This window comes from Myotis yumanensis, unplaced genomic scaffold (genome assembly GCF_028538775.1).
Source record: "Myotis yumanensis isolate MYYU_CA2020_CCGP unplaced genomic scaffold, mMyoYum1.0.hap1 SCAF_24, whole genome shotgun sequence".
Classification (NCBI taxonomy): domain Eukaryota; kingdom Metazoa; phylum Chordata; class Mammalia; order Chiroptera; family Vespertilionidae; genus Myotis; species Myotis yumanensis.
The window spans coordinates 3437812-3509900 of record NW_027223775.1 but is presented as its reverse complement, the minus strand read 5'-3'; the positions used below and the strand labels follow the sequence as shown (position 1 = coordinate 3509900).

General features: G+C 40.1%; 1 protein-coding gene and 1 pseudogene across 3 annotated transcripts; one reads left to right on the top strand and one right to left on the bottom strand.

The window, feature by feature from the left end:
- Positions 1 to 13971: 13971 nt before the first annotated feature.
- Positions 13972 to 14352, bottom strand: LOC139000642 (adenosine 5'-monophosphoramidase HINT1 pseudogene; annotated as a pseudogene).
- A 24545-nt stretch (positions 14353 to 38897) lies between these two features.
- Positions 38898 to 66666, top strand: LOC139000637 (zinc finger X-chromosomal protein). 3 transcript variants are annotated; one of them, XM_070402778.1, is made up of 7 exons: positions 38898 to 38958; positions 43821 to 44390; positions 61362 to 61511; positions 61961 to 62101; positions 63119 to 63265; positions 64528 to 64668; positions 65466 to 66666. In XM_070402778.1, the coding sequence occupies exons 1-7, from the start codon at positions 38898 to 38900 to the stop codon at positions 66647 to 66649; spliced, it is 2394 nt and encodes a 797-aa protein (XP_070258879.1). In that variant the 3' UTR covers positions 66650 to 66666. The 3 variants fall into 3 exon arrangements, with proteins under 3 accessions (XP_070258879.1, XP_070258881.1, XP_070258880.1); XM_070402780.1 differs by lacking the exon at positions 43821 to 44390; XM_070402779.1 differs by lacking the exon at positions 63119 to 63265.
- Positions 66667 to 72089: the final 5423 nt, after the last annotated feature.

The window sequence follows — 72089 nt, the reverse complement described above, 5'->3', positions numbered from 1 at the left end:
CAAGGATCGCCCACGCTCCCATTCACCTCTCCCGGGTCTTCGGCACCAAAATGAAAGATCAGACGAAGGCCTAAAAGCAGGACTACAGGCTTTATTAGAGGAGAAGCACCTGCCGGGCTGTCTCGCAAGGGGAGAACAGCAGCAGGTGCAGGGGTGGGCACGCCTTTTGAGGGGCAGAATGGGAAGGGGTAGGGGACTTAGTGTACTGGGCGCACACTGATTGGTGGCTTACTCTATTGTCCATATAGGACAAAGACTTAAGGTATTTGGCAAGTGTGGATTGGTGGTCCAATGTATAGTCCATATAAGATACCTGGTTAGTCACTCAGGTATTTCTGGGCTGCAGGTTACGTCATATTCCGTCCACCAGTTGGGGAAAGAGAGGATCTATCAGTAACCTGATGGAGACACTGTGTTATAACATTTAGTATTATTGGGCAAAAGTTAGAACAGCAAGAATTATTACAAATGGTCTGGAGGAAGGAAAAAAATTTCAGTTCTAGTAATTTCCTACCAAAATATAATTTTCCCTCCTAAAATCAGCCTCATTTTTATTAAAGATCCAAATTAAGACCAATTTGTTTACTGTATTAAGTCTAGTTACAATTTGGTCTGATTGCATGAACACAATAAGAATAACTGTTGATCACAGTCTTTTTTTTTTTTTAACAAAAGAAGAAGCTGAGCCACCTAGCTGCCATTAGGGTTGCCTGCAATACCTGTAGACTTGGGTAAATTCCTCAAGTTTTGAGGTCCCCAGTGATGTCTTGAGGTTCTTTTCTTGCCATCTCTCAGGAAAACAACCTTTGTTCCTTACTTGGAAAGACTACCATGAAGCACGTGACCAAGCAAAGTATTAAGCTTTCTCCAAGGTGTTTTTGTTGTTGTTGTTTTTTTTTAGCAGTTGTCTACCTGATTTATTAGCACTGGTCTGATTAAATTAGTGAAAAATATACCTAAAGAAAGCTGACTGAAGCCTCTTACATACAATACAAATGCTTCTCACTACATTCTTTACAGTGGCACAAACCCTTTGAAACTCTTCCTCAGACCTTCCCCCACTTAAGAAAAGTCATAAAAGTACATAAGGCCATAAAAGTATTAGGGAGAAAAATTATTTTTAAAAATCCTCCTGGGATGGGAAAAAGGCTTTCTAAAATATGAAATAAAAATCAATACATTAACTGTACAAATATTTTAAACACCATAAACAAAGTAAAAAATGACAATTGGGAAAAAATTATTTTTAAGACAATAAATGATCAATTTCCCTAATTCCTGCCCCCCAAAATGATTCTAAAATCACAAAATTAAAAATTAAGAAGAGGGCTCACAAGAGGTCCACATAGCGGCACTGAGTCCTCTCTCCCCCCAGGAGAGACATTTTTAAAATGCAGCAAAGTTGAAGATGGTGGCGATATAGGCAGACGTGTCCCATGTCTTGTCCCGGAGCAAATGGAGTAAGCAGCTGAAACTAATAACACCCACCCTGAATTGGCAAAATTACTCAGCTGGTGAGACGGTTTGCTGCTGGGAAGGGCAGAGCTCCCCTGGAAAGGTAAAAAACCAGTGATCTGGGCAGGAAAGTTTGCCAGACCTCTGAGCCCAGAGGGTCAGAGGGAGACCGCATGGCAGAGAGCCGCATCTCTTGGGACAGATGTTATGCCCAGATTTCAGGATCCCCAAGAAACCACATCAGGGAGCCAGCCATGTCCGATGCAAAAGCATGAGTCTTTATTCGAGCTAGTTCGGCTCCCCCACCTTGCCGACACAGCAGCAGGAAGCAGAGAGAGAGATAACTCTGTGTGGAGATGGGTTTTATAGTGGGGGTTGGAGTAAGGGGAGGAGAAAGGACTGTGCTCTGCCGATTGGCCAGGAGCAAGTCGGTGTCTTGTTCCTGGGTGTGGCTAGCAGAGGCTTAGACTTCCGGGAAGAAGCTCCTTGCCAAGCACGTGGCCAAGGTAAGATGGAGCACTTACCCTGGGGCAAGATGGAGGGCGTAGCCCTTACCCTGGGGCAAGGTGGAGGGCGTAGCCCTTACCCTGGGGCAAGGTGGAGGGCCTAGCCCTTACCCTGGGGCAAGGTGGAGGGCCTAGCCCTTACCCTGGGGCAAGGTGGAGGGCCTAGCCCTCGCCCTTTCAACAGACACAGCCCCTGACTGGGGAAAGGAGATCCGAAGGATTGCTGGCACCGGGGGATTTGAGATTTGGGTTCTGTGATTACGGAGGACTGAGCCTAAAGGGGGCAGCCTGAAGAGCTGACCAGACCATACAGTGCCCATAAGAGAGGAACGTACAGAAACTCAGCCTTCCCCGTTTCTGCGGCCGGCCGGCTTTGTTTATTTGTTTTCACTGAGCCCTGCTCATAGGACAGTTTGGATACATACACTCACCTGGGCTGAAGAGAGGGCGAAGGTGCGGACTAGTGGAATCTGGGGAGAGGCTGGGGGCGGGGGGGGGGGGGGGGAGCTGGGAGAGGTGGCAGTGAATTGAGTGCTGAGACACGCCTGGGCCCAGGACTGGGGCAGCCATTCTCTCCAGAGGGTGGAATTTTCGCCCCCAGCCCCCAGGCAAGGAGCACAGCCACACCCAGATTCCACCCTGAACAAGATGAAGGATTAAAATAATCTGATTAGTCCCTGGGAGTTAACAGGGTCTGGCCTATAGAGGGACTTTCAGTCCCAGCAACAACACAGAGCAGGGTAATGATTAAAGAACCAGCTCTGGGCAGTTGCCCTCCCCAAACCAGTTTTAAGTGCAATAGAGAAAATAAACCCTTGCTACTGGATAGAGAAGCCGTATAGCCTTGGAGGCCAATCCAGAAACATTGCCACCCAGAAGCTGAGCCACAAACTGACTCTTAGGTAAACACAAATTAAGACAGTCTGGGACACAAATACGGCCTGCTTTAAAATCAGGACTGTGGTTTACAACACAAAGGAACAGTGTATTGCAGGGAAATTCAACACTCTCCTGAATACCTGGCAGGACTAAGGTGAGCGAGATTGAAGAGTAGAAGAACTGAAGGACCTTCACTACTGCAAATTTTTTTTTCTTTTTTCACCTTTTAACTAAGAAACCAATTTTTTTCTTCTTTTCCCATCACCTGATTTTACCCTTTTAATGCTACATTTTTATTTTTAACCAGTATCATTACTGCAACCATTTTACCATTTTTTAAAGTGCCATTTTATTTTCAATTTATTTTATTTTGGGGGGAGAGATTGAAGATGGCAGCATAGGTAAACACCGGAGATTGCCGCCGTAAACAACCACTGCAAAAATACAACTAAAAGTTGGAACGGACATCAACCAGAACCACAGGAAGGCTGGCTGAGGAGAGACTCTTCAACTAGAAGCAAAAACAACAGCATTCCGACGCTCAGAGGAGGCGTAGTGTGGAAAATTTAAAGGTACGGTGGTGCGGTGGTGAGGTGGTGCGCGCGCAAAGCAGGCTGGCGGCTGAGAGCACGGTTGTCGTTTTCAATCAGGAGTGAGTCTCAGACTCTGGGCTACAGATCCGGGCGAGTCTCTAGGGACCCAGACTCAAACGGGAGAAGCGGGACTGTCTGGCTACGGCCCCTCCGAGGTTTGCAGCGGTTGCTGGGACAGAGAGGCAGAACCCCTGGGGACGGACTGAGAGCGGCCATAGCGGCTCCCTCCCCCCGCCCTGTTGAGCCCGCCCCGCCCAAGCCCTGCGCACAGCCATTTGCCGATCGCCTCAGGCGAAGGCTGGATTAGCGCCTCCCCAGAAGACAGACGTTTTCCGCACAGCTGATTCCTACAGCCAGTCGGCCTGGTGGTCAAATCCCTCTAGTGTTAACTACAACAATTAAGGCTTGGCTAGAACAAGACTGCGCACAGAGACCACAAGGGGGTGCACCAAGAAAGCATAAAAGATGCGGAGACAAAAAAACATGACAGAAATGGAGGATATGGAGCTAAGAATCGCAATTTTGAGGGCTTGCCATAAATTTGTGCAGAGCCTCACGAAAACTAATGAGACCCTCGATGCTACGATAAAGAAATTAGAAAGTAAGCATACACGGACTGAAATAAAGAATATTATACCCAATAGCAGACCAGAGGAGCTCAAGAATCAAACCAAAGATTCGACAAAAAACACCCAATTGGAAAAGCAAAATGAAAAAAGAATCCGAAAGTGTGAAGATAGTGTAAGGAGCCTCTGGGACAGCTTTAAGCGGTCTAATATCAGAATTATTGGAGTGCCAGAAGATGAGAGACAGCAAGATATTGAAAACCTATTTCAAGAAATAATGGCAGAAAACTTCCCCCACCTGGAGAAAGAAATGGACTTACAGGTTCAAGAAGCGCAGAGAACCCCAAACAAAAGGAATCCAAAGAGGACCACACCAAGACACATCATCATTAAAATGCCAAGAGCAAAAGACAAAGAGAAAATCTTAAAAGCAGCAAGAGAAAGAGGCTCAATTACCTACAAGGGAATACCCATACGACTGTCAGCTGATTTCTCAACAGAAACTTTGCAGGCCAGAAGGGAATGGCAAGAAATATTCAAAGTGCTGAATACCAAGAACCTACAACCAAGATTACTTTATCCAGCAAAGCTATCATTCAGAATTGAAGGTCAGATAAAGAGCTTCACAGATAAGGAAAAGCTAAAGGAGTTCACCACCGCCAAACCAGTATTATATGAAATGCTGAAAGGTATCCTTTAAGAAGAGGAAGAAGAAGAAAAAGGTAAAGATACAAATTATGAACAACAAATATGCATCTATCAACAAATGAATCTAAGAATCAAGTGAATAAATAACCTGATGTACAGAATGAACTGGTGATTATAATAGAATCAGGGACATAGAAAGGGAATGGACTAACTATTCTTGGGGGGAAAAGGGGTGTGGGAGATGCGGGAAGTGACTGGACAAAAATCATGCACCTATGGATGAACACAGTGGGTGGGGAGTGAGGGTGGAGGGTGGGGTGGGAGCTGGAAGGAGGGGAGTTATGGGGGGAAAAAAAAGGAACAAATGTAATAATCTGAACAATAAAGATTTAAAAAAAAATTTATTTTATTTTGGGATTAGTGTTCTCCATTCTATTTTCATCGTTCCTTTAGCATCAATTTTCCCTACCTCAACTTAACCTCTATGCTAAAACCCTCTTCCTCAATTTTCCCCTTTTGTTGTCCTGTTTCTCTTACCCTATTCCTGCTTTAGATTTTCCCTATTCCTTCTTTTTACCCCCTGTCAAAATTTCACCCTACTTATATATCCTATTTTTAATCCACTGCTCTAAATCCTTATACACCTATCTTTTATCTTTCTTCACTATCCAAAAATTTTTTTCTCTTATCTTTCTATTGTTTTGTTGCTGTTTGCTTGATTGTTGAGTATATTTTTGTTTTGTTTTGTTTTGTTTTTGTTTTTGTTTTAGGACTGGTTGTGAGGTTGTTTTGCTTCTTATTTTTATTTTTTTCTGCTGTTTTTTCCCCTCACTTCCCCCCGCCACCCCTGGTTATTTTTGTGCTTCTGTTTTTCCTTGCCTCTCTTGATATTATTGGTTGTTTGTAGTTTGCATTCATCTCCAGGGATCTGTTGCTGGAATTTGTAGGGATTAGTGGTGGTTCTATCGGAGTTTTCTCCTCATATAAATAGTCTCTTCCCCTCTTCTACTTCATTCTTTCTTTTCGTTCTTTTCCCACCCTCCTTTTTCCCAATTTCATTTTGCACTCCTTTATTTCTTATTTTTCTTCTCTTTTCTTTTTTCTCTTTTCTCGTTTTCTCTTCTTTCTTCCTTATCCCCTAATTCTCTTAATTCGGGTGGTCACCGTTATTTGGGGTTATTAATATAGTGAATATATTTGTGTTCATTGCCTGCTACGTTGTGCCTTGTTGTGTTGTATTTTGTGCCTTTAAATCCATGCAGCAGATCCAAGCAACAGCAGCCTCCTGATCACCACACCCTCTGTCTGAGGAAAAGCAGCTGTACGAAAAGCCTCCACCCACCAGCCAGAAGAGCCACCACAGCTGTGAACAGCACCCACCAGAGGAGTTGCTGCCAACTGAGGAGCAGCTACTACCGCAACCACCCGAGGAGCAACCACAGCCCAAGGAGTCACTGCCACCCAGGGAGAAGCCACTGAACAACTCAACATCTAGATATGTCCGTGAGATCAAACATGGGTAGGCAAAAAAAAAAAAAAACCCCAAAGGAAAGAAAAGGAGGACTCACCAGAAAAGCAGCTAAGTGAGACAGAGGCATGCAACATGACAGAAAAAGAATTCAGAATAAGGGTCCTAGAGTGCATAAACCAGATGGAGGAAAAAAATCAATATCTTATGCATGAAGCAAGAATAAACAGATGAAAAAATCAACAACTTATGAAAGAAGCACGAAGAAACACGTGAAAAAATCAATAACTTATGTAAGACCCAAGAAGAAAGGAAGAGCGATATAGCTGCAATAAAAAACACCATTGAAAGCATCAACAGTAGACAAGGAGAATCAGAAGACAGAATTACTGAATTAGAAGACAAGGAAGCAAAGCACACCCAAACTATACTGCAATTGGAGAAAAAAATTAAAAGACAGAGGAGAGCCTAAGGGAGCTTTGGGACAACATGAAACGAAACAACATACGAATAATAGGGGTGCCAGAACAACAGAAAGAGGAACAAGGATTAGAAAACCTATTTGAAGAAATAATATCAGAAAACTTCCCTGAGGTGGGGAAGAAAAAAGTCACACAAGCACAGAGAGGTCCAAACAAGGTGAACCCGAAAAGACCCACACCAAGACACATCATAATTACCATGGCAAATGTTCAGGACAAAGAGAGAATCTTAAAGGCTGCAAGAGAGAGACGGAAAGTTACATACAAGGGATCTCCCATTAGATTATTAAATGATTTCTCAACAGAAACATATCAGGCCAGAAAAAAATGGACAGAAATTTACAAAGTGATGCAAAGAAAGGACTGAATCCAAGAATACTCTATCCAGCAAGGCTACCATTCACAATTGAAGGGGAAATAAGAATCTTCACAGACAAAAAAGGCTAAGGGAGTTTATCAGCACCAAGCCAGCAATGCAAGAAATGCTAAAGGGACTGGTGTAAAAAGAAGAAATAAACAGCTCAGAAAGAAAACAGCCACACAAAAAAAGAAATGGCTACAAACAAGTACCTTTCAATGATAACTTTAAACGTAAACGGACTAAATGCTCCAACCAAAAGACATTGAATGGCTGAATGGATAAAAAAACATGACCCATACATTTGCTGTCTACAAGAGACCCAACTCAGAATAAGGGACACACACAGACTGAAAGTGAAGGGATGGAAAAATATCTTTCAGGCAAATGGAAAGGAAAAGAAAGCTGGGGTAACAATACTTATAACAGACAAAATAGACCTCAAAGTGAAGGCAATAACAAGAGACAAGGAAGGCCACTTCATAATAGTAAAGGGATCAATACAACAAGAAGATATAACCCTGGTAAACATATATGCACCCAATGCAGGGGCACCCAAATACATTTAAAAAAATCCTGGAAGATATTGAAGGAGAGATCGACAACAATACAATCATGGAAGGGGACTTTAATACACCACTGACATCACTGGATAAGTCCTCTAGACTAACTATCAGCAAAGAAACAGCAATCCTAAATGACTCAGTAGATCAGATGGATCTAATTTGCATCTTCAGAACACTTCACCCCAAAGCCACGGAATATACATTCCACTCAAGGGCTCATGGGACATCTTCAAAAATAGACTATATATTGGGTCACAAACAAAGTCTCCCCAAATTCAAGAAGATTAAAATCATACCAAGTATCATCAAAGACCACCATGGCATAATATTAGAAATAAACTACAATAAAAACAACCCAAAATACTCAAACACTTGGAAGCTGAATAGCATGTTATTAAATACTAGAGGCCCGGTGCACAAAAATTTGTGCACTCGGGAGGGGAGGGGGGTCCCCCAGCCCGGCCTGTGCCCTCTCGCAGTCTGGGACCCCTCGGGAGATAAAGACTTGCTGGCTTAGGCCTGATCCCGGGTGGCAGAGGGCAGGCCCAATACCTAGGTGCAGCCCCTGGTGGAACTCAGAGCAGGGCCGATTGGAGAGTTGGGGCGCCGCCCCCTGTCATGCACAGAGCAGGGCGGATTGGGAGTTTGCGATGCCACCCTCAGTCACGCTCAGGGTAGGGCCGATTGGGGGACTGGGGCACCGCCCCCTGTCACACTCAAGGCAGGGCCGATCAGGGGTTTGGGTCGCTGCCCCCTGTTACTCACAGAGCAGGGCCCATCAGGGGGTTGGGGCGCTGCCCCCTGTCACTCACAGAGCAGGGTCTATCAGTGGGTTGCGGAGCTCCCCCCTGTCACGCACAGAGCAGGGCCCATCAGGGGTTTGAGGAGCTCCCCCCTGTCAGTCACAGAGTAGGGCTGATAGGTGAGTTGGGGCACCACCCCCTGTCACACACAGAGCAGGGCGGATCAGGGGGTTGAGGCCCTGCACCCTGTCACACTCAGGGCAGGGCCAATGGGGAGGTTATGGCTCTACCCTGTCACACACAGAGCAAGGCCCGTGGAGGGGGGTTGGGGCGCCAACCTCTATCACCCACAGAGCAGGGCCAATCAGGGGGTTGGGGCGCCGCCACTGTCACACTCAGGGCAGGGCTGATGGAGAGTTTATGGCTCTACCGTGTCACACACAGAGCAGGGCTGATCAGGGGGTTGGGGAGCTCCCCCCTGTCAAACACAGAGCTGCAGGGCGATCAGGGGGTTGGGGAGCTCCCCCCTGTCAAACACAGAGCTGCAGGGCGATCAGGGAATTGGGGAGCTCCCCCCTATCAGGCACAGAGCAGGGCGGATAGGGAGGTTGTGGCCTCGCCCCCTGTCACTCACAGAGCCACAGGGCGATCAGGGGGTTTGGGCACTGCCCCCGGTCATGCTGATCCCGGTACCGGGAGGCATATTACCCTTTTACTATATAGAATAGAGGTCTGGTGCACGGGTGGGGACCAACTTGTTTGACCTGAAGGGTGTCCTGGATCAGAGTGGGGGTCCCCACTGGGGTGCCTGGCCAGTCTGGGAGAGGGGCTGAGGGCCATTTTCAGGCTAGGGGGTCACTAAAGCTCCCAACTGCTCCTTTCTTTCTTTTTTTTTTTTTTTTATTCTGAGCCAGCTTTAGCTCTGAGGTCTTGGCTGCTGAAAGCTTGTTTCTGGCCTTTGTTTTTCCTTCTGTATTTGATACAATGTTGCGGTCCGGCTGGCTGAACCTGGCTGACTGAAAGCTGGTTTCTGGGGTTTTGTTTAGCTTCTTATTTCAAACATAGTTACTTAGAGTTGCAGGTGAGAGGCCGGCAACTCAGGCAGGGAACCGTTAGAGTCAGCCGTCACTGGAGCAAGCAAGCCTCCCTGTTTGCTTCAGTGCATGGCTGCTGGCCGCCATCTTGGCTGAGAGTTAATTTGCAGAAGGATATGCTGATTAGCCAATGAGAAGGGTAGTGGTCGTACGCTAATTACCATGTTTCTCTTTGATTAGTGTAGATTGATTAGGTTACCAATGAGATCAAAGAAGAAATTAAAAGCATCCTGGAAACTAATGACAATGAAAACACAACAATCCAAAACCTATGGGACGCAATGAAAGCAGTCCTGAGAGGGAAGTTTATAGCTCTACAGGCCTATCTCAAAAAACAAGAAAAAATGGTAGTAAATCATCTAACTCTACAATTCAGAGAATTAGAAAGAGAGCAACAAGAAAACCCCAGAGTGAGCAGAAGGAAGGAGATAATTAAGATTAGAGCAGAAATAAATGACATAGAAACCAAAAAAAAAAAAAAAAAATACATAAAATCAATGAAACCAAGAGCTGGTTTTTTGAAAGGATAAAAAAGATTGACAAACCTCTAGCCAGGCTTACCAAGAAGCAAACAGAGAGGTCCCAAATAAACCAAATCAGAAAGGATAGAGGCGAAATAACAACAGACCCCACAGAAATACAAATGATTGTTAAAAAATATTATGAACAACTCTACTCCAACAAACTAGACAACCTGGAGGAAATGGACATACTCCTAGAAAAATACAACATTCCAAAACTCAATCAGGAAGAATCTAAAAATCTCAATAGGCCAATAACTGGAAGAAATTGAAGCAGTCATCAAAAAGCTTCCAGCAAACAAAAGCCCAGCACCAGAGGGCTTCACAGGGGAGTTTTACCAAACATTCAAGGAAGAACTAAAACGTATCCTCCTCAGACTACTACAAAAAATTCAAGAGGAAGGAACACTTCCAAGCTCATTCTATGAAGCCAGCATCACCCTAATACCAAAACCAGGTAAAGACAACACAATGAAAGAGAATTACAGGCCAATATCCCTCATAAACATAGATGCCAAAATCCTCAACAAAATCTTAGCTAAAGATCAGATCCAGCAGTACATCAGAAAGATCATACACCATGACCAAGTAGGATGTATCCCAGGGATGCAAGGATGGTACAATATCCACAAATCAATAAACGTGATACATCACATAAACAAATTGAAAGGAAAAAACCACATGTCATATCAATTGATGCAGAGAAGCATTTGACAAAATCCAACAATCAATTTTGATAAAAACTCTCAGCAAGGTGGGAGTAGAAGGATCATACCTGAACATAATAAAAGCCATATATGACAGGCCCACAGCCAACATCATACTCAATGGACAAAAACTAACACCATTTCCCCTAAGAACAGGAACAAGACAGGGATGCCCACTCTCACCACTCCTGTTCAACATAGTACTGGAAGTATTAGCCATTGCAATGAGACAAGAAGAAGAAATAAAAGGCATCCAAATTGGAAAAGAGGAAGTAAAACTGTCCTTATTTGCAGACGACATGATATTATTCATACAAATCCCTAGAGACTCCATCAAAAAACTACTAGACTTAATACATGAATTTGGCAATGTAGCAGGATACAAAATTAATCCCAACAAACCTGAGGCATTTCTATACACCAATAGTGAACTTTCAGAAAGAGAGATTAGAAAAACAATCCCATTTACAATCGCACCAAAAAAATTAAGCTACCTAGGAATAAACTTAACTAAAGAGGTAAAAGACCTCTACTCAGAAAACTACAGGACGTTGAAAAAAGATATAGGAAGACATAAACAGATGGGAGAACATACTGTGTTCATGCATTGGTAGAATCAACATCATTAAAATGTCCATACTACCCAAAGCAGTCAATAAATTCAACGCACTTCCCATTAAAATACCAACGGCATACTTCACAGATTTAGAATGAACTCTCCAAAAATTCATCTGGAATTCAAAAAGACCCCGAATAACTGCAGCAATCCTGAGAAAGAACAAAGTAGGTGGGATCTCAATACCAGATATCAAGCTGTATTACAAAGCCACTCTTCTCAAAACTGCCTGGTACTGGCACAAGAACAGACATATAGATCAATGGAATAGAATAGAGAGCCCAGAAATAGGCCTGAACCAATATGCTCAGTTAATATTTGACAAAAGTTGCAAAAGCATACAATGGAGTCAAGATAGTCTCTTCAATAAACGGTGTTGGGAAAATTGGATAGATATATGCAAGAAAATGAAACTAGACCACCAAATTACACCATACACAAAAATAAACTCAAAATGGATAAAGGATTCTAATGTACGACAGGAAACCATAAAAATTCTAGAAGAATCCAAAGGCAACAAAATCTCAGACATATGCTGAAGCAATTTCTTCACCGATACACCTCCTAGGGCATTGGAAACTAAAGAGAAAAAAACAAATGGGACTACTTCAAAATAAAAAGCTTCTGCACAGCAAAAGAAACCATCAACAAAACAACAAGAAAACCCCCTGCGTGGGAAAACAGATTTGCCAATGTCACTTTTGATAAGGGCCTAATCTCCAAAATCTATAGGGAACTCATACAACTTAACAAAAGGAAGATAAACAATCTAATAAAAAAATGGGCAAAGGACCTAAATAGACACCTTTCAAAAGAGGATGTTTAGAAAGCCAAGAGACATATGAAAACATGCTCAAAGTCACTAATCATCCGAGAGATGCAAATCAAAATGACAATGAGGTACCATCTCACACCTGTCAGAATGGCTATCATCAACAAATCAACAAACGACATGTGCTCGTGAGGATGTGGAGAAAAAGGAACACTTGTGTACTGCTTGTGGGAATGTAGACTGGTGCAGCCACTATGGAGAACAGTATGGAGTTTCCTCAAAAAACTAAAAATGGAACTCCCATTTGACCCAGTGATCCCACTTCTAGGAATATATCCCAAGTAACCAGAAACACCAATCAGAAAGGATGTATTCATCCCTATGTTCATAGCAGCACAATTCACCATAGCTAAGATCTGGAAACAGCCTAAGTGCCCATCAGTAGATGAATGGATTAGAGAACTGTGGTACATCTACACGATGGAATACTATGCTGCTGTAAAAAAGAAGAAACTCTTACAATTTGCAACGGCATGGATGGAGCTGGAGAGCATTATGCTAAGTGAAATAAGCCAGTCAATGAAGGAAAAACACCACATGATCTCACTCACTCATGGATAATAAAGACCAGTATAAACTTATGAACAATAATAGATACAGAGGCAGAGCTGCCTCAAACAGATTGTCAAACTGCAGCAGGAAGGCTGGGGAGGGTTGCAGGGCAGGAGGGAGATGGGTAAGAGATAATCCCAAGGACTTGTATGCATGCATATAAGCATAACCATTGGACATGAGACTCTGGGGGGTAGGGGAGGCCAGGGGATTGTCAAGGGTGGGGAAAAAAAAAAGGACACATATGTAATACCCTTTGTAATACTTTAAGCAATAAAAAAAATAAAAAATAAAATGCAGCAAAGTTGATACCCAGATGAACAATCAAAAAATAAAAATAAAAAAGAAACATTAAGAAGAAAAACAATTTTCAATTAAATGTGTCAAACCCTACTAAAGTGACCTTCAGAAAGGCTAGGGTACATGGCAAGACTAAAAGCAAAAGTTGGCCCTGGCATTTTGCTCAGTGGTTAGAGAGTTGGCCTATAGACCAAAGGGTTGCAAGTTTGATCCCTAGCCCCACTGGAAGGCAATCAGTCAATGTTTCTTTCTCTCTCTCTCTTCCCCACCCCCTTCTTCCTCCCTTCCAGTCTCTCTTAATTATAAAAAAAAATCAATGGGAAAAATGTCTTCTGATGAGGATTAAAAAAATATTTGTTTTTTTTGTCAGTGTACATAAGGACAACTCAGACTCTGAGATTCCTTCCTTTATTCCACATAGCCAGATTCATGCACGTACATATTCAAAACTATAAAATTTCAATGTGAAGTAATAGGTTTTCAAGTCTTTATAATAAATATTCAGCCAAAATTTAGATAAGGAAATACGAATGTATGGTTTCACAAAGGTCATCAAAATTCTGTGACAAATCTACTTTCATCTTTTCCAAATTATCCCAACAATCCAGGGGAAACATATGGCCTGGTCAAAAAACATTGTTTCTAAACCCAAAACTGTCACTTTCTGGTCAATAATGTCATATATTCCTTTATTCTTAGATTATAAGAGAACTAGATTAGTAAATTTTCTCCTGGATTAAAAGTATATTTCAAAGCTAAAGCTAAATTTATAATTTTTTAATTTGTCTTCAAAGAGCTGTCACACCACTATAACAATGTACATATATGGATCCTCCTTGGGAGAAAAAACAAAAAAACCTACCAAATTATGATCCCTTCATACATCCCAGCATATATATTTTTAAAGTAATAAATCAAAAACAGAATTCAGAACATGCAATGATGTCTTTTATTATGTGTGGGTTTTAGAAATTATTTCCAAAATCACTCCACACACAGGCAAAAATAAAATGTATTGTTTAGCATATTAGAACTTGCAAAACTGATTATTGCCAAGAGCAGGGAAAATTATCCCTAAAACATACTTAACCAGGAAGCCAATTCATCTGCCAACCTCCAAGAACATGCAGATGAACACGATAGACAGACTGTCCCTGATCTGTGCCTTCATTCACTACCATGCGATAACCCTTCTTTAGGCCCAGATCAGCAGCACATTTCTTGCCAACAATCATTAAATGTCCAAGAAGATTTTCATCATCACCTTCTGCTACAGAAATCTGGAATATATGCTTCTTAGGTATCACCAGAAAATGTGTTGGTGCTTGAGGGGAAATGTCATGGAAAGCAAGACACTGGTTGTCCTCAAAAATGATTTTGGCGGGGATTTCCTTGCAAATGATCTTCCCAAAGATCGTGTCACCACCAGGCCGAGCGGCCTGAGCCTTGGTGATCTCATCTGCCATCGTGGCCTTGCTTCCACAAGGCTACTGGGGGCACAGCGTGGGCCCAAGGTGTTCTTAATGGCTTCATTCCTTGAGGCTTTCTAGTGACATCCAAAGTCCAGGCATGTTGGACATGATATTCCAAAGTCCTGGTCAATAAACCACAATTGGAAACTAGTCTTACTGAATTCATGCAAGGAAACATGTTACTATGACTCACTCATTAAGAATTGCCAAATTCTGGAGGGATAAGGTAGGGAGAAAAATATATAATTTACCAAATCGTTTTAAAAATGCCTTCTTATATCTGAAAAACAAAAATTTTAAGACTCAGCAATACTTTTAACAAAAGTCACAAAAACTATATATTTTCAGTTCATTCAGTCCCATAACAAATTTCTTTTTGTTTCTTCTGATTTTTCCTGCCAATAGTTCTTCTATAAATCCAGATAGTCTATAGAGCTCTAATAATTTTTATCCAGTTCAAAGTGGATGATCTGAAAATGTCACAGTCCTTGCCCAGCTGGGTGGCTCAGGGGTTAAGCATTGAACTATGAACCATGAGACTCTGGTTAGATTCCCAGCCAGGTCAAATGCCTGGGTTGCAGGCTTGATCCCCAGTGTGGGGTGTGCAAGAGATAGCCGATCAATGATTCTCTCTCATCATTGCTCTTTCTATCTCTCTCCCTCTCTGAATTCAATAAAAATATATTTTAAAAAAGAAAATGTCAGAGTCCTTTCCATGAATCCCTCAGAAGATGTAATATTTTCCCAAATGCATTATAACAAAACAGTCTCTAAATGATAAGAAATTTTAAATGACACAGTTATGGATTTGACTATAATGGAATCTTGTCTTTTCTGCAAAACATAATATTCCACAATTATTGTAAATACTAGAGGCCTGGTGTACAAAAATGTGTGCACTCCCGGAGCGGGAGGGAGGTCCCCCAGCCCTGCCTATGCCCTCGCGCAGTCTGGGACCCCTTGGGAGATAACGACCTGCTGGCTTAGGCCTGCTCCCGGGTGGCAGAGGGCAGGCCCAATCCCTAGGTGCAGCCCCTGGTCAGGCTCAGAGCAGGGCCGATTGGGGAGTTGGGGCGCCACCCCATCATGCACAGAGCAGGGCGGATCGGGAGGTTGCGATGCCACCCTCAGTCACGCTCAGGGCAGGGTCGATGGGGAGGTTGCGGCGCCACCCCCTGTCACACACAGAGCAGGGCCGATCAGGGAGTTGGGGCGCTGCCCCCTGTCACTCACAGAGCAGGGCCCATTAGGGGGGTTGGGGCTTCGTACCCTGTCACACACAGAGCAGGGTTGATCAGAGGGTTGGGGAGCTCCCCACTATCAGGCACAGAGCAGGGCTGATCAGGGGGTTGGGGTGCCTTCCCCTGTCACAAACAGAGCAGGGTGGATAGAGAGGTTGTGGCCCCACCCCCTGTCACACACAGAGCCACAGGGTGATCAGGGGGTTTGGGCGCTGCCCCCTGTCACGCTGATCCCGGTGCCGGGAGCCTCGCTGCTCTGCTGATCCCGGTGCTGGGAGGCATATTACCCTTTTACTATATAGAATAGAGGCCTGGTGCACGGGTGGGGGCTGGCTGGTTTGCCCTGAAGGGTGTCCTGGATCAGAGTGGGGGTCCCCACTGGGGTGCCTGGCCAGTCTGGGTGAGGGGCTGAGGGCTGTTTTCTGGAAGTGGGTGACTGAAGCTCCCAACCGCTCCTTTTTTTCTTTTTTCTTTTGGGCCAGCTTTAGCTCTGAGGCCTCCCTGCTGAAAACATCAATACAATGTTGTGGTCCAGAAGCCCGGCTGAATAAAAGCCAGTTTCTGGGGTTTGTTTAGCTTCTTCTTATTTGCAACATAGTACATAGTTGCTTAGAGTTGCAGCTGAGAGGCTGGCAAGTGAGGCGGGGTACAGTGGAGTCCTCCTTCACTGGAGCAAGCAAGCCTCATGTTCGCTTCCAGCTGCCTGGCTGCTGGCCACCATCTTGGCTTACAGTTAATTTGCATATACTCACTGATTAGCCAATGGGAAGGGTAGTGGTCGTACAATAATTACCATGTTTCTCTTTTATTAGTGTAGATAGTTACAAATGAAAGCATATCAGAATCTATTTTAATAATGTGCATATATTAATAGAATATAGTTATTATTCCTTTATTTGACAAAGCTTCTCATGTACCTTAAGTATAAAATTTTCTTTCATAAAGAGAGAAAAGAAATCCTTGAGGCATTCCAGGACCTATTGGAATAACCTAAAGCCAATTCTATGTCCAAAAAAGTTTCTTAAAATTCAAACCCTGGGCAGATTGTAAAACTTATCTTACCAAATGATTATATATCATCATTATTATTAAACAACTAGAGGCCCAATGCACGAATTTGTGCATGGGTGGGGTCCAACCAGCCTAGCCCCAATTGGGGCAGATTGGGGCTAGGCTTGTTGGGAGGAGATGACGGGAGTTTCGCTGGCTGGCCTACCTCGATCAGGGCTGGTCAGGGCCTTGCCAGCTGGGGGGAGGGGCCGTGGGTAATTGGTGGTGGGCCCCACCTATGATTGGGATTGGGGGCTGATTAGGGGTGTGGCTGGCCATCGGGATGGGCTGTGGATGGTGGGCTGGCCAGCCCTGCCCCCGAATGAGGTAGGGGTGCCTATAGGGGACCAGTGGCCTGGGGAGGGGCCATGGGTGGTTAGCTGGCTGGCCCTGCCCTGATTGGGGTGGGGAGTTCATCTGGGATGGAGCTTGGTGGGGCTTAGGGGCTACAGGAGGTTGGCTGGCTGGCCTGCCCTGTATTGGGGTGGGGGGAGTGGTGTGATCAGAGATGGGGTGGCTGGGGGAGGGGCTGCAGGAGGTTGGCTGGCCAGCCCCAGCCTCTATTGGGGTGGGGGACGACTAGGGGTGGGGCCGGCTGGGGCAAGGAGTTGTGGGCCTATGTGGTGGGGTGGGCTCATCAGGGGAGGGGCTTGCCAGGTGGAAGGGGGTGGGGCATTTGGCCAGCTGGCCCTGCCCTTAATGGGGTGGGAGAGTCTGGTAGTGGACAGTACTTATTAAAGAATACTTTTGAGAACAGTAAATGGGAAGAATGGGAAAAGAGCAGGTTTGAACAGAGGAATAAGTAAAGCCGCAATGCTGCCCAGGGATCAGCCTCAGCAAACTACATAGAGAACTCTTGGGTCAATGGGGAAAAAGGAGACATATGTACCTGAGAGCCACAGTGGGCGTCATAAGGACTGGTCATTACAGTCATTATGGCATTACAATCCCTGGCTTTTTATATATCTGGAATATTACACTATTTAGTCATTCAAAGTGACAAAAGAGTATTAAACACAAACATATGCTGGCAGAACTTCAATTAAGAGTTCTCTTCTTGCCCTGACCGGTTTGGCTCAGTGGATAGAGCGCCGGCCTGCGGACTCAGGGGTCCCGGGTTCGATTCTGGCCAAGGGCATGTACCTTGGTTGTGGGCACATACCCAGTGGGGAGTGTGCAGGAGGCAGCTGATCGATGTTTCTCTCTCATCGATGTTTCTAACTCTCTATCCCTCTCCCTTCCTCTCTGTGAAAAAATCAATAAAAATATATTTAAAAAAAAAAAGATTTCTCTTCTTGACCCTTCTGTTACTTTCTTATTCATTTAGCTTTAGAACAACTTATTTTAGGACAAATATACTTATTCATTTAGCATTAGAACAATTTACTTTACTTTCCACTTCAAAATGTATCTCCATACCTCATGCCTTTTCTTACTAAAACCATACAATTTCTTTCCAATTAGTTAGAATCTTTAACCCTTAGGACTTTAAATTTTAGGTGACAAGACTTAACATTTCTCAGATTAGCAATTCATTCACATTTTAAGAGATATATTTCAAATAAAATATAAGACATTCATTAACACATTCAAATCTATCCTCTAGATTTTCTGTAATAAGCTCAAAGTAGGCAAACTAACATTAATTAATATGTCAGCATCCTGTTATTTCAAAAATACCTAGATATTTAATAATTTTTATTATTTAACCCAGCAAACTCCAAAGTTTTAAGTTACCAAAGACTTTGGAAAACTATGTTGAGGCATATATAATTATCGCTAAAAAGCTTTATCATAAACCCTTCATTTTAGTTACATTTATTTACTGTGTCTTAACTTAGATTTTAAAGCAAATTATTATTACCTAAGGCATTTTCTTGGCAAACTTTGTAACAAGGATAACTTATCAGGCTCCAGTGGCTTTAGTATGAAAGTACTATTTTATTTTTCTTTACAAAAATGAGAGTGGCCCCACTGCTATTTCTGCAGCCTGCAAATGGCACTTCTGTAGATCTGCTCCTCCTAGAAAAAAGACTTGGGGGGGTTTAGAAGGTTTTAGTTCTCATATTTTTCTTTATGAGTAGATTGTAACAATATGAAATCTTGCATTTAAGAAGAGGTCTTAAAAACAGAAACAAACAAAAACCCTACAGTATATAAATGGGTACTTTTAAAAGGATGGACTAGAACTTTAGCCTTAGAATCTTATCTCACATTAACCCCACATAGCAAATGACCTCTGGTTCTGAGTGGCACAAAGCCGACAAAGCAGAGACAGAGGATTCCTTATGTTCATAAAACAATGAAGAGCAAACTAATTCCGAAAAGATAGAGAACAAGCAAAGAACATCAGTAACCAAAGTTACATTACAGAAAGACAGGAACTCTCACTAGCTAAGAGTTTCTGATGGCTGATGCCTCGAGAGGGAGAGGATGGAGGGTCCCCAAGATTAAGAACTCTCAGCAGTTGCTGGGAAGTTCCTATAATTCTGCTATAGGTTCAGCCTGCCACAAGCAGCTGGGCCCCCCAAAGTGGGACATGCCCCATCTTTAAACAAATTAAATCAAACAACAAAGAGACACAAAACATCAACAGAGACATTTTTATGTGCAATATTTACAGGCCTGCACAACTTACAGACAAGAGCTTCACACCATGCTCCTTGTCTGTCCAGCCACAGAAACCTCAAAATTCCTTGCTGAGTTCTCTCACTGAAGCAGAGCAATGTCTCCCACCCCAGAGTGCATCAGACTGAGGGCTTCGAGACCAGGCAAGGACTGCTGGAGGTCTCAACACCTGGAGCTGATCAGGCTCCCCCAGAAGAGAGGCAGTAAAATAAATGCCTCCCTTGTCATACACAGTATATGCTTCCATACAAATAAGCCCGGACTAGAGGCAGCATATGCTTCTTGTGCCAAACAAACACAATTTCTCCTCCTGTCATACAAAAAACGCTTGATTCAATTGAGGTCTCAAGTGAGAGGATTGGGATTGCTGAGAGGGTGGCTAGGACTCAGAACAGAAAAATTCCTGGCAGCACTGTAAATAAGAACCCAGGCCTCAGCCCCAGGAATTCCTAGTCCAAGGAGCAAGCAGGATTCCTAGTATTCACCTCAGAGGAGTCCCTTGTTTACGTCCCTTCATAGTTGCCATAGTATGTAACCAGACAATCAATGGGTCTGTGTTGCCTGTCACTTTTTGAGACAATTCAGCAGTGACATTGTTGAAACATATATGAGCATTTATTTCAATACTGCTGGCAGCATGGGAGAGCAGCAGGTCAAGCAGAAAAATCAGCTCTGCAGCCCCCTCCCCTTCCCCTATTTCCCCTCTGCCCTTCATAAGCTGGCTGCTTATATTGGGTAGAAGGACCAAGATTACATGGGGAAGTATGCAAAAGCATATGCCAAATGGGTCGTTTACAGGTAATAAAGGGCTGATTTGCCCTTTACAGATTTGCAAAGGCCTATAGGTATGCAAAGGCTGGGGGTGCTGTGTGTGTGTGTGTGTGTGTGTGTGTGTGTGTGTGCGCGCGCGCGCGCGCGCGCACATGCACGTGGGCCTTCAAAGGGCTGACCATATGCAAAGGGCTGGGAGTCTTCAAAGGGCTGGGGCTCTGGTTTCTGCAAGCAAGGTTGTTAATCTTTCCATGATAATAGGCAGCTCCCAAATGGAGAGGACCTGGGAGCCAGGGTAGAATGTGTCTTCTTTAATCAGAACAAAACAATCACTGTTAACAGAGCATGACTATTATTTCTTACAATTATAGCTGGTCCCCAAAATTCTATTTCTCCCCCTATCGAAAGTATAGTTGATTTCCATGTTCAAATCAGTTAGGTCCTCTGTCATTTTACTTTAAAATTGAACGGTTTGGTAGTTGCTGTAGGATCACTCCTCTTGCCTATGTATCCATTTTGACTTAGCAAGTCTATTTTCATATTATTTCAAATAAAAGAAAAAAGGGGATGGTGGAAGTTGCTGATATTCTGTTCTATTTCAGCCACTGGATGAAGGAAGGAAGGAAAAACATTTATTGGGGGTGGGGTGGGAGTGGGTGTGTAGGGGGCTTATAAACAACTCCAATAGGAGCCTCAGTCAGGAATGGCGCCTTTGTTCTCCCGTGAGGGCCCGGGAAGGTGGTGGCCGGGGCCTACTAGGGGGTGACCATGTAGGGACCCACCCAAAAGAGCTTTATGCTATGGCAGTGTGGCTTTAGCGCCAGTACCTCAGCGGGAGGGAGCGCGCAGGAGGAGGAAAGAACGTCTGACAGAGATTCCAGCTCCCAGAAACCCCATCGCAGCGAGGCCACTGGGTTCGGAATCGCGAGACCCTAGAGGCCCCCTAGAACCCGGTGGGCGGAAGGGGCCCATCTCCCCTTCCGCATTTTCCCAGGTCTGTCTCCAGGGCGGTGACGTGACGTGCAGACGGCAGGACTGTGACGGGGAGCTGGAGCATTTTTTTGTCAGCTCTGAACGCGGCACCTCCTTTCTTCCTTCGCCCGCTCCACCAGCCTAAAATCAGCCCAGTGCTCCTGAGCCGCCACTGACGCCTACCATCGGTATCCGGGTTTGGTGAGTTCTGGGCACCGCCGCGACCGCAAGGCCTAGCGCGTGTGCTGCGGCCTGGTCCAGGCCTGGTCGGCGGGCCGCAAGATGCCCATAGGTAATAGGCCGAACAGCGAGGCGCGGGGTACCAAGAGACCCTAGGAGGCCGCGGCTAGGCCCGGGGAGTATTCTGGGTATCCCAAACGATGGCGGAAGTGTGCTCCGTAAATGGGCCGTGGTTGAGGAGGGTGGCTCCGGGACTGTGAGGGGCCTTGGGGCGGCCTAGGCGCGAGGTGAAGGCCGCAGGCCTGCCGAGCGGATATTCACTATGTAAATAGTCGAGGGGGATAGGGGAAGGCGGGGAACAAGATGGTGGCGGCTCTGAGCCTGCTGCGGGGACGATTGAAAGCGTCGGCGGGGCCGCCATCTTGAAGGCGGTGTCGGAAGAGAAAATCGCGCTGCAGGAGGTCGCGAGAGGTCCCAGGAGGTCGCGAGCGGGCGGTGGCGGCAGTTACTGTACTGCAGCGTGCGCGCGGAGGGGGCGTGGCTGGCTCCCCACCGCAGCCATTGCCCTCGCTGCAGCGATCGGCCACTGGCGCTTGGCGGCAGTGCCACCTTCTTGGCCGCGCACTCCCGTGAAGGACTGTTGCTTCTGCATTTTAACTGAGCTGCGGCAACACTACGGACCCTGTGCCTTTCCCTCGTGGAAAGTGGGTCGGATCGCTTGGCAAACCAGAAAACTGGGTTCACTAAAGCAAATGAAACCCTAAGAAATTTCATTTTTACTTAAGGAGAGTGATTCGTGGCTGTTAGGGCGTCCTCCGTGCTGTTGTTTTCCCAACAGTTGCCTCACCATGTATTAAAATAAAAACAATTGAATTTGTTGGAAAAAGTTAACACCCCATTGTTTAATAGGGCATAAAGTTGCAGATTGCAAGCTTGTAATATTTGAAGACTACTTTCTTAATTAGAAAGCGTTATGAAAACCTGTGTTTAACTTAGTGATTTTATAAGAGACATATAAAAGGGATTTTTCTTGGGAAGTGCGACAAAATGCACATTATTTGTCGGTTAGTGAATCTTGGTACTGTTTAGATTTTCTCTTATTTGAAAATGTTAAGGTACAATTCCACTCGAATAGTTGAGATTGCATACTATTCAGCTTTTCTGGTCAACTTAAGAAACCAGAACGGAGGATGTAGTGTGTTAAGAGATTGAAGATTTTTGAAATGTACATTAGGTGGCTGATATTTGGAGCATTAGGAAAGGATTAAAGGATTCCTTCCTGAAGTATGTTGTAATTTGGGAAGTTAACTGAAAAATGATTATGACTTTGTTACACAGAGGTAGGGCACTTAAGCTTCTTCGGAACATAACAAATGTTTACTTTGGCTGGAGTGTAAGTAGGAGAATAGTAGAAATTTGGCTAGAAAAGAAGGATGGTGAAAATAGCAAAGTGATGGAACACCTGAGCTATGTTTCAAATTCATTTAGCAGTTCTAGCTCTAATAGTTGGAAAATTTTCAAAGTTGACAAATAATGACAGTGACTAGTGTGTTCGTTTTATATAACTAGAAATATACCAAGAATGTTGCTGGTTTTTGTCTCCTTTTCAGCTACTCTTTTTTCTGTGCTAAATACAAACAGCAAGTAAACTTGCTCAGAAATATTGTCTCCCCTAGTGAACAAATTTTTATTTACCCTGGTTGAAAATTACAGAGATAATTTAGGACAGTTTGAAAAATAGGTTGCAAAAGTAATTTCTAAAAACACAATGACCTTCATGTTGCCTTATGCAAACCTTCTTTGCCTTTGTGAAAATTTCTTTCACGTGAAAATAATCTTTTTATTTCTCATTACTAAGCCAGGCTTTAAAGGTCATGTTTTGATTAATATGTGAATGTCCTAGATACAGAAGTTCCGGAAAAATGTGCGCTTGTTTCTTAGGATTTTACAATATATAAAACAAGTCTCCTTTTCCTAAAGTGCAACAGATCTAGCAGTGAAGCTCCTTGAGAGATCTCATGTTTATCAGGAAGGGCCACGATTAGAAAAGTTTAAGAAACTAGATTGCAGAAAACAAACTAGAACTTGCTAAAATGCAGTTTATTTGTTGAGGTATAAAGAGTAAATGTAAACTGTAGAAGTAGTTGCTTTATATCTTGACAGCTGGGAAAGACATAGAAGGAGCTCCAAAGAAGATAGAATTGTATGCTGCACAATACAGCAGCAACAGATGTTCCAGTATAGCAACAATGGAGGTTCAAGATTAAGAGTAAATTAGACTCAAGTGTATAATTAAGACAAGTAAGTGTATAATTTAAAGAATTTCCATAGGAAATGGTTAAATATAAAATGTATTTTGCTTAAGGGATATACCTTAATGATCTGAAAACCAATAGGTAGACTATTAGCTAACTATCTTAGATAAATGAGGTGTTCTTAATTCATGTGTAATTTTTATATAGTTGCAACTTTCCTTTTAAAAAATCGTGTTTTTTGTAATGCTTACTCTCTGACCCTATTTACATTTGTATTTTCACTAGTCACAGTAGTCACAACGTATTTGTAATTGTTGCACACTAGCAATTACAAACTTTATTATTATTCTCTTAAACTCAACCCTATTCTTTGAACTTCTTCAACCTCATAGATTGAGACGTATGGTGTGTCTCATAAAAGTGTTTTGTGTTTCAGAAAATCTGTGCCCTGTCTATCAGCTATGGTTCTTTTTATGACCTAAATAGGGGCACTCCTTAGAAGTCATTTTTATGACCTTTTTTCTACAATTTTTTTTTCTCTGGCTTCAATGTCTCCTATTATGCCTATACTTTGTCTTAAGTGTCTTAGCTAGCATTTCCAGTCACCTACTCAATAACCACCCTTCTTGACTCCTCACTCAGTATTGCTGAAATAAATTTATTTGGCACATAGTAGGTGTCTATAATGTTTATTGAAAATCTATTTCTCCATAAAGTCCATAAAACAACTCCTGCTTCTTGATTTTTTTTATTGATTTTTTACAGAGAGGAAAAGAGAGGGATAGAGAATTAGAAACATCAATCAGCTGCTTTCTGCACAACCTCTACTGGGGATGTGCCCGCAACCAAGGCACATGCCCTTGACCTGATTCGAACCTGGGAGCCTTCAGTCCGCAGGCCGACGCTCTATCCACAGCCAAACTGGTTAAGGCTTGATTTCTTTTTGTTCATAACTTTCCCTAGGTGTATTCTTTCTTCTGTTACATAGAAGCAATGTAGACCTATTTTTAGTTTAGCATTAAATCTGTTATAGCCTAACTCTAGGTTTATATTTTGTCTTTTCTAAACTTTGAAGGTTCTAATTATAGAGACAGTTTCTTATTCTGCTTGTCCCCTTAGAAAAATAATCTGGAACATAGTCATTGTTTTATATTGATTGAGTACAGAGATTTATGAAGAATCGAATACCTTTCCAGTTGAAATTAAGTACCTAAACAGATCCTGTTTTTGAGAGAGAATATAAATATTAAAGCACATTACATATGTTAAGAAGGCACCATGTAAAAATGGAAGGTCAGGAATAACTCACTCCCATAACCTGATAATAAATGTGGGCAGCCCATTAGTTTTATCAAATTATTTTTAAATAATTTTATAGTCATTTTATGACTATCTGTCTCATTACTATCCAGCATAACATAAAAAGTTATTATTAGGTTATTAGTAGTAATTACCTGCTTCGTTGACAGAGGAATTTTAATTAAGGAGAAGTACATACTAAATAATTTATGAAATCTTGAAGGCTTTTTAAAAATAGAGTTATGAACATAGTTACTAGTTAACAATATAGTAACACTTAAATTATGAAATGTTTCAAAATTACTGAAAAAGTAAATACCTTCTAGACATGACAAATTATTACAACTTTATTTTAAAGAGATGAAATCTTATAGGTAAAGGGTATTAACTCTAGCCCAGTTCTCTTTTTCCTCCAGAAGTAACAAGTGTCAAGTTTGTGTATCAAAACAGTCTATTTTTGTTTTTTCTTTATAGAAAAGGTATCACATTAAATGTGTCATTTTACATATTTTACACTCAACAATGGGATTTCCCAGGAAGTTCATAATGTTAATTTTCAGAGTCTATGTCATAATTTTAAGATGATGATTATTCCAACTGAATTAGAGGTAGGTTTGAGATAAAGTATTTTCAGGGAATTTTAAACAGATAACAATAGGGCTTGTTCATCGACTCTTCAGGCTTTGTTTCCAGGTTAATTCTGCTTATTTGACTTCATATTGCTGTATGGATATGGACAATTTCAGTTAAATCATCAGACCACATACTTTCACCTTTTTCACAGTTGTGGGGCTTCTTTGGAGTATAGTCAATTTAGGAATATGGTTTTATTCTAATGGTTGGAGGGAATTGTCAGTTCTATCCCAAAAGATTACTAAAGTAAGGGGTAATCTTTGAAGGGCAAAAAAAATTTCTTTTGCCATATTTGATTGTTTAGTGGTGAATAGAGGATAAAATAATTTGTTGAATGCATTACTGAAAACTTGATTGTTTTGGTAAAAATAATATAGGTAGGCATTTCTTCAAGGCAGGACTTTTACCCTTGAAGGTTTTGAATTAGTAGGTGACTACAGAAAAAGTCCTAGAGTGCAACTCAGCAGTAAATGTTAGTTTTTCATTCGAGCTTTTCTTCTATTTCTTGCCAGGATTTAGCTCTCTGTGGCATATTTGGCTAGCTGTATGAACTGGTGGCTCTTATTAAACCAAGGTTCTGATATCACTAGCATCTTCCTGCATATGTAAATATATCTGCAGTTATCTGTATTTATTGACTTCATTTATGACAGATCAATTAGGCATAACTTCATTTTAGAAACCTCACCTTCCAGGAAATTCCAGGATGTGAAATGCCAAAATAGAAGTGTTAAGGAAACACAAAAGGCTTGTTTGATGAATGATATTTTGTCATTTAGGTGGCAAAATTGGATAATTGCAAAGCAAGTATGTTGTGTTAGCTTGCGTTCATATTGTAGAGAGCCCTAAGTGATGAAGTTATCTCAGCAGGTGTGTCATGATCAAAGTAGTATTTCAGGAGATTACAGGAATGCCTTTGTACTTTGGCATCAATCCTTTCTGTATTTTTTGTGTGTCTGTGGGAGAGGGAGAAAGAAGCAAGGCCATTTGAGGGATTATTTTCTTCCCCAGGTATCAGGATGTGAGCCGAGATGTAATAGTGATCATGGGGATAAAAGAAAGGAACTAATAATTATTAAGTTGGTAAAAAGAATGAATAAGATTGACATCTAAACTGACAGGGATAAAGAAAAAGCCATAGTGATTGTTGTCAAGAGAGGCTGGGTTTCATTCAGATGAAAATAATTAGACAGCCTGCTGGTAGTGATAGATTCTATGCTGAATTTGTCAATTTGGGGTATCATCTTTTTGTAAGTGGTATAATCCATGGTACATCTTTTTGTAAGTGGGTTATCATCTTTTTGTAAGTTGAAGCCATGGGAATAAAGAAGAAAAGATAGCTGGATGCACAATTCTGTGCAAGGCTGCAGTAAGGGATATGGGTTGTAGAGTACCCTGCAATGGGTATTTTAATACATTTTTATTGATTTCAGACAGGAAGGGAGGAGAAAGAGATAGAAACATCTATGATGAGAGAGATTCATGGATTGACTGTATCCTGCATTCCCCACACTGGGGATTAAACCTGCAATCCAGGCATGTGCCCTGACCAGGAATCAAACTGTGACCTCCTAGTACCTAGTTCATAGTCAACACTCAGCCACTGAGCCATGCCTGGCTCAGGTTTTATAGGTTTTATATTTAAGTCTTTAATCTATTTCAGGTTTATATTTCTGAATGGTTTTAGATAGGAATCCATTTTCATTCTTTATATGTGATTGTCCATTTTCTCAACACTGTTAAATAGACTTTTTTTCCCTTTGGGTATTCCTTGCTCCCTTATAAAATCTTATTTGCTGATATATGTGTGGTCTTTTTCTGGGATCTTAATTCTTTCGTGATTCCATACAAATTTTAGAATTGTTTTCATTATGGGATTGAAATACCCCTGGAGTTTTAATTGGGATTGCATTCCTACCCATGAACATAGGATATCTTTCCATTTATTTGTGTCATCTTCAATTTCTTTCATCTTGTAGTTTTCAGTGGACCAATTGATCTTTTACTTCCTTGGTTAAATTTATTCGTAAGTATTTTATTGTGTTTGAAACTAATGGGAATAGGATTGTGTTGTTTTTTAAATAGTACCTTGTTAATTATAGAAATCCAGCTGGTTTTGTATGTTAATAGTGTTTCCTGCAACTTTCCTGAATTCATTAATTAGATCTAACAGTTTTTTTGGTGAAGTATTTAGGATTTTAGTATATAAAATTGTGTCACCTGCAAATGCTCACAATTTTCCCTTTTCTTCTATAATTCTGATGTCTTTTATTTTTTCTTGTTGAATTGAACGATCTTTTATTTATAATCCTTTTTTTAAAAAAAATATTTTATTGATTTATTACAGGGAGGAAGGGAGAGAGATAGAGAGCTAGAAACATCGATGAGAGAGAACCATCGATCAGCTGCCTCCTGCACATCTCCCACTGGGGATGTGCCTGCAACCCAGGTACATGCCCTTGACCGGAATCGAACCTGGGACCTTTCAGTCCGCAGGCTGACGCTTTATCCACTGAGCCAAACCGGTTTCGGCTATAATCCTTTTAATATGCTGTTGAATAATGTGCCATTGAATTTACTTTGCTAGAATTTTCTTGAGAAATTTTGCATCTGTATTAGAGGTAAAGGCCTGTAATTTTTCTGTCTTGTGCTTTCCTTATTTAGCTTTAATATTAAAGTAACATTAGCCTTGTAAAATGAGTTTGGGTGTGTTCTCTTTATTTTTGGGAGACTGAAAAGACTTGACATTAATTCTTTTTAAATGTTAGCTATAATTTATCTAACCAAACCATCTGGTCCTGGGCTTTTTTCTGTGTTAGGAGGTTTTATTTACTGAATCATTCTCCTTATTCATTATTGGTCTGTCAAATCTTCTATTTCGTCATGATTTACTTTTGCTAGGCTTTATATTACTAGGGCTACTTATATTCATTAATTTTAGTTTGTCTATTTTGTTGGCATATTATTGTTCATAACAGTTTATTATTTTGTTTTTTTGCAGGATTCAATTTTCATCCATTCAATCTAATGTAATTATTTGAGTCTTTATTTTCTTAGTCTAGCTAAGCGTTTGTCAATTTTGTTTATCTTTTCCGAAAACCAGCTTTTAGTTTTGTTGATCTTTTTTGTTTTCTAGTCTTTATTTTATTTATTTATGCTCTAATCTTTGTTATTGTTAGGTTAGGTGGCTCAGGAGGCGGCGCAAGAAATAGAGTCCAGTGAATCAGAAAAGAAAGGAAAGGAAAGTTTATTCTGCGTCCCCGGGAGACCCACGTACCCCCAAAGACAGGGCACGTGGATTCACGCCAACATGGAGGGGGGCGCTTTTTTTATACTGCGGTTGGGTGAGGGGCGGGGACATGAGCTGAAGTATTCAGTTGAGGAGGCTTCAGCTGCAGGGGGGTATGTGGATTCAGGGAGAAGAAGCAGGTATCTGTGTCTGGCACGTTGACCTGTGAGAAATCCCAGCTCTGTGAGAAATTCCAGAGGAAGTCCATTGTCTCATCACATGTCTGCATGTATCCGATCCTGGGCTCTCTCCGACCTAACATCCCGGCCTTTTGGTGATAAGGGACTGCGACTCTCTGACTGCTTCCAGCTGAACAGGGACGACGAGGGGGGGTGGTGGTTAAAGGCCAGGGTTAGGCAGAGGCAGGTCGGAGGGGAGCCGAGTGTAGGGATGGAGCAGGAGCTGATTCACAGTCACCCGTGACATCTCCGCGATCCGGGAGTGGATGAACTTGAGGAGGCACGGGGCTAGGAGAAAAAAGACACAGATGAGAATCAGGGGCCCTATCATGGGTAAGACCCAGGTAGCTAAAGGGCTTTGGAACCAGCCGGAAGGAGAGTTGTCCTGGAAGTGTCGTGCATGTAGTTCTTCATTCAGCTTAGGGTCTGCAAGTTTTGCTCCACTACTCCGGACTCGATGTCGTTAACAGCATTCTTCCTGAAGGAATATGCAAGTTCCTCCTCTTTCTGCAGTCAGAAGGTCTAAGGCGCGCCGGTTCTGCAGGGCTACTTGGGCTACTGATGTCACTTGCTGCTGTAGGGAGGCTAAAAGAGACAGTAGTAGACTCCAGGGCTAACTGGAGCTTGTCATTAAAGTACTGAGCAGTGACCAAACTGTTCCCGAGGGCCCCCCCGTGAGGCCTACTGAGGCAGTGATACTCACCCCTAACATGACAGGGAGGAAGGCAGCCCGGTGCGTCTGGGGGCGGGATGGAGGGAGCAGCCAGGCGAGCTCCCACTCTCCGTACAAGGTTAGTTGGGGAACTACTGTGACCATGAAGCAAGGCCCGGAGTCAGGGGTTCATGCAGTTGCTTAAGGTGCCGTTGCACCAAGAGAAGGTACCTGGTCTGGCCTTGGTGAGACTGTATGCAGTGTGATTTCAGGTACAGTTCTAAATGACTTGTCCCCCAGTTACCGTATTACTGGTCTGGTAGCATATCCATGGGGGCAGGGTGGGCTCTGGAGTTTCGGGTTCCCAAAGGGGAATCCCAGCCATGGGAGGCTGACATTCACCTTTTCCTTGGGTTCTTGGAGAAGTCATGAGTGGGACGGCAGCCAGCAAAGACCTGTCTGGGTTTCGCAGCCGGGTGACTTGTTTGCCGTTCTGGTAGTGGGTTTCAGGGACCTTGAACCTCCACACAAGAGGATGGGGGTGTGTGTAGGTTGCTCAGAGCCTGGAGGAGAAGGAGGAGGGGAGGGCGGTTAAGGCAGATGTTAGTGGGGCCCAATACATCACATTTATAGAAGTCATGCTGCTCCGGGGTCCTCTTGAGTCTGGAGAGGCGGTGCCAGGACAGGTCGCCAAGCAGCTTGGCCGCGGTGGGGGCTGTGAGGATTACAGCATGAGGTCTCCAAGGCTTGCAATTAGGTTCTTAAGGAGGACTGAATCACCAGGGTGAAGGGCTGGTCCTTGGGAGTCCTGGTCGGTTGGCTCTGGCTTGGGCAGAAACCTGTTCTTGTGTTCTCAGAGCAATTGCCTGATTAAAGACAGATATGGGAGATACGTACCCAGGGGAGGGGGATCAGTAAGGAGACGGTGGTTGAGCAAGAAGGGTCAAAAGGGCTCAGGAAAGTGGGGCTCCTTGGTGTAACCTAGACTTCTGGTCAAGGCCATGGGCAGGAGGTCCGGTCCAGGAGCTGCAAGTTTCTAGAGAGAGTTTAGTTAGACTGTCCAATAGGTTGGAATTGAGTGGCTATGATGAGGGTTCGAGCCAGTGACAGACAAATCCAGCAGGATGTAGAGAAGGGATTGATGTTAGAGAGTAGATGGAAAGTTGTGTTGATGAGTGTGGGCATAGGAGTAGGTCCAGGGTTTGTAAATAGAGAGTGACACTAGAGGATTTCCCATCCCAGACAGTAGAATTGATGACTCCGTCATCATTCCGTATCTGTTTCCCCTGAAAATATGAAAAACCTGAGAAAAATTGGAGGGTTGCTTGCCAGGTAAGAGCCTGTGAGGAATGATGAATCATCTGGTCCTGGATGGTGTCGCCGAATCTTCTTCAGGGATGGTGGGAGGCACTTGGTGAGCCTGAGAGAGGTAGGTATTGCAGTGAAAGTGGGAGGAAATGTTAGAATGCGCTGCTATCCAAGGGAAAATGGAAGGAGCAGTGGAAGCCAGGGACCTGGAGGCTGGAGAAAAGGCGGGGAGGGAGGGAGCTGGTCGCGCAGCCTGTTCTCAGGCCTCTAGCCGCTTGGATTTTAAAACTGCCGCATTTTTCCTTTGGGAAGGGTGGAGGGGGATGGGTCGAGATCAGAGCAGTTTTCAGTTCAAAGGAGGAGACAGTGTTTTTTTCTTGTGCTAAGTTGGGTTTGTTTTTTTTATTTGAGGTCTTTCTTTTTTTTCTTAATAAAAGTATTTATCATTATAAATTTACCTCTTTGAACTGCCTTTTACTGCATCCAATACATTTTGGGTTGTCCTGTTTTCATTTTTTAAAAATTTTTTAAAAATATATTTTATTGATTTTTTTACAGAGAGGAAGAGAGAGGGATAGAGAATTAGAAACATCGATGGGAGAGAAACATCGATCAGCTGCCTCTTGCACACCCCCTACTGGGGACGTGCCCGAAATCAAGGTACATGCCCTTGGCCGGAATCGAACCTGGGACCTTTCAGTCCGCAGGCCGACGCTCTATCCACTGAGCCAAACCGGTTTGGGCCATATTTGTTTCTTTCAAAATAATTTGAATTTCAATTTGATTTCTTTGCCCACTGATTGTTTAGGATCTTGCCACATATATTTAAAATTTTCCACTTCCTTTCTGTTACTGATTTCTTATTTCATACCATGTTGTCAGAGAAGATACAGTTTTGGTATGATTTCATCTTCTTAAATTTGCTGAGACATGTTTTCTGACCTATGAATGTTCTAATTGGGAAACATCTTTAGTCTGTGCTTGATGTTGGATGAAATATTCTATATATTTATCTATTAGGTTCATTTAGTTTAACATAGAGTTCAAGTCCATTATTTCCTTGTACATAATCTGTCTCTGGATGATCTATCTGTTGTTGAAAGTAGGGTATTAAAGCCCTTCACTATTGTGTTGTTATTCTTCTTTCACATTTGTTAGTATTTGCTAAATACATTTAGGTGGTCCACGGTTGAGTATAGGGTTTAATGTTGGGTACATACATATTTATGATTTGTATTTCTTACTGATTGGACCTTTTATCATTATCTTTTTGTTTCTTGACCGCTTTTGGCATACAGATGGTTGTCTGATAAATATAGCTACACCTGCCCTGACCAGTTTGGCTCAGTGGCTAGAGCATCAGCCTGTGGACTGAAGAATCCCGGGTTCCATTCCGGTCAAAGGCATGTACCTTGGTTGCGGGCACATCCCCAGTAGGGGGTGTGCAGGAGGCAGCTGATAAATGTTTCTCTCTCATTGATGTTTCTGACTCTCTATCCCTCTCCCTTCCTCTCTATAAAAAATCAATAAAATATATTTTAAAAAATATATAGCTACACCTGCCCTCCTTTTGGTTTCCAGTTTTAAAAATATATTTTTCTCTTCTTTCTTTTTGAGTCTTATACATGCACCCTTACAGCTGAAGTGAGTCTCCTTAAAATGCATTGCCCTGTCTGGTGTCGGCCCATGTGCTAAAGGGTCACAGGTTCGATTCTGGTCATTGGTAGGAACCTGGGCTGTGGGTTTGCTCCCGGCCCCTTGGTCCTGACATGTTTGGGAGGCAATTAGTCAATGTTTCTCTCTCATTAACATGTCTCTTTCACTCCCTTTTCCCCTTCCCTTCCACTCTCTGAAAAGCAATAGCAAAAATATTCTCTGGTGAGTATTTAAAAAGAAAAGGAAGCATATAATTTGGTGTTTTTTTTAAATCATCCTGCCACTCATGTCTATTAATTAAAAAAATAATTTATCTTTTATAATTCCCTATTTCTCTTTTGTCGCTTTTCTGTGGGAACTAATTATTTTTATTAGTACTGTTACTGTATGCTTTAATTCTCTTTTTTTATAATTACTGTAAGTTTTTGCTTTGTAGTTACCATGAGACTTAACAGAAGTCATCTTATACATATAATAGTATGTATTAAGCTGATAATAATGTGACTTTGCATACACTTCATTTTATGTTTTAGACATAGTTTACCTTTTTTTAAAAAAAAATATTTTATTGATTTTTTACAGAGAGGAAGGGAGAGGGATAGAGAGTTAGAAACATCGATCAGCTGCCTCCTGCATGCCCCCCACTGGGGATGTGCCCGCAACCAATGTACATGCCCTTGACCTGAATCGAGCCTGGGACCCTTCAGATAGCAGGCTGACGCTCTATCCACAGAGCACAGTTTACCTTTTATTTTTTTTAAAATATATTTTATTGATTTTTTACAGAGAGGAAAGGAGAGAGATAGAGAGTTAGAAACATCGATGAGAGAGAAACATCGATCAGCCGCCTCCTGCACATCTCCTACTGGGGATGTGCCTGCAACCCAAGTACATGCTCTTGACCGGAATCGAACCTGGGACCTTTCAGTCCTCAGGCTGACGCTGTATCCACTGAGCCAAACCGGTTTCGGCACAGTTTACCTTTTTTATGTTGTGTACCCACTAGTATTGGATTATTCTGACCTAGACTGTACATTTATTTTTACCAGTGTACTTTGTATTTTTTGTATATTTTCATGTTACTAATTAGCTATTATAAATTTCATCATTCATTGTAAGACAGGTCTATTGGTAGTTAACTCCCTCAGTTTTTATTTGGAAAGTCTTATCTTTTCTTCACTTCTGAAGGACAGATTCACCAACCAGGTATTCGTGATTGGTACTGTTTTTCTTTCAGCATTTTGTGTCTCTTCTACATTGAAGTATTTCTGCTGAGAAATCTGCTTATAGCCTGATGGTTGTTGGTTCCCTTGCATGTGAGAAATGTTTTCTCTCGCTGTTTTTAAAATTCTTTAATTTTGACAGCTTTATTCTAATGTGTCCTGGAAAAGATTGTTTGGGGTTTAAATTTTGTGAAGATTTATGACATAAACTTGTCAGTCCAAATCTTCATAGTTTTGGAAAGTTCTCAGACATTTTGTATTTAAATAAGCTTTCTGCCTCTCTCTATATTCTTTCCTTTTCTTAAAAAAAAAGTACTTGTATTGATTATATTGGTTTCAGAGAGGAAGGGAGAGGGAGAAAGAAATAGAAAGAAACATCAATGATAGAAAATCATTAATTAGCTGCTTCCTGCATGCCTCCCACTGGGAATTGAGCCCACAACCCAGGCATGTGCTCATACTGGAATGGAACTGTGACTTCCTGGTTCATATAGGTTGGGACACAATCACTGAGCCATGCTGGTTGGGCTACATTCTTTCTTTTTGTGACTCCAGTGATGTTAAGATTGTTTCCCCATCTTTTTAACATTTAAAAAAATCCTCACCTGAGGATATATTTTCAATGATCTTTTAGAGAGAAAAGAAGGGAGTAGGAGGGAGGGAGAAGAGATAGAGAGAACCATCAATGTAGGAAAGAAATATTAATTGCCTCCAATACATGTTCCCCGACTGGGGATGGACCTGCACCTAGATATGTGCCCTGACCAGGAATCAAATTCACCACCTTTTGTTGTACCAACTGAGCCACTGGCCAGGGCTAGGCTGTTTCCCTTTAATGATATGGTTCATATAGGCTACCTTTACTTTTTTTCATTTGGTTCATCTCTGACTAAATTACATCAAAAGATGTGTTTCTGCCTCACAGCTGAGTTTGCTTGCTCTGGTTTATTATTGAAACTTTCTTTTGCATTTTAAAAAATTATTTTTTATATTCTTCAGCTCCAGAATTTGCATCTTTTTAATGATCTTTATCTTTCTTTCATCTGTCTATCTTATCTATCTATCTATCTATCCATCTATCTGTCTGTCTGTCTATCTATCTATCTATCTATCTATCTATCTATCTATCATCTATCTATCATCATTTTGTTAATCCTCACTGGGGGATTATTCCATTGATTTTAGAGTGGAATGGAGGGGGAGAGACACATAGAGAGAAATATCAATATGAGAGGAACACAATGATTGGTTGCCTCTCACACATGCCCCAACTTGGGGCGGTGAATTGAGCTGCAACTGAGGTACATGCCGTTGACCGGAATTGAACCCTCGATCCTTCAGTCTGTGGGCCAAAGTTCTGTTGAGCCAAACCAGCTAGGGATATCCTTCTTTTAAACTTTGTTCATTTATTGTTTTCCTGATTTCATAGAATTGTCCTTGTATTGTTGGTTGCTCACTAGCTTCTTGAAACAACTACTTCAAATTCTTTAATGACAAATTACGTAATCTCCATTTCTTTGTGGTCCTTTACTAGGAAATTATATTCTTTTGATGATGTCATTTGGCCTTGAGTTTTCATGTACTTTGAAGTCTTATGTGGTTGTCTTCACATTTGAAAAATCAGTCATCTTCTAGTCTTTACTTTTTGGCTTCTGGAGAGAAATGCTTCCTGTTAGCCCTGAGGCTTTCCTTTTGTATAGATATGCCTGTTCCACACATCTTACTCCCTCTTTGGCGGGGAGGGATTGTATGGTATGCCTTTTTCTTTCTTTTTTTTTTTTTTAAAAAAATATTTTATTGATTTTTTACAGAGAGGAAGGGAGAGGGATAGAGAGTTAGAGACATCGATGAGAGAGAAACATCGATCAGCTGCCTCCTGCACATCTCCCATTGAGGATGTGCCCACAACCAAGGTACATGCCCTTGACCGGAATCGAACCTGGGACCTTTCAGTCAGGCCGACGCTCTATCCACTGAGCCAAACCGGTTTCGGCTGGTATGCCTTTTTCAATCTTGCAAAGCCAGGCTGGGTATTGAGAGCCTTGTGTGCTTTCCCAGGGCAGTGCTGAATGCTCAGTTGTGTAGTTTCACCCAATCTAAGTCAGGCTTGCTGTCAGCATTGCACACAAGGAATCAACTATGCCACAGTTGACGTGTGTGTGTGTGTGTGTGTGTAAGCCACATGGAGCCCTGGGAGTGGCCATTGGCCTTTGGTGTAGGCATCCCCAGCAGCTCATGGGTGGGTTTCTGATTGAGTCATACACCAATTAATAGAATTCCATCCAATTGATGACCTCCAAGAAACCAGGCTTTTCATACTTGTCCACAGTTGGGCCACACATTCAATATTCTGGTTAGGGTGAGGAAGAAGACAGTTTCCTGCACAAATGGGGAAGCTGGGGGCTCACTAACAACCTCTCACTTTCCCCATGGAGGAAATCACGGGCCAAGAATAGCTCTCTTGGCACAGCTGTGCTCTCTTGGGTAGGAGGGATAATGTAAGTAAAGTAAAATTATTCTTCTTTAACTTCTCCAATGTGTCCAATCTCAGTTTTGTTTTGTTTTCTTCTACTTAACAAGTGCTGGAACTTCTGTACTGGACTCTTGAACTTCCACAAACACTGGAATCTGTGGGTGATCGTCTCAATCAGTGTTCTTAGAGGCAAGAATAGAAAACATTCCTCCCTAATTTTTTAATAACTTCTTTAAAAACCTTAATCCTTAAGTAACAAATCACCTTTATTTTATTAATTGGGTTAATTTTATGAGTTTTATTCATTTATGATTACAAGATATTTTTTCAATTATCCTTTCAAAATCATGTTTTAAAGAGTTAAAAGTACAAAGCCAGAGTTTTGTTTTTTTGGGGGGGGGGGAGGGGAGGAGTGAAGTGGTAACAACTTATTTATAGCAAGTACTTTTTCCATTTTCTTGTGGTTGAAAAAAATATTAATCATCATAACAGTGGACATCCAATAAATGCTCTCTATTTGAAGTATTTTGAATAAATGTAAAATATACTGTGTTGTGAAAATGTATTGGATATGTTTCAGGTGACCTGTAGTAAATTCATTTCTTTACAATATAAATTACAATTAAATTTCTTATTTTTGTATTTATATAAGTATTATAAAGTTTACTATTGGAACAGTAGGGCTTTAATAACCATGACTTAAACTAAAAAATACAGCAAGGGGAGAAAGAAATAGTACTATGAAAATTCAGATTGTGTCTACCATTTCATTTTTCTGTGTGCATGGGGGAAGGTGATGTAGGGGATAAATCAGACAGAAAGGATATAGAAGAAACCAATATAGAGTTTTAATCTTATGAAGAGAGACAATGTGTATTTTTGTTTACCGTTAGGGACAGAAACAGAGATTAGCGTGGGGTGGGCGATGAAGAGGAGGGGAAGATGCCCAAAGGGAAATTATGAGAATGATGTAAAAGTAGTTAGGGCCAGATCTTACAGGATTGTAGGCTAAGTGCTTGAATTTTATTTAGCATCAACAGGAGTCACTAAAACATTTTTGAATAGAAGTCTGACATTTAATCATGTTTTAGAAAAGTCACTCATTTTTGCATGTGTTAAAATGTTAACAAGGTTTGTTTTAATTAGGCAAGGTAAAACATTATTACAAAAGTGATTATCAGTGAATGAAGATAAAGGATAAGAGGTGAAAGAGAGAGACAAGCCATTTCCTGAAGGGTCACTTAGGGGAAAGACCAGGGTTTGTAAAAAGGCAAAGGAGGAGAGGGGAGACAGCGTAGTCTAGAGCCCAGAAGGAAAGAATGGGCAAGCTAGGACAGATATACTAAATTTAGAATTGGAATATAGCTATAGCTATAGCTATAGGAAATGTACCTAATTATTTGATACCTTGTGCCTGGGTTATTTTAGGATGGGTGGAGGGAATGTCGGCTTGGTACATAGTTTGTTGGGGGTGGGGACTATGTTCGGTTTGCTTGTTTATTAAAGATGTACTCACAGAAGAAGACATACTATCTATGGAATCTAGATAGCCCCTCTGGGAGGGGCTGTGTTTTCAGGATCAAGGCCCCAAATCAAGAGCGTATATAGTGCAGAAAGTAAGAAAATATGCTCAGTATACTACATACTCAAAAATTGAACAAGAAAAATAAATTTTGAATATTGTCAAAAAAATGATAAGCACTTAAAATGCTGCATCTAACAGCACTGTTGAGGGTGAATTAAAAGTGAGAAAGTGGATATAAAAAAGCCAGTTAAGAAGCTTGTGTGGTACTTATAACATGAATAAATCGTGGGTTCTGTTATCTCCTTTCTGCTGCTCTGTCTACTCACTTGCTTTTTAATCATATACTTCGGTTTTTGTACTCTTCAGATTTTAACTTTTTTTTTTTTTTTTAACTGTTTCAACCTTCAGATGTCATATTTATTATATTTTTATTAACTGGGAGAGAGGGAGAGTGAAACATGCTTATGGTTTCAGATATCTTATTAATGGGACTTTGATTTTGTTGTATTCATAGATGAATTTATTTTTTACCGTTTTATAGCTGGTACCAATTCAGCTGAGGTGTGGAGCATATAAGTATACTTTGAGAATTATATCTACAATTTGAAGGTCAGTTAAGAGAGATAATTGTAAGCTATGCAGAAATCTAAAGAGTTATGAATTTTGAATTTTTAACACTTTGTAATTTATTGGTAGGAAGATTGCAAGATACATTAAATTTAAAAGTGTAATAAAATCTTGCTGAAGATTTCCCCATAATTTACTAAAGATGTTAAAGTTGAACCTGAAAGAGTCATTAAGCTGTTGACGGGAAGGAGGCAAGAGGCAGTGGGAGTTTTTTTGGGTGAAAGAAATGTTCTTTATATTAATCTGAATGATGATAATATAAACTTACATAAAGAAATTAAGCTCAATACTTCAGATTTGTGTACTTTATGTAAGTAATACTGTGACACAGTGATTTAAAATAAACAAAAAATCCTGTTGTCAACCTAGTTGATTTAACTGCCCTGTCTTATAATATCGCTGTCCATATGTTGGTGGAAAGTAGTATGTTCCCTTGGTAGGTTTTGATGAATCAAGAAATTTGAGCATTTCAGAAATATAAATATCACGATGACATTTTTGACGTGTGACATAAAAAAGTTAATGTTTGGTATACTTTATTCTAGTTTAGGAGCTGTGACTAATGAGAATCAAAGACCATGGATGAAGATGAAATTGAATTGCAGCCACAAGAACCAAATTCATTTTTTGATGGAATAGGTATATCTATTTCTTGGATTGTTCTACTTTCCATCTGCCAAATAAGCATTTGCTTGTCAAGTGCATGAATTATGAGATCTTATATTGACTCATACTTAAGTATTTTGTTATCTTGTTTAAAATCTTATAGCCAAAATAATCAGTAACACCATTAACATTAAAATCTTAAATTATCTTTAGTAATTCTCATCTTCTGCAGTTACAGCACTAAGTCCAGAGAATATTGGTAGATACGTTGAAAATGTTTCTTGTTTAAATCTGTTTGTATATGTTTTTCATTGTTACCAAAATACATAGCCGTAGATTTAGTTAGCTATTACAACATAACACCAGTTTGTTACCTTATAGTTTTTGTAGGTCTGAAGTCCAGATATAGTGTAATTCCACTGAATTCTCACAATGTGTACAGTTTTACAAAGGTAGAATCAAGGTGTTGATGGCTGCATTTCTTTCTGGAGCCTCTGAGGGAGATATTCAAACTTTTTTAAGATATTCAAACTTTTGACAGAATTTAGTTCTTTGTGATTTTAAGGTGAAGATTCTTATTTCCTTACTATTACACATCATTTTTTGCTTCTAGAGGCTGCCCTTATTTTCTTTTTTGGTTAGTATGTGGTCCTCTGTGACAAAAGTGAGTTTTGAGTTCCTCTCATCTTTTGAGTTTTTTTGGATATTCTCTTCCACCACATCTCCTTTACTCCAACTAGAAGCCCACCCAAGATAATCTAGCTATCTTACATCCATAACCTTAATTTAATTACATCTGTAGGTTTTCTTTCTTTCTTCCTTTTTTTTTTTCAAAATCCTTATCCAAGGATACCTTTCCATTGATTTTTTACAGAGAGAGAATGGGGGCGCGGGGAAGAGAAACATTGATGTGAGAGAGAAATCTCATTCTGTTGCCTCCCATATGTGCCCTGACTGGGGATTGAACCCACAATCCAGGTATGTGCCCTGACTGGGAATCAAACTTGCTACCTTTTGTTATATGGGATGATGCTCCAAATGAGCACCTGGACAGAATTGTAGGGTTGTTGTTTTGGAGTGTGTGTGTGTGTGTGTTTATGTCAGGTAACATATTTGTAAGGTCTAGGAATTAGGGTTTGGATATCTTTGATGGACAATTCTATCTACCATTATCTGCGCTTGGTGTTTAAGCATTTATGTCTTTCCCTGAGGTTCTCAGATTTAATATCCAGTATTTTTATCTGAAATTAAGCAGCTCAGAAATCCCAAATATATTCTAAATTTTTTGCTCTTAAATCTCTGGTTTCTAGTTTATTAAATACTAGAGGGCCGGTGTATGAAAATTTGTGCACTAGGGAGAGGGGTCCCTCAGCATGGTCTGCCCCCTCTCACAGTTCCGGAACCTTCAGGGGATGTCCCATAGGGAGCGGGCCTAAGCTGCAGTCTGGCCTCCCTCTGCAGGGAAGCAACCAGGCAGATCAGGGGAAGGTGCTGTCCCCATCACCCTACTGCTTCTGCTGCCACTGCTGGTGGCCGTGGCTGAAGCCTGAGCCTGGGTTTAGCAGCTGCAGCACCTCATGGCTGCCTGATCCCACTGTTGCTTGAGCCCTGGGCCTCGTAGCTGCTGGGGCTCATGGCTGCCTGAGTCTAGGGCAGCTGTGGGCAAACTACGGCCCTCTGGCCGGATCCGGCCCTTTTGAAATGAATAAAACTGAAAAAAAAAAAGACCGTACCGTTTTATGTAATGATGTTTACTTTGAATTTATATTAGTTCACACAAACACTCCATCCATGCTTTTGTTCCGGCCCTCCGGTCCAGTTTAAGAACCCATTGTGGCCCTCGAGTCAAAAAGTTTACCCACCCCTGGTATAGATAATTCAGGCACAATTCATCTTCATATGTGGACCTGTTATAAACCTAAAGAAACATCTGCTCCCGACAGAAATGTTAGGGCAGTTTTAAATATTCTGTTTCAAACAGAAAAGAAAAGTTAAATGGAGTTACTAGTTCAAAGAAATTCTGAAAGCCAACCAGGAATATTCCATCATGTTTCAGCCGTGGGAATAATCCTTTATTGGTTCATGGCTCCCCTCTATGAGTCATCCTTGCTTTTTTTCATCTAAGGCAGTGGTTTTCAACCTTCTGGCCCTTTAAATACAGTTCCTCATGTTGTGATCCAACCATAAAATTTTTTTCGTTGCTACTTCATATCTGTAATGTTGCTACTGTTATGAATCATAATGTAAATATCTGATATGCAGGGTGGTCTTAGGTGACCCCTGTGAAAGGGTCGTTCGACCTCCAAAGGGGTTGAGACCCACAGGTTGAGAACTGCTGATCTAAGGGAACAAGTGTTTAAGGCTGTGTAGTTTTTATCAGCCTGCTACCTGCCCCTAGGAGCCAACAGTCTAATTTATATTGTACTCTCTCTCTCGGCCCCTTTCAATCCAAGTTCACATTGTTTTTGAAAGTTAAAATTTTTAGAAAATTTTTTTGCATCTCTTATGTATGACATAGGAATTTATTTAATATATTCAGGCTCATTTACATATCTTTCAGAGATAATATACTGCTCTTTCTGATTTCTACTGAGATGGCTGAGGGACAATGCCTTTAAAGCTCCTTTGAAGCACCCTAAGTTTGATTGAGGCACACCCTTAATGGCTTCAAAGAACTTTATGTTTTGATACTTTAGAAATATAGGAGTTGTGAAATCACATGTTGATTTTTTTCTAGAACATTCTTTTCTGCAACAAATCTTCCTAGTTTTAACTTTTTTTTCTTTTTTCCATGTGTATAGGTGGAGAACTTCCCAGTTGTTAAGTCCTGCTACATTTTTTTAAAGTCAGTTCTTCCTACAATTTAACTTTTTTTTCTTGTATTTTACTTAAGCTGCAAGAAGAAACCAGGCCACATCTTCAGTTCTTTACTAAAATCTCCTAGTTCATTGTTATATTTTATGCCTTACACATAACTGCAGGATACAATTTTACTAAGACATCTGTCACAGCATAACAAGGATATTTTTTCCATTGGTTTCCAATAACATGTTTCTAACTTGCTGTTAAGCCCTGACTAACAGTGTTTTTAAAGACTAGATTGCTACTGACAGTCCGTATATGACAGTTTAGTTATTCTATTAAGTCCACATAGGATTTCTCTACCTTGGTCATTTCTTCTGAGTTCTCACTGAGTTGTTAATGTCATATTTCTGCTAATGTTCTATTTGTGAGATAATTAATAAATTATCAGATCCAAAGCCCTTTCACCTTTTTAGGTGATACGTCCATCAGCACTGAATTCTGTGGTACCAAAATACTGCACCCAAAATGAAACAAACAGCAGTTTAAAACAACAAAACTTATTGTCACTCAGTTTCTGTAGGTCAGACAACTATCAGGGCATAACTGGACTATCTCCTGTGAATTTTATATGGCTGAAATCAAGGTGTCAGCAGGATGTTCCTTTCTGGGACTCTAGGGATTATTCTGATTCCATGCTAATTCAGATAGTTGCTGAAATCACTTCCTATTTGGCCAAGTCCCAGTTTTCTTCTGGTTATTAGTGCAGTTTTGGTCATTGGTCCTTGTAGTTGCTTGTGTTGCTTCTTATGTTTTCCATGAGACCCCTTCCAACAATAGTCAGTCTCTCTCAGACTTAAAATTCTGCTTCAACTCTGATGCTAGATGGGGAAAGTTCTATACTTTAAGGATTCATTTGATCAGGTTAGATCCACCCAAATTATCCTATATAATAAAAGGCTAAGATGCAAATTGTCCCCTCGACTGGGAGTTCGACTAGGGGGTGCAGGGCCGGCCCCCCGCCTACAATCCCTCCCCCTGGCTGGCTTGGCCCTATTGGTCCTGATTGCGGAGGGCCGGCCAGACCCCACTCCCACCTGTGCACAAATTTGTGTACTGGGCCTCTAGTCCAGTATAATAGCCTTATCTTAAGGTTTATAACCTTACTTACACCTGCAAGTGTTCATGGCATAAGCCATAATGTGACATATTTAGAGTCCCAGCGATTAGGACAAGGTTAATTAAAGGTTCAGGCCTTGCTAGGTTTCTCCCTACTGATACCATATGCTATGCAAACAACTGTGTGGTCTTAAAGTCATTTAATCTTACCAGGCTCCTATTGATTTACCTCTTTACCTTCCTTCCTAACTGAAGAGTGGACTAGAATAGGGTTTCTTATATTCTGAGGAACTGCCTGGGAGGATAGGAGGAGATTGGATGGAGGAAGAGTATTTTATCCTGGTGAAGTTAGGGGGTACCCTGCTCCAATTAACTTTATCTTCCATCACTTTTTTAGTAACTGCACTTGTTTTATTTATCCATAGGGCTCATCATTTGCCTTTCCCTTTACTGCTTATATATGGTCTTTTATTTCTTTCAATTTATGTCACAATCCTTTTATGTCCTAAATTCAAAGGGTAATTTCTAAATTTCTCATCATAATATTGTAGTAGAATAGAATGGTAAGATTATAAAGGCTGAAAGAAAAAAGAAGGAAAGAAAATAATTCTAAGTGATGAAAAGAAGAAAACTGATGTGTTGAAAGAGTTGGGATAAAATCTATTTTTTTTTGTTACTTGGTTAATTTATGTTATTATTTCTTAAGATTTTATTCTAGTTGCCTGGGAACTTCGTATGTTGATGTTCTAAATTTTTTTTTCATGAATAATCTTCTGTAACTGTTCCACATTTTTTGTCTTTCTAGTATTTCTTTAATGAATCAAAAATAGATTCTCTTTTTCTTTAATCTATTTCAATATTTGAGAAAACAGGATGTGGGCTATCTTCTGGATGCAAATTAAACATTTACATCATTTTAGATAGTAATGCTTGCCTACCTGAAATTTGTCATTTTAACTTTTGTTTTTTTTAAGGAATTGATGCTACAGACATCGATGATGATCAAATTCTTGTGGAAGTTCAAGAAACTGTTTTTGTTTCAGATGTTGTGGATTCAGATATAACTGTACATAACTTCGTTCCTGATGACCTAGACTCAATTGTAATTCAAGATATTATTGAGGATGTTGTTATTGAGGATGTTCAGTGCTCAGATATCTTAGAAGAAGCAGATATATCTGAAAATATCATCATTCCTGAGCAAGTGCTTTATTCAGATGTAACCGAAGAAATTTCTTTAGCACATTGCACAGTCCCAGATGATGTTTTAGCTTTCGACATTACTTCAGCCTCAATGTCTTTGCCAGAACACTTCTTGGCAAGTGAATCTATACAGATGTCTGACATTGGATATATTGAACACGTTGTTCATGATAGTGTAGTAGAAGCAGAAATCGTGACTGATCTTCTGACAACTGATGTAGTTTCAGAAGAAGTATTGGTAGCAGATTGTGCCTCTGAAGCAGTCATAGATGCCAACGGGATCCCTGTGGACCAGCACCATGGTGATAAAAGCAACTGTGAGGACTTCCTTATGATTTCCTGTAAGTCTTGGGGTACAATAATTGTTTAAGGTCTCTTATCACATCGGGGTGATATTTTCATGACTTATTAAGATAAATTTTGTAAGCTTATGAGCATTACTGTTTTAGTTTGGATCCTGTAAGATGAGCTATAATTAAGACAAAAAGTGAAATGGTACAAAGTAAAGTGTTATTACTATACAAGGATGGAGTAATTGATTAGGAAGGTAAAGGCTGAAAAGAATAGAAATCATGAAAGATGTGACTAGGCTGAAACCTACCTAATCAGAATTACCACTGAAACTTGAAAGGATTTCAGCTTAGAAAAATAACTTTAGTCTTTATTATACAGTCAGTTCTGCAGGTACTGTCTTTTTTCCATAACAATTTCTCTTTCAAAATAATTATCATTTTTAAAACATTAATTCACTGTTGGGTTTAGAATTATATTATTTCGATGCCTTTAAATAAAGTCAATTTAAGACCATAAACAACTATATAGATTTCAGGTTTATTTAAAATTTAATGCCAGAGGTTCTATACTGTGTTCATTGCTCTTTATGGCATGCTGGCTTCCTGGACTGTGTTTAATTCCTTACCAATTAGGACAATTCTAATTTTGCTTAAGTAGCAAATGTCATAATAGTTCTGTTAATAAATCTCAATAGGTGTCTCTGATCTTTCTAACATTTTTAGATGTGTTCTCTACAATAATAAGGTTTCAGTTTGTTAGTTGGTCCTATCCCCTACCTCTTGGTTTAAATAAATAGGTTGTTCTAAATTACCAACTCATGGGACTATAAGTTTTATACAGATAGAGTTCAGAGTATTCCTATAAACACTACATACAAGTCTTTACCCCTGTATCTTTGAGTATAGAACAGCAAGGCTATCACATAAATTTTGGGGCAGAGAGCAAAATTTCTTTACTTCTTAATGTGATCAAATATGTCATTATGGCCCAACATAGTGGTAATGAAATTTTCTACATCTAATTGAACTTGCTTTATAACTGTTAAGAGCCTTATGTACTGATTTAATAAACATTCTTTGAATTTCTTCTGTATAACCTGTTCTAGATAAAGTGTTGAGTATTATTAAACACAATAACATACAGTTTTTGACCTAGAGCTTATAATTTAATTTGAAAGAAAGAGGGGGTAGAAGTAGTATATATTTTAACTTAGTAGGATTTAATTTTATTATTATTTAATACATACTAAATATAATTTTTTTATAAGATGACTTTATCTAGAGATATCAGTTTTCTTGGTATTGTCTTGTTCTAGAACAAAGTACTTTCTATAATTTAAATCCCTATTTGGGAAGGAAGGGGCCATATTTGGGGGGTTGTCAGGTAGAGAAATTATGGCCTGATCTGATTTATATATGATAGAGAAAATGGAGAAGCTATTATTGAGTCAATTTCAATGCTTTTCATAGCATGAGAAATGGAAGCATCTGTTTTTATATCTTTATTCAACATGTATAGATCAAAGAATAATGTTTCTCTTTTCTTTAAAAATTTTAGTAATTTATTGGATCTCTATATATCTAATAGTTTTTAAGAGTCTATATTGGTAAATTTCTTCCCTTTAAAAATCTTACTTAAAATGATGACAAAAGTTTATTTTTATGCTTTTGTTGTAGTGTATCTGGACACAGATGTTCATTGTTACAACATAACTGCTATATTCAATCTTATAGTCTAAACTAGGGGCTCAGTGCACGAATTCATGCTCCTTGAAAGGAACTGTGGGCTGTGAGGCTGTGATGGGCACAGGGGCAGGTCTTGGCCCATCCTCTGTGCCCCCATCCTGTCCCTCCAACTGTGACCCCACATCCTCTATTGGCCGGCAACCTCGTTCCCACAGGTGCAAGTGGTGGGCCGGACTGCTGTGCTCAGGAGCAAAGAATTTTCAGTAACCACCAGAGGCTTGCCCTGATGACAGTGACCAGCACCCAGGCTGGTCTGGCACCCCTGCTCACCTGCTCCACCATCCCACTGTGGCCGATGCCTGCCATGTTCTGTGCGTGACATGTCCAGCGCATGTCATAGTAGCCGGTTGTTCAATTGTTCCACCGTTCAGTCTATTTGCATAGTAGGGTTTTATATATGCTTTAAATTGATTGTCTTTCTTGAAGACAGAATCTGATGCATCTTGTCCACTTAGGTATCTTTTTCATCAAACTTTATTTACTGGTATGAAATATTTGTTGAATAAACACATATAATTAACTTGATAACTGAAATTCTATGAATATTATGAATAGGGCCATCTATTTTAGATGTTTTAATCAGTTGACTTACTTTCAGTTTGTAACTATTTATGACTTTGCTTATAATGAATACTTAATAAAAAGAGTTTCAGTAAATGAATAAATGAATGAAGCCCAACTGTCATATCTGACACATAAACTCTGAGGGTAAATACAATTTATAGTTTGTTGCTTCTGGTAGTTATTAAAATAGAGGAGATAGTAAAATATGTATTTTATATTTTAAATATATCTATTTATTGATTGATTTCTCTATAGCTAATAATTGGGTATGTATGTAACTTACCACTTAATGTCCCTCCAGGTTTTTTGGAGTGGTAGGGTTAACTGATAAAACAAAATTTTGGAATTTTTACAATACAAACAAGAAGAGTAAATAAAAATATTTTAGCAAAGATATTTTGATCAGTTTTTAAATTTTGTTCTGATAAAATTTAGAAGGATATTCTTCTTCACCAGACTAAAAGTTTTCTTTATGACTAAAAAGTAGATAATATTGCAGCAGATACATATTTTCACAGGAAATAATATACGACAATAAAAGGAGATGGAAGCTAAACTACTAGAATACAGGATAGAAACTGAAGAGAAAAAATAATATTGAAGTAAACACCACTGTAGCAGCAATAATGTAACTGACTGTAATCAAGGTTCTTCTGATGAGGCTTTAAAAATTACAAAATGGTTGAAAGAAATGTAAAAATAATTATGGAGAAAATTTATAGATACAGCAGACAGAAACAGGAAATAAAACCCATGTACAGAAAAGAAAAAACAAACATGACAAAGTTATGAGAGAAAGTTTTAATCTAACCATTATTTAAAATCCTCTCCTATATAGGTAAAATCAGAACACTAGTAGAAATGGCCAAAATAAACTTCAGAACTGTGGAAACTAATAACTTGCAACATAACAGGGAGTGATTTATTCAAGAAAAAAGGCTAAATGTGGTAACAACATTTTTGTGGCCTTAATTTGAACTGTTCACATCTATGCCTAAAGTTGTGTAAGTTAACTTTAAAAACCAACACCCTTTTTTTTTAAAAAAATCCTCACCTAAGGATATTTTTTCAGTTGACTTTTAGAGAGAGTGGAAAGGAGGGAAGGAGAGGAAGAGAGAGAGAGAAACATTGATGTGAAAGAGACACATCAATTGGTTGCCTCCCAAAGGCGCCAGACTGGGGCTGGGATAGAACCTGCAAATCAGGTACTTGTCCTTGACTGGTAATTGAACCCATGACCCCTATGATTGCTCTAATCACTGAACTACATTGGCCAGGGCCAACATTCTTTTTTTCCACGATAAACATGTATAACCTGGCAGCTTACTAGAGAGGGCATCCATTTCAAGAGGATTATCATTATTTGACTTGTGTAATGGCTCCTTTGAAAGACTCCATTGACAACTGTCTTCATTTTATGTATATTCTGAGTTGCTAGTGAGCAACCTTTTCTCTGGAGTTTTCCAAAAAGAGAACTATTGAATATCACTGCTAACTAAGGCAGTAAGGGCAAACGATCCTATATAATAAAAGGCTAATATGCAGATAGACCCAACTGCTGAACAACCAAACAACCGGTCGATGTGACGTGTGATGACCATCAGGCGGTGCGCACAAAACATGGCAGGCGGCAGCAGGTAGCAAAGTGTTGAACATGGTGGATGTCAGCTGTAGCGGGATGGTGGAGCAGTTGAGTGGGGGCACCAGACTAAGGTGGGACGCTGGTTGCTATCATCGGGACTAGCCTCTAGTGGTTACTGAAAATTCTTTGCTCTCGCACCTGCTGGCACTCGCACCTGCTGCTGGCGCTGGCCCCACTTACACCCTCTGCCAGTGCCAGAGCCACTGCTTGCACCCACTGCTGGCACCCGGTGCCGGCCCCAATTGCTCAGTGATGTCATTAGGTGCAAGCCGCAGCTGCTGGCCCTAATTGCCCCTCAGGGCTTCTCCACCTACCTCTGTTTCTGAGGGGTGATTGGGGCTGGCAGCTGCTTCTCGCACCCGCTGCTGGCACCGGAGCTGCCAATTGCACCTGCTGCTGGCACTGGCGCTAGTCCTGATTGCTTGGCACTGTCAGTGGATGCGAGCAGCAGCTGCAGGCCCTGATCACCTCTGAGGGCTTCTCCACCTCTCCCTGCTCCTAAGGGGTGATCGAGGCAGCAGCTGCCGCTCGCACCTGCTGATGGTGCCGGCCCCTCTTGCACCCGCTGCTGACACTGGCCCCAGTTGCTCTGTGCTGTCAGTAGGTGTGAGCAGGGCCAGTGCCGTCAGCGTGCAGGAGCGGTGGTAGCGGTGATGCCAGCAGATGGAACTGGGGGGCTGTGATGGGAGGGGCCGGGCGAAGGTGCGGAGGATGGGCTGAGACCCACCCTTGTGCCCACCGCAGCCTCACAGCCCATAGTTCCTTTCAAGGTGAACAAATTTGTGCACTAGGTCCCTAGTCCTATATAATAAAAGCATAATATGCAAATTGACCAAATGGCAGTTGGTGGGGGCAGGGCTGGTGAGTAGGCGGTGCCAGTCCAGCCAAGGTGTGCCAACAGGCAGAGGGAGGGGATGGCAATTGGGGAGGGAGGCGACAGTGACCAGCGGCAGTGGAGAGGCAATGGCGGGGTTGGGGCCATGCCAACTGGCTGGCTCTGTCCCTTGGCCAGCCACCTGTTGCCTCCTGCAGATAGAGGCTGGCAGCGTCAGCAGTGGCAGGGTGATGGGGGTAGCACTGTCCCCTGATCACCCACCTCGTTGCTTCCTGCAGAAGGAGGCCAGACTGCAGCATAAGCCTGCTCTTTGTGGGGAGCGGGCCTAAACAGTCAGTAGGACATCTCCTGAGGGCTCCCAGACTGTGAGAGCGTGCAGGCCGGGCTGAGGGACCCTCCTTAAGTGCATGAATTTTCATGCACCAGGCCTCTAGCAGCTGTTGTAACTGTAAAACTTACACATTTTTTGGAATGAGATGTCCATGGGAGCTTTGAAAAACTGGGACATATTCTAGAGAATTTAAATATAAGAATGAAAGGGAGGTGCCTGTGGTAGGGAGAAATCTGGCAAGGCCCGAACCTTTGATTAACCTTGAAGTTCTATCCAAGCAGGAATTAAAAGCCAATGTGGAGTATAAATTACCTAGCTAAATATTAAATAATTGTGTCTCAACACACACACAGAGCTCCTGGGCAAAATAGGAAGAATTACTGGTTGTATGGAAATCTTGGTCCAGTCAATAGTTGATCACTTAATCAACTTTAGTGGCCATACAAACATACAATGCTAACTATGGAATTGGCTCACAGAAGTTACTACACAAAGCCTGACCGGTGTTGCTCAATTGTTGAGCATCGACTCATAAACCAGGATGTCACAATCCTTAGTAGAGGATGTGCACGAGGCAGCCGATCAATGATTCTATCTCATCATTGATGTTTTTCTATCTCTCCCTTCCTCTCTCTGAAATCAATAAAAACATTTTTTTAAAAAAATGCTACTACACATGAAGCACCAAATCATTGGAATGGGAGAATCTGATTTGAAGTATTGCCAAATTTGAAAGTGTTTTTGTTTCAAAGACAGTCAAGAAAATGAAAAGTTTACTTAGAATAGGAAAATATTAAAGCATATATTTGAAGGTATGGGAAATAATATATAAAAGAACTACAGCTGAACAATGAAAAGGCAAATAATGCAATTAAAAGATGAGAACTTGAGTAGACATTTTCCCAAAGAAGCAAGTAAGCACATAAAAGATACACAACATCATTAGTTAATAGTGGGTTGTAAATAAAAATTAATGAGGTATGACTTTCACACTGAAATGGGATTTTTAAAAATGGAAAGTAAATTATTGGTGGGAGTAAAAAATGTACTTCAGAAAAATTTGGCAATTCCTTCAAAAGTTAAACATAGACTTACCATGCTACCCAACTATATATATCAATATCTATATAAATGCCTACATATACCTACATATATATATATATTTCCAGAAGAATTGAAAACATACATTTACACAACAGTTTTTATGCAAATGGTCATATTAATCCTAATAGACAAAATGTTGAAACAACACTGATGCTCATCAGTTGATTAGTTTTTAAAAATGTCATATCATACAATGTTCTGTTATTTGCATTGAAATGTAATGCTTCAAAATGGATGAATTTTGAAAATGTTATTAATATGTAAAATATCTAGAATAGTTGTATCTATAAACAAAAGGTAGACTAGTGCTTGCCTAATCTAATTGTGGGATTGACTGGGGAAAGAGGTTAGCTAAAGAATGCAGAGGTATCTTTCTGGGGTGATGGAAATACTCTGGAAGTAGAGGGAGGTGATTGTTGAATAACTGTCAATTTCCCAAAAACTACTTAATTACAGTTTACACACTGTAAAAGGGTAAATAATGGTGTGTGAATTTTATCTCAGATTAAAAAAGAATGATGAATTATCTGAGGCAATTAATTGTTATAAGAAATTAACAGAATAATAAAACAACCAAGTCATAATCACAGTTATGTAAGTGAACTTTAAGGGTAGATAAACAATTACATGGCCACTCACTTCAAAAACCACCTGGCCAGTGTGGCTTCAGTCTGGGTGTACTGAAGGGTTGTGGGTAAGATTTACCTGGGTTACAGGTTCTATCCCTGACAATCAATGGATGTGTCTTTCACATCAGTCTCCTTCCCTCCCACGCTCCCTCCCTCCCACCGTCTACAAAGCAATGGGAAAAAAATATCCTCAGATGAGGATTAAAAAAATACAGTGTCATGAAATAGTGCAATAATGAGTGAAAATTCTGACTAAATTATAGACAAACAATTTTATATTCATCTAATTTACTCTTCAAGTCTAAATTATAGATAAGTCATTCACAGGTTTTCCAGAAATTTAGAGACCTGTGAGAGCAAACAAAGAATCAATTGAAAGGATGAAAGAATTAAAAAATTGGTAAAATGACTGATAGAAATTTCTTGAAGTAATTAGACCAAAAGTACATTAAGATTATGCAACAAAAGACAATTGTTTACAAAATATTAACTACAAAATATTTCTGATAACGTAATGTATGTTTGTTGTTTTCTTATCTTTTATAACAAAGACAGTAGACACTGTCTTTAATATATTTTATTTTATTGTTTTTTTTACAGAGAGGAAGGGAGAGGGACAGAGTTAGAAACATCGATGAGAGAGAAACATCGATCAGCTGCCTCCTGCACACTCCCCTGGCGATATGCCCGCAACCAAGGTACATGCCCTTGACTGGAATTGAACCTGGGACCCTTCAGTCCGCAGGCCAACGCTCTATCCACTGCCAAACCGGTTAGGGCATAAAATATGATTACAAATTCTTACTAGTTTTATATTTTTTGCTTAGATGAGCATGAATTTTAAAATCTGTTTTTTCTTGAATTCATAGACATTGACTTGAACATTAAATAGATGAATGTTGAATATTTTCTATATGTTTGGCAATGTTGTAGGCTCTTCGAATCCCTAAACAAAACATGATAGTTCCTTACATGTTGACTGCCTTCAAATAGGCGTATAATTGATTACAGATAAAGTGCAGAAGCCAAGGATTAAACTCGGGATGGCTACATAAAGTGGTAAGGGAAAAGTGGTAAGGGTAAAGAAATGAAGAAGCATGGGCAGTGAAGTAGGAAAGAGGTTGAATCACAGACTCCTAGTGTAGAAAATGACGCATAGAGGATAATGAACATCTGTCAAATGCTGTTACTAATGGCAAATTAAATGTGTCCTGAGAATTGGTCATGAGTGATGTTGGTGAATACTTTCGGTGAACTCATGGGCAATAGCCTAATGAAGACAGTTTAGAGAAAGTGGAATGAGAAGAATTGGAGACATGAAACAATATCTTGCAGGAAGATGGGGGGCAGGGGGGAGAAGGGAGGGTGTGCACACATGCGCGCACACACGATTTAAGAGAAGGTGATGTTTTCAGAGAGCAGAAAATGCTGATAAATGTGAAAGGTAGAGGAGGTATTTAGTGCTTAAGCAGAGGGATTGGGTTTATTATTTATTATATCTATATCTATATATCTATATCTATATCTATCTATCTATCTATCTATCTATCTATCTATCTATCTATAAATGCATACACACACACACACACACACACACACACATATTTCAGAGAGGAAAGGAAAGGGAGAGAAAGAAACATCAATGATGAGAATCATTGATCAGCTGCCTCCTGCACACCCTTACTGGGGATGGAGCCCACAACTCAGCAGCATGTGCCCTGACCAGAAATTGAACCATGAGCTCAACTACTGAACCACACCATCCAGTTTTAAATTACAGGGAGCACAATTAGTTTGTACAACCATGCAGTGAAGACAAGATTTCTGGATTTAGTTGTTGCCAGGCAGGTAGAGTGAAATTCAGTAGATTATCTTTTATGATGTTTCAGTTCTCAGGGAAATAGAAAGTTAGGTCAATTGATTAGCTGGTTGAAATTTTAAGAAACAAATGTGAAGTAGAATGTTTTCAGGTCTTTAAAAATGGACCATTTGCATTGGGGGATTTTTTTTTAGGTTGATTTAGTTGCATAGAAACAAATGTAAAAACTTGCCTTAGATAGGTTTGTGGTTCTCCAAATCAAGTGTGATGAAATTAGAGATGTACATAGGAATTGGAAGAATATGCAAGGGAATGGTTAGAATGATCAACCTTGCAATTAAACTGGTTTCATAGTAATATTTGCTTTTTCTTTCTTTCTTTTTTTTTTAAATCCCCACCCAAGGATATATTTTTCTGTTGTTTTTTAGGGACAGTGAAGGAAAGAGATAGAGTGAATGAGAGAGATGTTGATATGGGAGAGAGATTGGTTGCCTCCCACTTCCTATTCCAACCAGGGCTGGATATTAAACCTGTAACCCAGAACCTGTGATCCTGTAGTACGAGGGCCACTGTTCTAATCACTGAACAATACCCACCGGGACTAGTCTTTTAAAGTGGAGTTGGAGCATAAAGGAGTGTAAACTTGATTAAACTTAAGGCACATGGGTTATTTTGGTGGGGTCAGGCAGGTTGGAAAAGAATCTAAAAGCAGAAGACAGTTTGGACAGTTGCTAGAGTGATTTCTATTTTACAAGGTATGAAAAGAAGAATGGGTAAGGTGATTGACAGGATCTTTGTTTCAGGAAATTTGATTATAGTAGTGAGTAGAGGTATTTGGTGGGAAACCTGTAGACAAGGAAATCAAATAGACATTTGTTACGTTCCTGGGATGTATAGTGATTGATAAACTAACAACAATGTTATCTTCAGAGATAGGACATTTAAGTAGATGGAGAAGAAAGACATATACTAGAGTAAGAATAATGAGAATGATAAGATTTTTGTGTTATGTGAAATTAAATTAGACAAAATGTAGCTCCTGTGTGAATCCAATATATCATTATTTTTTCTTGAAAAATTATGAATTTTCTCTAGAAATTTAGAGAAGTGAGATTTAATGAGATTAAATGAAAATGACTCTGAATACTGAAGAGAGACATCTTTTTCATTTATTTCCCTAAACTCTTACTTAGGAGCTCACTGGGTATATGTTAAGTAATGTGCTTTTATTACATATTTTAAAAACCGAAGTAACAGGAATATCTTTTACAGGCTATAGATAAATATGTGACATTTTGCAAACTCTAAAATTCCTCAATTTTTCAGTCCTGGAGAATTTTATTTTATGGTTACCACAGACATTTCTAAGAACATCTAGTTTTTTAGACATATCAATTCAGATTTTTCAGCACTTGTTTATAATCACTGTTTACAAACTTGCCAAAGGAGGCCAGCTTTATTGTCATAGAGTGAAACTCCTCAGAGATTAGTTCTCTAAAGAGGTATAGATTTATTCTTGATTCTCTGTGACTGGTTTGCTAAAATCTTCATTCAGTAATGCAAACTCAGTTTGAATTCCATTCCTAGCTTTAGGAAAATCCCGCAGTCAGCTGGATACATCTTTAAAATATTTAGCTTTGAAAAAATAGACTAAATACACATCAGACCAGAATTAAGAATATGATGTCTATTTCTACCCACAAACTATATTTACAAAACATAGCTAAAATACTTTATTTTAGATAGCTGTGCACAGCATTAAGGAAAGATGTATGTTCTTATGAAAGTATGCATGTATTTATCATTATAAAGAATTTAACTGTCCAAGTTCTTAGAATCTAGATATCATTAAGCTTTTTTGTTTCAGTTTATTGTCCTCACTTGCAAGTTATTAACTCAATCTGCTATTCTCTTAATGTTTACCAAAACCCTTAACCTTCTTTTGTTTATATGTTGAAGCCACCATTCAGGATTTCTTCTTATTTTTTGCATTTAAGGTCCTGTCCAATCCTCTCCCTCAGAACAACATGGCTACATTCCTATTAATATACTATAGCCCAGTGCACGAAATTGTGCACGGGTGGGGTCCATCCTGTTGGCCCAGCCCCCATCGGGGCCTGATCAGGGCTGGGCTGGCTGTGGGGAGGAGCCTTGGGCGATTGGCTGGTGGGCCCCACCCCCAATTGGGGTGGGGTGGCAGATTGGGGGTCAGCAGCTGGGGGAGGAGCTGTGGAAAGTTGGCCAGCTGGTCCTGCCCTTACTCGAAGCGGGGGGGGGGGGGGGGGGGGGGAGTAATTGGGAGTGGAGCTGACTGGGGGGAGGGGCCATGGGCTGATCAGGGTGGTGGGGGCCCATCAGGGGTGGGGCCGGCTGAGGAGGGGCCACAGGCAGTTGGCTGGCTAGCCCCATCCTCTATTGGGGTAGGGAGGGTGATCAGGGGCAGGGCTGGTGGGGGGAGGGTAAGGGGGGGCTTCGGAGGTTGTCCAGCCAGCCCCACTCCCTGATCTGGCCGATTTGCTGGCTGCAGTGTGCATCATAGCGGCTGGTCGTTCTGATCATTCCGGTGTTCTGGTCGCTGACTTTTTATCTCTAATAATAAAAGCATAATATGCGAATTAGACTGGACATCCGAATGACCTTTCAGTCGTCCTTCTGGATGACCTTCCAGATAAAGTCATGGCTGCAAGGGCCGAGCCCCTTGTATGAATTTCATAAATTGGGCCTCTAGTATACTAGTATATAGATAATTTCTGTTCTCAGGTTTCAAAAGAACTAATTTTTTTCCTTTTAGGAAAATTTCATCTTTGTTCCTAGTTTCACCTTTTTCCCTTTCTGTTTGAAATCCTGACCCAATTATTCACCATGTCATCTAACTCACTTTATGTAGATCATATAAATCATGAACATACATATTGTTACAATTGAACAATAACGTTCTTGCTCCTGCAATCCATTCTGATTGCTGCTCCTTCTCCTTTTAAAAAGTAAACTTCTTAAAGAAATGTATACCTACATAGACTTTTCAACCCACTTTAATCTGACATCATGTAGCATTCACTAAAATTGTTTTCACCAAGAACATCAGTGTTACTGCATATCACTGCAGGTATTTCTCCTTGACTTTGTACATGGGTGTTATTGTTGTTCATGTCTGGAGGAAAGATTTCAGGATGCTGTTTAAAAATATTTTGTGCAAGTAATTTATTTGGCATGGGGTTTGTCTTTATTTCTGATAAATTAGAAGCTAAATTAGTTAAAATGTCACTGTATTTTCATTTTTTCTTTTTAATCTTATCCTCACACAAGGATATTTTTTACTTTGATTTTCAGAGAGAGTGGAAGAGGGAGGGAAAGACAGAGAGAAATATTGATGTGAGAAAAACACATCAATTTATTGCCTCCTGCATGTGCCCCAACCAAGAGCCTGGGCTGGGAGCAGCCTGCAACCGAGTATGATTCCTTGCTGAAATCGAATCTGCGACCCTTTGGTCCACAGGCTCTATCCACCAAGACAAACCAGCTAGGGCTAGGGCTGTATTTTTACTTTTGAATGTCAGGTATTTTTTTTATAAAATATATATTTTTATTAATTTCAGAGAGGAAGGGAGATGGAGAGAGAGATGGAAATGTCAGTGAAGGGAGAGCATCATTAATCGGCTGCCTCCTGCAGGCCCCACACTGGGAATTGAGCCTGCAAACCTACCATATGCCCTTGACCAGAATTGAACCTGGGACCCTTCAGTCTGTAGACCCATGCTCTGTCCACTGAGCCAAACCAGCTAGGGCTTAATGTCAGTTTTTGAAATCCTAAATTCATTTTAATGCTTTGTGTAAGAATGCTCTATGTAATTCTACATAAAAATGTTGATCTAGATTCTAGACATATGCAGTTGTTGGATCTCTTGTTGAACATGATGAGAAATTTGCAGAAGTATTTTAAAGATGTAAAAATCTAAATCCTATGTTTATAAGCAAGAATTTAAGACAAAATTAAATAGTGGTAAAAACTATTACCACAGGCTTATTAGCTGAGTTGTGCTTGAATCATGAACATACTCATCTGACCTCTATTAATGGAAACCATCAGTCGTTATACAATTTAATGCCTACAATAACTTAAATATCATAAGAGTATATACATTCTTAAAGTACCAGTTTGAGTCACATGGATTAAGTTTTGAATTCTGGCTGTGCCAATTACTAGTTTTGTGACCTCAGGTAAGTCAGTCATTCAGCTTTTTTAAACTTGTTTGGTCTGTTGTATGCAATGTTGACAATATTTTAATACTTTTCTCAGTCTTAGTATAAGTGTTAGCAGTACATATAGAATGTTAGCTTTATTATTAGTACTATCACACTTAAAAATAATCATCTGAATTATATGCTTTTCTTTTTTAAAATTACATATTTTTTATTGATTTTAGAGAGACAGGGAGAGAAAGAGGAGATAGAATATCAATGATGAGAGAGAATCATTGACTGGCTGCCTCCTACATATTCCTCAGTGGGGATCAAGCCCGGGCATGTGCCCTGCCTGGGAATCGAACTGTGACCTCTTGGTTCATAAGTCAATGCTCAACCACTGAGCCACTGAGGCCCAGATGAGTTATCTGCTTTTCTATTGGATTATTAACTTAATAAGTCCATGACTTCTCATGTATTTTATCCCACTTCCTAGCCCAAAGTCTAATTTATAGTTTTGACTCTGTTAAGTTGAATGAATGTATAAACAAAAGGATAACAAAATATATCTACTCAGGGGAACATGAGAAAGGGAACTAAAAGGAAAATGAAAGACTTGGTGAGTGTATTAAAGACAAGTTAAATCAATCATATTTTCTTATCTTTGGTTCTGTTCTCCACGGTGTTTCTGATCTTTTGCTGTCAGGTAACTTGTGTCTAGATTAGAAAAAACATTCCTTCGATTTTTGGCTTCTGCACTCCACATCAGTAAGTGTCACTTTCGTTGTGAGATCATAAGTGGATAGCAGTGAATGAAAAAGGTTACATTATGTGGAAATTTTATTTTTGGTGTTTATTCCAAGAATCTTCTTGTTTTGGACATTATTTTTTACTTTTGGTAATTTTTCAAATCCTAAGGACAATATTACACTGTTTCCTTTGCTACATTGATAAGGTTTAAAATATGAAATGCTCTATTTTCTCTCAATCTCTATTGTTGGGGTTTATGTGTGTCTCTATTGGTAATTCAGAGTAGTTTTTCCCCTCCAAAACATGACATAGTCAACCTTCAGTAAGGTAGTGAGAATGTCTTTAAAAATACGTTGGCTGTGTTTGTCAGCAATGACCCAGATTCACTATTTTTTATAAAGTTGTATGTGTTATGTGTATAAGGCACTTTTATGTTTAAACAATTTCATAGGATAATTTATATTCACCATTACAGTGTACCTTTTTGAAAATCAAGTTTTGATATTTTTTTAAAAAGTACAATTCTAATAGAAACAGATAAGAAAAAATACTATTAAGAAGTGAAATAAGCCAGTTGGAGAATGATAAATATCATATGATCTCACTCATTTGTGGAATGTAATAACCAACGTAAACTTATGAACATAAATACATCCAGAGGCAGAGAAGCATCGATCAGACTATCTAACTTCAGAGGGAAGGCAGGGGAAGGGATCAACAAAAGGACTTGTATGCATGCATATAAGAATAACCAATGGACACAGGGCCTGGGGAGAAGTCAATGACAGAAAAAGTAGACATATGTAATACTTTATTTTATTTTACTTTTTTATTAAATCTTTATTGTTCAGATTATTACATTTGTTCCTCTTTTTTCCCCCCATAACTTCCCTCCTCCCAGTTCCCACCCCACCCTCCACCCTCACTCCCCACCCACTGTCCTCATCCATAGATGCATGATTTTTGTTCAGTCTCTTCCCGTATCCCCCACACCCCTTTCCCCCCTAAGAATAGTCAGTCCATTCCCTTTCTATGTCCCTGATTCTATTATAATCACCAGTTCATTCTGTTCATCAGATTATTTATTCACTTGATTTTTAGATTCACTTGTTGATAGATGTGTATTTGTTGTTCATAATTTGTATCTTTATCTTTTTCTTCTTCCTCTTCTTAAAGGATATCTTTCAGCATTTCATATAATACTGGTTTGGTGGTGATGAACTCCTTTAGCTTTTTCTTATATGACCTTCACTTCTGAATGATAGCTTTCCTGGGTAGAGTACTCTTGGTTATAGGTTCTTGGTATTCATCACTTTGAAAATTTAATGATGATGTGTCTTGGTGTGGTCCTCTTTGGATTCCTTTTGTTTGGGGTTCTCTGCGCTTCCTGGACTTGTAAGTCTATTTCTTTCACCAGGTAGGGGAAGTTTTCTGTCATTATTTCTTCAAATAGGTTTTCAATATCTTGCTCTCTCTCTTCTTCTGGCACCCCTGTAATTTGGATGTTGGTACGCTTGAAGCTGTCCCAGAGGCTCCTTACACTATCTTCGTATTTTCAGATTCTTTTTTCATTTTGCTTTTCCGGTTGGGTGTTTTTTGCTTCTTCGTATTTCAAACCTTTGACTTGATTCTTGCGATCCTCTGGTCTGCTGTTGGGAGTCTTATAATATTCTTTATTTCAGTCAGTGTATGCTTAATTTCTAGTTGGTCCTTTATCACAACATCAAGGGTCTCACTAGATTTCTTGAGGGTCTCATTAAGTTTATCTGCAGTTTATCTAGAAAATTCTTGAAAAACCTTAAAAGTGTGGTTTTGAACTCTATATCCAGTAGTTTGCTTTCCTCCATTTCTGTTATTTGTGTCCTGTTTCTTTGTCTCCGCATTTTTTATGCTTCGCTGTGTCGATAGAGTGGCTTTCTGTGCTAAGTGTCCTATAGGGCCGAGTGGCTCAGCCTCCCCAATTACCTGAGGTAGACACTCTTGGTGCAACCCCTTGTGGGCTTTGTGCACAGTCTTGTTGTAGCTAAGCCTTGATTGTTGTAGGTAACACTGGGAGGATTTGACCTCCAGGCCAATTGGCTGTGAGAATCAGCTGTGTCTAGGGTGGGAGAACTTCTGTGCTGAAGACACCCTTCTGTGGCAAGACTTGCTTCAGTGGGGCTTTAGTGCTCACTGAGACTGCCCCCTGAGTGTGTCCCTTATGAATCTGAGGAGTTGTAATTGGATGGTCCCACTCTGACCACTGGGTACACTGGCTCTTGGATCTAAGGAGGTGCTAATCTAGCCGCTGCCTGAGGCTATCCAGCAGAAGCCAGCTGTAAAGCAATGCAAGTTGCCCTGGGACCTTGGGGCAGCTGCAGTTTGTTAAGTAATTTTCAGAGTACAAAGGGCCTGGCCTTTCATATGCAAAAGCCTTCATGTGCCGCTTAGGCGGGGCGGGGTCCCAGGGGATCAACAGGGTGGGCTGAGCGAGTGAGCAGTATGGCTGCTCTCAGTCCTGTCCTCAGAGGCCCCAGCAATCGCTCTGTGTGCCTCCAAGAGAAAGCTGCCCTCGAGTTCCTACCGATGCCAGACAGTCCCGTTTCTCCTGTATGAGTCTGGGTCCCCAGAGACTCCCCCAGAACTGGAGCTCAGAGCCTGAGACTCCCTCCCGAATGAAAAAGACAATCGTGACCTCAGCCGCCAGCCCTCTCCGCATGCACCTCCGCACCTTTGTATTTTACTTCCTCACCACACCTCCTCTGAGTCTTGATATGCTTTTCTCTTTCCTTCTAGTTGTAGAATTTCCACTCAGCTAGCCTTCCTGTGGTTCTGGATGATGTCCTTTCCGTCTTTTAGTTGTATTTTTTAAGTGGCTGTGCGAGGCAGCAATCTCCGGTGTTTACCTATGCCGCCATCTTGGTTTCTCCCCATATGTAATACTTTAAACAATAAAGAACTAAAAGAAGCAGTGAACCAACAAAAAACATGATTGTAGCTAAATTAGATCAAGTTCCACTGGTGATAGTCAAATTTAATAATAATAAAAAAAGAAGCCATGAACATTAGGTAGTACCGATAAAGTACTTAAGTAAGATCAGTGTTTGCTGATTTGCTAGTAGATATTCTGCCCAAGATTTTTGAGAATATAATGATGCATATACTTAATGGATATAATTTAACCAGGGGTATATAGTATGTCCTTTCATGACTTTTGTTAGTTTTCAAGGCTACCAGGTATTTGCTTTAAGTGTTTTTTACTTTAATATCTCCTCCCACTTTGATAAGACTTTCAAAATGTAATCATTGATTTTTCTACTTTCTAAATAATTCAATTATATGAGTCAAGTTAAAGATTATGTTTTTAAAAAGGACTTTTGAAAATGGTAATATTTTATTTACGAATCTACTATTATTATGTGTTTCTTTATTTTTTAGTAGATGATACTGGCAGAATAGAACAGAATGTTTCCTCTGGAATGGCCATGGACACAGAGTCAGAAATCAGTTCTTTGAAAGTGGATGGCACGAGTCCTGAAGTCATCAAAGTGTACATTTTTAAAACTGACCCTGGAGAGGATGACTTAGGTAAGAGGAAACCCTTAGTATGTTCATATATCCCAATCAAACACATCAACCTGATCACTTAGATTAGAACAGTTAAATTTTTTAGGATAATTTATAAAACAAGTTTTCATTATAATAAAAGCATAATAGGCTAATTAGACTGGACGTCTTTCCAGACGACCTTCTGGACGAAGGCGGGGCTTCAAGGAAAGCCCAGGTCCCAGGTGCCTGCTGGAGGCTGGAGGGAAGCCCAGGTCCTGGGTACCAGAGGGAAATCCACGTCCTAGGTGCCAGAGAGAAGCCGGTGCTGGCAGTTGGGGGAAGGAAGTACTACTCTTGCATGAATTTCGTGCATTGGGGCCCTAGTTAACTGATATAAAAGCGTTGGAAGAGGTCATTATTTGTTAAAGTGAAACCAAGTAAAATTAAGTTTTCGGCTAAGTTCTTGTACCTGTCATCTTTCCTGCTAGGTGGCACCGTGGACATCGTGGAAAGTGAACCGGAGAATGATCCTAAAGAACTACTTGACCACAATAGCAGTATTAGTGTGCCAAGGGAAAAAATGGTTTATATGACTGTCAGTGACTCTAAGCAAGACGATGAAGATTTAAGTAAGTAGGCGGCCTTTTTATGGGAGACTGTTTTATATTTCTATATGCTTTTAATTTAAAATTCAACCATACAAAAAAACGAGCAGCACTATGCAGGCATATTTTATGTTTCTTATGCTGTATTCCAAAGAAGAACAGCAGCTACACTTAATGTATCGTTAGGATTTTACTTAAAACAGAAATTATAGTGAAGGCAAAACAAGGAATGATTCATTCAGATTTATAATTATTTACTACTAGAGGCCCAGTGCATGAAATTCGTGCAAGGCAGGGGGGGAGGGAGGGGGGGGAGGTGCCTTAGCCTGACCTGCACCCTCTCCAATTCAGGAGCCCTCAGGGGATGTGCTATTGACGGCTTGCGCCCACTCTCCATGGTTCTCTGCTCTCTGTGGGGCCTGCCTGCTCCACACCACGGGGATGGGAAAGCAGGCTCTGCTGGGTGCTGCCTGCTGCCCCGATTGGCTGTTCCCACATTGCCACTGCCATCGCCCAGCGGACCCTGCTGGGTGCTGCCTGCGGCCCCGATTGTCTGTGACCGCCCAGAAGGCCCTGCTGGGTGCTGCCTGCTCCCTGGTCGCCGCCACCACTACTGCCCAGGTGGCCCTGCTGGGTGCTGCCTGCGGCCCCGATTGCTTGCTCCCCGGTCGCCGCCGCCACCGCCCAGCAGGCCCTGCTGGGTGCTGCCTGTGGGCCCCGCTTGCCTGTCTGCGAGTCACCGCTGCCACCGCCCAGCAGGCCCTACTGGGTGTTGCCTGTGGCCCCATTTGCCTGCTGGGCCCATATTGCTGGGGTGACACTGCCAGCATCCTGCCCAGCTGCTATGGGCGCCGCTATCTTTTTCGTGGAGTGATGGTTAATTTGCAAATTCTCTTTTATTAGATAGAATATGAAAATAATGTTCTAGATGTGTAACATTTGAACCTTTTTCTGTTTTTCTATTAACTGTATTCAAATAAGAGATGTGGCAGACCTCTTAGAAACCTTGTCCTAAAAGTGTTCTGTTAATTTTCTATTTAGATGTTTCAGAAATCACTGATGAAGTATATATGGAAGTGATTGTAGGAGAGGAGGATGCTGCTGTTGCTGCTGCTGCTGTGCATGAACAGCAAATTGATGACAATGAAATAAAAACTTTCATGCCTGTAGCATGGGCAGCAGCTTATGGTAAGTGACACACTAATTAGAACAATTCATATTCTTAAACGTAAATTATTGTTGGAAAATTGTTTGTATAGCCTTAGGCTTCAGAAATATGAAGTGCCAGGACAGTGATTTAAGGAAAAGTAGAGGAAGATTATATGTTAACTAGAGGCCCAGTGCACGAAATTCATGCACTGGTAGAGTCCCTAGCGGCTGCCGGCTGCTGGGCAAGTACTCCCTCCCTTCCCCCAGCCAGGCTGGCCCCGCCCCCTGGTCAAACTCCTGGATGAACTCCTGGTCGAGGGGACAATTTGCATACTACGATTTTATTGTGTAGGAAGGTATTTTTTTAATTTTAGCAGGAATTTTTTTCATGTCTATTTTATGTAAGAGCCTAAAGTTTTTTATATTGATTATAGATGGGCCACAACTTTACTATTTTGAGTCACAATGAGGTATGCTCATGGAAAATGATAGATTTAGCAGTTAGGTATTTCCTACAGTCTTGTATAAAGTAGAGGCTTGGTGCATGAAATTCATGCACTTTGCGGGGTGAGGGGGTGACGCTCAGCCTGGCCTGCGCCCTTTCGCAGTCCAGGAGCCCTTGGGGGATGGCTGACTGACAGCTTAGGCCTGCTCCCCATGGGCCTAAGCCATCAGTTGGCTCCCACCGCTGCCGCTGTGCTCACCAGCCAGCTTCTGGTGTTGATTGCCTGCCCCCTGGTGGTCAGCACGCATCATAGCGACTTGTCGTTCTGCTGTTTGGTCAATTTGCATATTACTTTTTATTATGTATTTCTATGAATGATTTTCAATAGATATCTAAATTTATGTAGCTTTAAATTGATACTTTATTTGTTTTGACCTGGGAGTGAGATTGGTACAGTCAGACTGAATGAAGTTTTTGGAACAAATTCTGTTTATTAGTAGGCTGCTATATTTCTTTTGTTGACACAATAAAGAAATGCTAATCTAATTTAGGAGTGCTTATCCATCCAATTTTGTTTGGGAGCACACTGACCACCAGCGGACAGGTCTTGTGTTGATTGCCTGCCCCCTGGTGGTCAGCACGCATCATAGCGACTTGTCGTTCTGCTGTTTGGTCAATTTGCATATTACTTTTTATTATGTAGGATGTATATCCATAAAACTCATTAAGTAGCTAGGACATTCTGTCATTCATGAATATCATGGCTTAGTTTTCATTCTTGTAGTTAATATAGATTCCCTAATTTGTTATAATTAAAGAATACTGTATAATTTTATTTTTTAATGCTCATTGTTAGGTGGTGATTCTGATGGAATTGAAAACCAGAATGTCACTGCAAGTGCCCAATTGCACATAGATGAGTCTGCTGGACTTGGCAGACTGGCTAAACAAAAATCAAAGAAAAAGAGAAGACCTGATTCCAAGCAGTACCAAACAGGTGAGGGCACATAAGTTCCACAACACAATGTGTTTTATGAGCTCTCATGTAAAATTAGTATGTATCTACAAAGATGTTGTAATGGCATCTTAGCTGCTAAGCCACATATAGCTTTTGTGTATTGACTTGACAGATAAAATCTTAAGAATTTGGTGATATTCTTGAGTGATTTCCTTGGATAAAAAGAAATCGTCTTTGGAACAGACATTCAGGAAAAAATCAAAACCTTAGATTACTTTAGTGAAAATAAAATAAAATTCCTAAAATATGTTAGTTACCTTTCAGTGGATAATTTTAAAGAATCTGTTACTGACAGCATAAGAGGCATAACTTATAGAGGAGGAAGACAAATAATTTGGTTATTTATTGGGCCTATTCCTTTTCTATATTGTCTTGTGTAATTATTTGCATATTAAAATTTTCTTTATAGTTGTTAAAATTTAAGTTAACATAAATTTGTCTTGGAGTAAACAAGGTTGTAATGTTGAACTGTATTTCTATGAATGATTTTCAGTAGATATCTAAATTTATGTAGCTTTAAATTGATACTTTATTTGTTTTGACCTGGGAGTGAGATTGGTACAGTCAGACTGAATGAAGTTTTTGGAACAAATTCTGTTTATTAGTAGGCTGCTATATTTCTTTTCTTGACACAATAAAGAAATGCTAATCTAATTTAGGAGTGCTTATCCATCCAATTTTGTTTGGAATACACACTTTATAGTTTTGTGGAAATCAAAACAGAACTTGGTTTGATGTTTTATGTGCCTTTCTTTCTTTTTTTTTTTTTTTTTTAGCAATTATAATTGGCCCTGATGGACATCCCATAACTGTCTATCCTTGCATGATTTGTGAGAAAAAATTTAAGTCCAGAGGTTTTTTGAAAAGGCACATGAAAAACCATCCTGAATACCTTGCCAAAAAGAAGTACCACTGTACTGACTGTGATTACACTACCAATAAGAAGGTACATTTACACAACCACCTGGAAAGCCACAAGCTGACCACTAAAACAGAGAAGGCCATTGAATGCGATGAAAGTGGGAAGCATTTCTCTCATTCTGGGGATTTGTTTACTCACAAAATGGTGCATAACGAAAAAGGAACCAACAAAGTGTACAAGTGTAAATTTTGTGAATATGAAACCACTGAACAAGGGTTATTGAACCGCCATCTTTTGGCAGTTCACAGCAAGAACTTCCCTTATATTTGTGTGGACTGCGGTAAAGGTTTTCGTCACCCTTCAGAGCTCAAAAAGCACATGCGAATCCATACTGGGGAGAAGCCGTATCAATGCCAATACTGCGAATATAGGTCTGCAGATTCTTCTAACTTGAAAACGCATATAAAAACTAAGCATAGTAAAGAGACACCATTCAAGTGTGACATTTGTCTTTTGAATTTCTCAGATATCAAAGAGGTGCAGCAACATGCTCTTACTCATCAAGAAAACAAAACACACCAGTGTTTGTATTGTGAACACAAGAGTTCAAACTCAAGTGATTTGAAACGACATACAATTTCAGTTCACACGAAGGACTACCCCCATAAGTGTGATATGTGTGATAAAGGCTTCCATAGGCCTTCAGAACTAAAGAAACATGTGGCTGCTCACAAGGGTGAAAAAATGCACCAGTGTAGACATTGTGACTTTAAGATTGCAGATCCATTTGGTCTAAGTCGCCATATTCTCTCGGTTCACACAAAAGATCTTCCGTTTAGGTGCAAGAGATGTAGAAAGGGATTTAGGCAACAGAGTGAGCTTAAAAAGCATATGAAGACACATAGTGGCAGGAAGGTGTATCAGTGTGAGCACTGTGACTATAACACTACAGATGCCTCAGGCTTTAAACGACATGTTATTTCCATTCATACAAAAGACTACCCTCACCGTTGTGAGTACTGCCAGAAAGGGTTCCGGAGACCCTCGGAAAAGAACCAGCACATAATGCGGCATCATAAAGAACTGGGTCTCCCCTAACAATACTTGTACAGATGTTTGTGAAGATGCTGGCCTTGAAGCAGAAAATTCATTTTAAAGCCCATCAGTGTCATTCACATACAGAACTGTACAATGGTTTATGGTATGTACAAATAGAATATTGCTTCTAATTGACTTCTTGTTACATTTAATACCATAGGGTGTTCTATATCCTATTTGTTTAATGAGAGAAAAGTAGCAACAATCAAGTTGCTTTTATTTAAATAATCCCTGGTTCTATTTTTAAGTCTTAGAATTCTTATTATTTATTTAACTATTTACTTTATTCACTTTGATGGTACTCTCGTAAGACTGCTTAAATACGAGAATGCATAAAATTGGTAACTCTAAAAATGGTCATTTTGACTTATTTTCCCCATGAGTTTTTCTTTTTTTTATTATATAGAAACATCTGCTAATATGAATGGGAGATGCTACCGTTAGGTCTAATTGTCATATGAAAGTAATTTCCTTGTCTTAGTATTTTTCAGACCACATGGCAATGAAACTTTTTTATGATAACTTTAGTAGGTTTGTACTTAATTTTCATTTGGTTGAGAAGACAAAATATGATTTCTTTGACTTTCTTTGTAGTGTTTACGTATTGTCAGTACAACACACTTATAGAAAGTCTTATTGAAAGGTTTTGAGTATTCCTGTTTTGGAGTGGTTGTATTCTATGAATGAGACTTACTGTGAACTGAGTTTAAAGTTAAATTGTGGCTCATAGGATATTTTGCAATTTGGGTGTAAGCGTACGCTAAATTTGATATGTGCTTCTATGTTGCTTACTTTACCTATGTAAACATTCAATACTAAATTTAAGTCTATAGTATTAAGTGTACAGTAAGTGGAAAGATCCAGGGATGTACAAAAGAGCATTTTGCAAACTTGCAAAATGTAGTATGATACATTATTACTATTTAGAGAGATTAAAATTCAGCTGAAGCATAACTAGGGAAATAAGAGACACTAGTGTTTTTAAAGACGGAAGGCACTTTTCTTTTAAATTTCTTTGGTAATTGGAAAACAGAAGTTAAGGTATTTCTAAATAGAATGTATTCTTTCAATTTCAGCTCATAAGTTGAGTTTTGAAAAGCTAATGACTATCCAGACATAAATCTCTTCATTCTCACTCAGAAGCCTATAAAGAATTTTTTTTTTTTCACAAAGTATGGAGAACTTAGGAAGCAGTGGCTTCATGTACCAGAGAATGGGTACTAATAACATGTAGCTAGTTCAACCTGCTTTTTTTGATAGTTAGCAGAGTTGCAAAGATTTAACATTCAAAAAAAATTTTTAAGAGGATAAAATTGTAATGTACATAATGAAATGTGAGGCTTTATTTGGAATCACCAAGTCTTTCACAGTTTTTTTTCACTAAGAATTGACATTACACGGTCAATGAGTAATAATAATAGATATAAAATTAATTCAAATATGAAATTAATTCTAATAGTTCATTAGAATTTGGTTTTATGAATACATGTTTTCAAAAACAAAAACCTTTTTAGATTACTGAAATTGGCTATGGCACATTGTGAGAGATTAGAAATTTTTATTCTCACTGATACCATGTAACGGTGCTTCTTTCTACTCTTGCTGTAAAGATTTTACCTTTTGCCTGTTTCTGTGCCACTAATATTCGTATTCAAAAGTTATATTTGTAGGGTTAGAAATCTAAATATGTGAGGGTTTTAAGAGCATGTGAAAGCAAGATTAATTTAGTTCTAAACCAAATGCTTTAGACATTTGATAAGTAATTTAAGCTTAATGCCAACCAAAGCCACAAGAAGGGTACCTTTTATGCCTTGTTGGCCCTCATCTATGTCCTCAACTCTTTTTTAGTGTTCATCCATGGTCCTGTTCTTGTAATGTCTTACTACTTTGTGTGAGCATTTAAAAAAAAATCTCCCTTTAATTTGTTTCTCCCCCTCCCGTAATAGAAAGTGAAGCGTTTAAATTAAAGTTTACATTAAAAAATTTCAAAACAAGATAGCTATTTATATTTTTAAAATAAGCATAAAGAACACACTTTACATACTTTATTTTCCCACATAGACTGAAGTTATACAATTGTTTTGTTTTTAGCACAGTATTGAAATGTTTAAAAGGTAATTAATATGGTAAACTATTTGTTTTTATAAAGAAAAAAATTGTACGTACTGTTATGTACTGATATTAGTTGCAGGCTATTTTAATTTTTAAGACAATTTGATGAGCAAAGCTAAAAAAGTGATGTTTCTGTTTAATGTTTTAAGAGGTGCAGATTTTTACAAGACCATAAGTTATTGCTTCTCACATAGATTGAAGTTACACAATTGTTTTGTTTTTTGCACAGTATTGAAACCTTTAAAAGGTAATTAATATGGTAAACTGTTTTTATAAAGAAAAAGTGAAATTGTATGTACTGATTTGTACTGATATTAGTTGCAGGCTACTTTAATTTTTAAAACAATTTGATTAGCAAAGCTAAAAAATTGAAATTGTACGTACTATTATGTACTGATATTAGTCGCAGGCTACTTTAATTTTTAGAACAATTTGATTAGCAAAGCTAAAAAAGTGATGTTTCTGTTTAATGTTTAAAGAGGTGCAGATTTTTACAAGACCAAAAGTTATTGCTTTTTTGAAATAGCCTATTAAATATTGTCTTCCTCTGTACACATTTTACTTAAAGTAAAATATGAAATTCATATAGAAAAGTGTGACACTATTGTAAATGTGTACTTGAGAATAACATGCAAAATAAAATTAGAATATTTTTCTGTTAATCAGTGTTTAGTGTATTTGATACCAATATTAACACTTTTCCTTAAGAAAAAAAAACAACACCAAAACCATGCAGTTGTGTTAAATCTAATAAACATAAAGTAGTGGACTATTTTTGTTTTCCCATTTTAAAAATTCATTTTATGTAACAATGGAATGGAAATGCTTAATTTTTAATTTTGTGACTTGAATGTAGATGTTATTCCCATTATGCAAATAACATTTTAAATAGTTAAAAGCTAGTTAGTTCTTTAATCTGTTTCTTTGAAATTCATTTTTATTTTTTATCTTCAAAATGTTATTTAGTATATCTAGTTCTTCTGAGATAAATTTCCCATGATAACATGTTTTTACATTTACATTTTTTAATTTATTGGGGTGATATTGGGTAATAATATATATGTTTCAGTGTACATTTCTATGATACATCATATGTATATTGCGTTGTGTGTCAACCACTCTAGTCTCCTTCTACCAACCTATATTTGACCCTCTTTACTCTCTTCATCCTTTCCCCAGCCCTCTTACCTCTGGTAACCACCAGAAGGTTGTCTGGATATGATTTTTTGTTTGTTTTTCTTGTTTGTTCCTTTGTTGCTTTCAATTTTATGTCCCACATGTGAGTGAAATCATATGACTCTTGTCCTTTTCAATCTTGCTTATTTCACTTAGCATGATATTCTCAAGATCCATCATGTTGTTGCAAATGGCAGTATTTTACCCTTTCTCATAGCTGAGTAGTATTCCATTGCATGTATGTATCATACTTTTAATTATTCATCAGAGGACACTTAGGTTGTTTTCATTTCATGGCTACCATGAATAATGCTGCAGTGAACATGGCAATGCATGTGTCTTTATGAATAGTGGTTTGATATTTTTTGGGTTCATACCCAGAAGAGGGATTGCTGGACCAAATGGTAGATAAATTATTTTTTTAGCACTTAATGTTCATTTCATACATAGCACTAAGTTAATTCAACAGTCAGTGATGATTATTACTATCTCCTTAGCAAAATGACCTCTCAGAGCTAACTCTGTTTCACCAGTTGGGAGGACTGTAGTGGATACTAACATACTGTAAAATGGATTATTGCCAGAGTAAAAAAATCAGAAGCTAAGTAAAAGTTATTAGGAATTACCTTAGTTCATTTGGGCTGCTGTAACTGTACCATGTACTGGCAAACATGTCTCTCAATTCTGGAGGCTGGAATTCCAAGATCAAACTTAGCAGATTCATTGTCTGGTAAGGGCCCACTTCCTAGTTCATGGCCAGTCTTCTTTTTGTGTCTTCACATGGTACAAGGAGGGTGGGGATGTTTCTGGGGTCTCTTATGAGGTCACTAGTTTCATTCATTCATCCAGCAGATCTAATTACACTTCAATATGGATTTTAGGCCCACCTCCTAAATCTATATTGGGATTAGGTTTCTACATAAGAATTTTAGAACACAAACATTTAACCTATATTAAGATTTTTAAAAAGGATTGAGACATTTTGATGTTTAGCGAGTTAAAATTTAGGAAACATTCCTGGCTTGTGCACTAAGTGGTTAGAGCATGGGCCTGTGCAATGCAGTGTCTCTGGTTCGATTCCTGGTCAAGGGGCACCTACCTGGGTGTCAGGTTCTATCCCTGGCCCCAATTGGGGCTTGTGCAGGTCTTGTTCGGGAGGCAACCAATTGATGTGTCTCTCACTTCTCTTTCTCATTTTCTCTTTCTCTTTCTCCCTCCCTCTCTTCCTCCTTGTTTTTTTTTCCTCTTCTGCTTCCTCCCCTGCCCCTCCTTCCCTTCCATTCTCTAAAAAAGCAATGGAAATATTATCCTTTGGTGAGGATTTGATTTTTAAATAAGAAACAGGCACCATCTTAAAGTATAGTTAGTGTCATTAGTTCATTGATAATGGTCTGCAGTAATCACCTTACTTAGTTCTAAAATATCTTTAATTTTAAAGGTAAAAATTCTGTAGTTCTTCACCTCTAGAAATGTGTTTACCTAATTTAAATAGTAAGTAATAGAAATTTGAGTTCAGTATTAAGAGAATATGGTGAGAAAATTACCATGATTTCATTTATATGTGGGATCTAAATAATGTAAACAAAACAGACTGATGGAATTGGGGATAGGGTCTGAGTGAAAAGGTGAAGGTGAAGGAATTGAGAAGTACAGATTGGTAGTTACAGAATAGTCAGAGGGATGTAAATACAACATAGGGAATCCTGTGTAATAAAGAGAATATGCAAATTGACCATCATACTGTCACAAAGATGGTGGCGCCGATAGCCACAAAATGGCGGTGCCCAGTCCCCTCAGCTCCGCTGGAGTCGCACAGTCCTTTCAGCCCATCTGGAGGGGTAGCAGGCATGCGGTGTGGCCAGACCCGCCCTCAGCCCCCCAGCCACCCAGGGCTTGTCTGAGGTGCAGCCAAGCCTCGGATGGTGGCTGCCCAGCCACCCAGGGCCATCTGAGGCTCAGGTAACCAGGGCCAGTCGAGGCTTGTGCTGCCGGCAGTGGCAGCAGCAGAGGTGTGATGAGGGTGTCACCTTCCCCTGATCACTGGGTCACCTCCTGTCACTGAGGGCTCCCGGACTGTGAGAGGGGGCAGGCCGGACTGAGGGACCACCCCTCCAGTGCATGAATTTTCATGCACCAGGCCTCTACTCTCTAT

Coding starts and splice junctions, on each gene's coding strand:
- LOC139000637 (XM_070402778.1), top strand. CDS start 38,898: ATGGATGAAGATGAAATTGAATTGCAGCCACAAGAACCAAATTCATTT. Junction 38,959..43,820: donor TTCATTTTTTGATGGAATAG/GTATATCTATTT, acceptor GTTTTTTTTAAG/GAATTGATGCTACAGACATC. Junction 64,669..65,465: donor TTCCAAGCAGTACCAAACAG/GTGAGGGCACAT, acceptor TTTTTTTTTTAG/CAATTATAATTGGCCCTGAT.